We start from the raw sequence: 72,089 nt of genomic DNA on the forward strand, positions 1-72,089 counted from the left end.
AGTTCTGTTTGCTGTGGGAATAAAATATAGGTAAAAGTGTCATAGAAATGGACTCTAATGGTAAAAGGAAAAACCATCACTGAAAAGAGTTACCTGTAGATGTCTGCTAGCCGGACACGGTGTCCACCGTTTGTCAGGAGGTATGGTGGAGGGCTAAAGACCTACTACCTCTTAAATATGCAGTGGAGGGGGTTAAAGGTCGCTCATCAACTTAATCATTGGTGCAAGTGGGGTTTTAGCGCGCATATAGAATGTGGAACAGGACCTAGAAAGAGGAAGTAGCGTCATATGACGCTCTGAAGGTCCTGAAAGGAGAAAACCCGGTCACGTGACCGGAAGTGACGTATGAGTGCGTTCCACAATGTATTGTATGCGTTCCACTGCGTGTGGGGAGCGCTGGAGCCAGAATGACAGGGTGGAGGAAAGTTAGGGAAGCAGGATAGGAGTCCAGGAGGGTAAGAGATCAGGAGGGAGGAACATCACTTAGGATTGGATCTAGAAGAAATCAAAAATACATTTTAGAAACAAATAGGTGTAATCAGCAAGGTATCACATATCTTAGAACATCAGAGGGTTCAAATATATTTAAAAGAGTATCACATATAGACAATTATGGTCATGTTATCCAGATTGATAGTCCCAATAATAAAGGATAATGGTCCCTACAAAATACCATGATGGGATATCCGTGCAAGTTAACATAAATTCATATGTGTCAATGAACAAGAATGTCACAATTAGGGATACATTAAGTGAAAGAGCTGATGTCATATTCCTTATTGAGTCCTTTGGGGGATAATGATTGTAGCTCGTGGATCCAAAATGACTCCCTGTGTTTTAATAAACGAATGCGGTCCCCTCCGCGTCTGGGAGGGGGGACATGTTCAATCACCTGAAATTTTAGTTGTGACACTAAATGACCGGATGCCACAAAATGTGAGGGAACCGGTAAGAGTAGGTTTTTGCAACGTATTGTGGATTTGTGCTTCGAAATTCTATCCTTGATGCACTGAGTTGTCTCGCCGACATAAATTAGGCCGCATGGGCATTTTAAGATGTAGACCACGTAGGAGGAATTACATGTGAAGTACTCCTTAATCTTATATTGTTTGCCTGATTGTGGGTGATAGAAAGAGTCTCCCCGAATGATGTTATTGCACTGGTGACATTGTAAACATGGAAACGTCCCATGTTTAGGGGTGGATAGAAATCTCTGTCTAGATTGAGTGTTGGCGGTTCCAATGTCGGAATGGACGAGGCGGTCACGGATATTGGTAGATCTTTTGTAACATGGTAGAAACGGGACTTTGAATTCTGGGACTTTGAGGTCCTTTCAGGACCTTCAGAGCGTCATATGACGCTACTTCCTCTTTCTAGGTCCTGTTCCACATTCTATATGCGCGCTAAAACCCCACTGGCACCAATGATTAAGTTGATGAGCGACTTTTAACCCCCTCCACTGCATATTTAAGAGGTAGTAGGTCTTTAGCCCTCCACCATACCTCCTGACAAACGGTGGACACCGTGTCCGGCTAGCAGACATCTACAGGTAACTCTTTTCAGTGATGGTTTTTCCTTTTACCATTAGAGTCCATTTCTATGACACTTTTACCTATATTTTATTCCCACAGCAAACAGAACTCTATAGGCCACTGCTTAAATACACCCACTTCCACATATTGGTAGGTTCATTTAAAATATTCTAAGATTCACCATTGTCCCCTACTCAATCCTGATCCTCTTCCCTTCCCCCTTTTTTCCCCCTGTTGTACTCCATAGATGCATTCCCCATGACATATTGAACCCATGTCTGGGTTCAAAAGGAAAATATGCGGTGTATTGGACATGTACTCAATGACTGGTAAACAGAGAGCCGCTGTTGTGTTGGGACAATTGGCTGGTGCTGCAGAGCGGGAAGTTGAAACCTGACCAGCCGCAGACCAGGAATCAGTATCTATTATATTTAAGAGACTTCAAACTGTCTTTGAAAACCGCACTGAGACAGATCTTCGGATGAGGTACTACTACTGAACCCAGAAACCTGAGGACAGTATCCGGGACTATGCCTGGCGTTTACAAGAGGCCCTGCGGGCCCTGAAACAGGTTAGTCCAGCCAGCATACATGGTGAGGACAAAATGTTGATAGAACAATTCATACGGAGGTTAAGGTCCCAGGAGGAGAGCAGAACTGTACGGTGGTGGGCCTTAGATCATCAAAATGCCACCTTTGACGCCCTGAAGGACATGGCTATTAAGGGCCTTCTGCCCCTGGAAACATCAGATACTGCTATCCAGCGTTACCAGGGTGGGGCCACCCCAATGCCCACAGCACTCACAGCCCCTTTATTAACGGCTGAGGCAAAAGTGCAAGCAGCGTCCCCTAGCGAGCTGGACAGCCTGCGCTCTGAAGTGCGTCAGCTAAGTAGAACCCTGGCCACTGTCCTGAGCGCCCTGCAGCTACAGACGGAGCCCGAGCCGGAAGGGAGGATCCTACTCGCCGACAGCCCTGAGGATGTCCCCTGGATGAGGAGAAGAGGGAGGACAACGCGACCCCGTGGGAGGACCAACGACCGACCTCGCCCTCCAGGTGAACTCATTTGCTACCATTGCCACAAGGTATGCCACACCACATGGATCTGTCCTTTAAACAGGCAAACCCTGGGGCCAAGGGCTGACACCCAGGAGTAGATCAACCAGGCCCATCAAGCTGGTATGTCCTTTGTGCTGGATGGCATAGCAACACCTGCATTACTGGACACCGGGTCACAGGCAACCATCATACCTGATGTCCTTTACAAAAGGTACTGGTCCATAGATGAACTCCACCCGCCAGCCCCAAACCTCTCTGTGTATGCCTCCAATGGCATTTCTCTTAACCTAGTTGGGGTTAAGGACGTGACAGTGAAGGTGGGAAGAGTGGAACTAAAGGACCAAGGACTGATTGTAATAGAGTCTAACCCTGGTGATATAAACCCATATATGATACTTGGCACAAATGTTGTTGGTAACTGTTTGGGAGAAGTGTTGTTTTTACTCCGACAGATTGCTGACACTGCCAAACCAGGCAGAGGAAGGTGCTTCAGAGAGAGATTCGAGCCCTCCTGTACCAGCAACAGGTAAAACTAACAGGTGGCGAGATTGGTAATGTACGGGTGACAGACCCGATACCCATTGTGATTCCCCCAATGAGTGAAATGCTGATTTGGTGTAGGGCAGCAATAGGTCTCAAGGGACAGAACTACCAGGCGGTAGTAGAGCCCGTTAACTCAGAGCACAGACCTACACTCCTAACTGCTAGAGGGGTAGTTGATGTGCACAATGGAAGGGTACCCGTACGCCTCCTAAATTGTGAGGAAGAGGAAGTCAAATTGCCAAGATACTCCACTGTTGCCAGACTGTATACTGTGAACAATAATGTCATACACACCGTGGAATCCTTGACCCCACCAGATACAGTGGAGGACAATGACTCCAAAACCAAGCGGGAGGAATGGTGTCAACAGCTCCATATTGGAACTGACGCCACTCCTGTCCATCAAAAACACGGTGTCTACAGAGTGGTTCAGGAATATGAACAGGTGTTTAGTAAATACCCACTTGTTTTTGGAAGGGTTAAAGGGGTACAACACCACATACCCACCGGTAACCATTCACCCATTAAGGAGTGTTACAGACCCATGCCTCCAGCACATTACCAAAACGTAAAAGAAATGTTGCATGACATGAAAAAGGCAGGGGTAGTAAGGGATAGCTGTAGCCCCTGGGCAGCTCCCCTGGTCCTGGTCAGAAAGAAGGACGGTAGCATGAGGATGTGTGTAGATTATAGACAAATTAATCAAATAACACATAAAGATGCATACCCTTTGCCCCGTATAGAGGAATCCCTGGCTGCACTAAAATCTGCAAATTATTTCTCTACATTGGGTGTCACTAGCTGGTACTGGCAAGTCGCTGTTGCTGTGGAAGACCAGGAGAAGACAGCCTTCACCACCCCGATGGGATTATGCGAACTCAACAGCATGCCGTTTGGACTCTGCAACGCACATGGAACGTTCCAGAGGTTGATGGAGTGTTGCTTGGGACACCAGAACTTTGAGACAGTGCTGCTATAACTGGATGACGTTATCGTGTACTCGAAGACCATCTAAAGCACCTGGCGGAGGTATTTGAGGCATTGTCCCGGTATGGGATGAAACTAAAACCTTCCAAGTGCCACCTGCTCAAACGGAAGGTTCAGTACCTGGGACACGTAGTCAGCTCAGAGGGGGTAGCACCAGACCCGGAGAAGGTCACTGCTATCCAGAAGTGGCCTGAACCAAGGAACATCAAAGAAGTACGTCAATTTCTGGGACTGGTCGGGTACTACAGGAGGTTCATTAAGGACTACACCAAAAAGGCAGCACCTTTACAAGATCTCCTAGTAGGACAGTCCAAAAGAGGTAAAAGTCCCCCATTCCAGTGGGGCAAAGAACAGACTGAGTCCTTTGCATTGATGAAGGAAGCCCTAACCGGTGAGGAAATCCTGGCTTACCCCGACTACAGCCAACCTTTCCTGTTATACACAGATGCCAGCAATGAGGGACTGGGAGCTGTGTTGTCCCAGAAGCAAAATGGCAGAGAAAAGGTAATTGCCTATTCCAGTAGGAAGCTTCGCCCCACTGAGAGGAACCCAGAGAATTACAGTTACTTCAAGCTGGAGTTCCTGGCCTTGGTCTGGGCTATCACCGAAAGATTCAAACATTACCTAGCCTCAACTAAATTTACAGCCTTTACCGACAATAACCCCTTGACACACCTGGAGACAGCCAGGTTGGGAGCCATGGAACAGCGTTGGGTGGCCAGATTGTCGAATTATGAGTTCACAATCAAGTACCGGGCAGGTCACAAGAACACCAATGCTGATGCCCTGTCAAGAATGCCCCACAAGTCGGACACTGAGGATGAAGTGGATGACCTAGAAGAAATTGAATTACCTGCTTTCCACAGAAATGGAATGGTCCACGAGCAACACGCCTCCAGAAGACGTCATGCTAAGACGATAAACCCTTTACCTCATCACAGCTGGAAGGAGACCCAGGACAGTGACCCGGTTGTCAGCCTCATCAAAGGACTGATAACCCAAGAAGGTTCCCACCTGGAGAAGGATGCTCCTCCACAAGCCAAACACCTGTGGAATGAGAGAAGCCGGCTGTTCATCTACAGAGAAAAGCTGTGCAGGAGGTATGTCAATCCTAGAACCCATGAAATGGTGTGGCAGATTGTTGTACCCAGGACGGATATCCAGATGGTGCTAGAGGCCTACCATGACCAAGCAGGTCATTTTGGCTGGAAGAAGCTGGAAACCCTGCTGAAGGACCGGTTCTATTGGGTTGGAATGCGGAGTTCCATAGAAAGGTGGTGCCGGAATTGTGGGCCCTGTAGCCTCAGAAGGAAAGACTACGGAAGTCAGAAAGCGCCCTTGCAGTCCATCAAAACAACCCAACCCCTGGAGATTGTCGCTCTGGATCACGTCAAACTGTCGCCCAGCAGATCAGGCTATTCCTATGCCCTGACCATGGTGGATCACTATTCCCGGTTTCTGGTGGTAGCCCCTGTCAAGGATCTGACAGTTGAAACTGCAGCAAGAACATTCCAAACCTACTTCTGCAGGCCCCATGGATATCCGGACAAGGAGCTACTGTGGCGCCCCTGAGGGTTCGGTCGCCACAGAGGTGTTGCATCTCAGCCAGAGATGTGGCATCTCACTCTCAGGTAAGGAAGGAGTATAGCTCAGGACCCTAACACCTGCATCCAACACATCCACTTCAGCAGGGCAGGGTGAGATTGCTCCTAAGGGAGAGCACAGTCCCTGGTCCCTGGCAGGAGTGGAGGGGAACCTAGAGAGGGGGAACCATGTAGTGGGTGTGGGTGGAGGAAGTAGCTCAGGGGAGCACAGGAGAGGAAGGTATAAAGAGGGGAGCCATCTTAGAAAGACAAGCAAGTCAGAGGAGGAAAGTAAGGGGAGCAGAGGCTCTGCAGGAGCTCTGCTCCAGAGACGGGCCTAGTCAGTGAGGCCCAAGTCTGAAGAGAAGGAGAGAAGAGAGGAGAGGGAGCAGGAGAAAGGCTCCAGGACCGGAAAGGACCCCAGGGGTACGGGCCGTGCAGAAGGCCACCCGTACGCCCGCATCTGCCAGGCGGTGGAGGGGTCAGGCCACACAAAGGGAACCGGTCCCTCAACTAGCAGAAGACTGTACGTCTCAACTAGAAACCGGAGGCTGCAGCTAAGTCCTGTAGCCACAAGTCCACGCCAGTATCACCGAGAAGGTAGCCATATAGGACCCAGGGGACGGAACAGACGTCGCCCGCCAAGGCCCGCGGGTACCGGATTGGAGATACTAGGTGTGAGGTGCAGGAAGAAGGCCAGAGAGCGAGGACACACAGAAGGGGGTCCTGCTAAGTACTCCAGATTTACCTGTGGGTAGACTGAACGCCTCCCTGAGTAAACACAGGACGACGAGGGCAGTTACATGGATCCCTGTAATCTGGACTGCAACAACTGTGAGTAAAGACCCTGGGACTGCACTATCTTGTCTCTGTGTTTCTTGCTGCGCCATCAACCCCTGCACTACAACGCCCAGCACAACCTGCAACATCATCTACATTGCCCTGGAGCTAGCTCTTCCTGTGGAGAGCCACACCATCCCTGCTGCAGTAACATCAGCTTCAGAGTACTGCTCCGCAGCGGCGGCTCCCTTTAGCCGCATTCCACAGGTGGCGTCACGAACTCTATAAATCCCCTATACATAACCCCTTTTATTGACCGCCCTGGGTCACGGACCGGGTCACCGCCACTGTGACATTCCCCCAGCATCTACCGGCCCGGCACCAGGTACCCCACGGCCCAGGGGGCGCGTCATACTTGGCGTCACGAACAGGATATGTAACCCACCCGTTATCACCGGGTATTGTGCGCCTAGAGACTGTGTTTAAATATTGAATGTGGCGCCCGCCCCACAAGAACGGGCGCCATTATGTGCGAGCCAAACAACAACAAGAGATCACCTCCCATCGTGGGCCGGGTCCCAGAATGGCGCCAAAAGCGCGGCCCACCCACTGCAACTGTGGCCATAACCCTGGACCTGTCCATCGGTCTGGAGGAGACGCCCCCAGGTTTGACCGACAGCAAGCAGACATGGGACCGCCCCAAAAAGGGGAGAGGGAAGAATAAAACTGGGAGATGGGGTGTGGTCTGGACCAATCCAGACAGACCATACCCGGCAGGGAAGATGGAGGGAAGAGAGACCGGAATCCCTGCCAGCGGCCTGCTACAACCGGAGGCGCCCCTCACCCTGGAGGGGTTAGTTGCCAGGCTGTCCCGGGAGGATTCAGAGTTCCTCTACGCCGGGATGGAGGACCTGAACCAGAGGATGGAGAGGGCACAGCAAGATGCTATTACAAGCTGGAAGAAGGAAATGGTGGAAAGGTTGGAGAGCCGGCAGCAAACACCGCTACCAAGTACAGGCAGCGCCCCAGCCTTGGTGGATCCGGACCAGCGCCAGGAGGCAGAGTGCAGCGCAAGAGCGGCCGCGGGAGCAGGTAAGAGGAGTCTCCCTGTCCCGGGCGCTAGAGCCGCTGACCTGCTCCTGGGCCCCCTGGTGGAACCGCCGACCCCGGGCGCTACTGACACCGGCCCGCTCCTAACACCCCAGCAAAGCCCTCTGCCCCTGGGCGCGGAAGACGCCATCAAACCCTGCACTACAACGCCCAGCACAACCTGCAACATCATCTACACTGCCTTGGAGCTAGCTCTTCCTGTGGAGAGCCACACCATCCCTGCTGTAGTAACATCAGCTTCAGAGGACTGCTCCGCAGCGGCGGCTCCCTTTAGCCGTACTCCATAGGTGGCGTCACGAATTCTATAAATCCCCTATACATAACCCCTTTTATTGACCGCCCTGGGTCACAGACCGGGTCACCGCCACTGTGACATTCCCCCAGCATCTACCGGCCCGGCACCAGGTACCCCACGGCCCAGGGGGCGCATCACTAACAGATCAAAGCCTTGCCTTTGAAGCTGAGCTGTTTAAAGAATTCTGTCACCTGTATGGATGCAAGATGATCCGGACTACACCATATCATCCTCAGACCAACGGCATGTGCGAGAAAATGAATAACATCGTCATTGACTTGTTAAAAACCCTACCTTTGGAAGAGAGGAACCAGTGGCCAGACAAACTACCTAACCTGGTGGACCTGTATAACCACATACCTGTGAGTTCTACTGATTGTACCCCAGCGTACCTCATGAGAGCAAGACCTGGAAAATTGCCCATGGACCTGGAGCTCGGAGTGGTAGAACCTGCTGCAGATATGTCCACTGAAGACTGGGACTCAAATCGGCAAGAGCAGTACAGGAAAGTACAGGCCTGTGTTGAAGACAGTCTAAACAAAGTCAGGGAAAGACAAGAAGGCCAGTAAAACAAGCATGCACCAGCAGAACCATTGGCACCCGGAGAGATAGTGCTAAAGCGGAAAAGAAGAGGTCACAAGCTCGATGATCAGTGAGAAAGAGAGCCCTACACAGTGTTAAATTCCAGATTTGACAACAACAAAACTTGCCTGATCAGCAAGGATGGAGGTAGGACCACCACAACAGTCTCAAGAGACCACTTGAAATTGTGCCCAGGTCTACTGAAGACACAGGAGGAAGAAGTACCGCTTATAATACCGGGAAAACCCAAAGAAGATGTTGTTCAAACCGTTCTAGGAGACTTCCCCGCGGACTGGCCTCAACTCGATGGAGCAGTTATCATACCAGTGATACACTTCTGTCAGCCACCAGAAGAACCTCCACCACAAGAAGAACCTGTGAGCACCCTGGAAGAACCTGCTCAGGAACAGGAAGAGTCCCCAGTAAGAGGAGGATCACCAGTTGAAGCAGAACCTGAGGGTCCAGTAAACAGTGCACTTGCCAGTCCTATAGAGATGTTGAGGCAGTTCTATAAATTACCCGCATGTACACCTGATAGGTTAGCGGATAGTGCATGCACAGACACCAGTATCACCCCAGTGCTACGTAGATCCACACGCAGCACACAAGGCCAAATCCCTACCAGGTATAAGGAATAAGATACAAAATGCCTACAGTGTAAAATAGTTACCCGTGAGGGTACAGAAGGAAAATTTAAAATTTGTTTTTGTGTGAACTGAAAATAATGTGTGCATTTAGTTACCCGTGAGGGTATAAAGACTTGTAGGCTGTGGACTGTGAGCAGCCAAAAACTGTCCATTGTAAATAGTTGCACTTATAAAAGTGCCCCCTATTGGTTTTATATTAAAAGACCACTGAACAAAAACCGTTTGGCGTGGCCGAAGACGTGGTCCAACACCTGGATCACTTATGCCCTGTAGCAACGCCCAGGGCCTACGTTGAGGGTTTTCAGACGGGTCCCTCATGCTACTCATTTTGCACCTTCACCAGTGAGATGGACACCTAGTTATGGGACTCACTGTAACTTTTCTATGTGTTATTATTGTTATAATTGTAATTGTTGTTGTTACTTGTTTTACAAAAATGCTTCAGTCCAGGAGTACTGAGTTGTACTAGGGGGAATATGGCACCCTGCTACACACAGAACTAGGAACCACGAAGGCCCCAGCATCCAGGGATAGTGGTAGCCGGAGAAAAGTTCTATTACCAAGCAGACAGGTGAGAGAGTGAAACAGCATAGAAGCTAGGCCTAGTTCCAGGCTGGCCAGAAGCTTTAGAGAAAGGAAGAAACGGACCAGGAGGCCTACTACCCGCTCACTGGGGAGAGTCCAGAAGTGCACCCTTCCTACTAGGTACCCTGGACCATACCTGCCATTACACCAGTAAAGGTACTGAAGCGAATCCCCTGTGTGCGTGTCCGTCATTCCCCCTGACCCGACAGGGCCATCTCTCACCTGCATCCCTTCCATCAACTCTGCCCCAGGGGCCCGCTCCGCCTGTGGGGAGCAGAAACATCCCAGCTGCCATCCCATCACCCCCCGGGGGTCTGCAGCAGCACCGGTACTCATTACCGGGAACCACAGGTGGCGTCACGAGACAAAACTGTTAACAATCCCCCTTTTAAAGAGTGACCCCAGGGTTCGGGCCCGGGAGCCGACTGCTGTGACATCCCACAGAAGGTCAAGGCCCGGGTACCGAGTTTCCCCCATATCCCCCTGGGTGAGCCACCACTGTGGCAACCGGACCCCTGGGGTGCCACACCTGCACCTCACAATCAGTGTCCCAAGCCGGTAGCCTCGGGTCTTGTCAGGCGACTTGCATTGCTTTTGGCGATGTAATTGTGGTGGTTGGCTGCTGCACCTTGCAAATACAGCAGCCTCCGGTTATCTAGCTGAGCCTGGTTGTTCTCCACTAGTTTAGGGGCCGATCCCCTCTGCGGCCTGATCCCTCCACATCCGTGTTGATTCAGGTGCACGGGTGGCTTCCTGCACTCACCGTGCTCCTGGGATCCCCTATGTCTCTGGAGCCTTTTCTCTGCTCCCGTCCTCTCTCACTCTCTCCTGGGCCATTCAGGCTAGGCCCAACTCCTCTCTCTCTCCACTCAACTCCTGCTCCAAGCACTGGAGCCAGGAGCCTGGACCCTCCTACACTGCTCTCCTGAGCAGGACTGGACCCTTCTAGATGGTTCCCCTTCTTCTTATACTCTTTCTGACGGTGCTCCCTTGATATGCTTCCTCCAACCACACCCACTACATGGTTTCACCCTCCAGCTAGGGACCAGGGACTGTGCTCTCCCTTAGGAGCAATCTCGCCCTTCCCTACTGAAGTGGAGTGTGTTGGATGCGGGTGTGTGGGTCCCGGGTAGTACTCCCTCCTTACCTGAGAGTGGGATACCACACCTCTGGGTGAGATGCAGTACCTCTGTGACGACTGAACCCGCAGGGGCACCACACATGCATAAAAGAGACAAAAGGACAGTGAAAAAAACACTGAAAAAATGCACAAAAAATGCAGCAAAACCTGTGTTTTTGACGCAGCTGATTTCCTGCCAGAGTTGGGTTTTGCTGCAGATTTGTGACGCTGAAAAAAACCAATGTGTGAACATAGCCCTTTTGCCGTTTTTGGCGGCAGATTTTTATGCAAATTTTCAGCTGCCTTTTGCAGTACCAGCAAAGTCTATGAAAAAACAGAATTTTCTGTTCACACATCATGGTTTTTTGTTGTTGCGTATTTTGTGCCTTGCATCCATTTTTGGAAAATAGAGCATGTCACTTCTTTCAGCATTTTTTCAGCGTTTTTTCAGCATTTTTTCACTCTTATTCGCTAGTGAAAAACGCTGAAAATACCATGATGTGTGAACATAACATCAGGTTTTACTGCATTTTTTGTGAAAATAAGCAAGTACAACACTATGTGAAATACATTTATTTTTGTGATTTTACCATCTTGTCTTAGTCACTGAGATGGTAGTTTGTATAAGGAGTGTTTAATTAAATTATTAATGGTACATTGTAAACATTGGTTGAGCTCTGTGTGAGATTGAACAATACCTGTGGCCCAGGGAGGTACGAAATTGAACAATGCCTGTGCAACTGAATGGCAAACCCCATAGTGTGAAAGTAAATAGTGTCATACAAACTGGCAGTGCATTGAGTTTGCTAGTTAAACTATTCCTGGACAATTTACCTCCCCCACTGTTATGCCAAAACTGGAATGCGATTTTTTTTTTCCACTGAACATGCATAAAAGAGATAAAGCATGAACAAGATACACAATTCTGCAAAAAAACACACACAAAAAGCACCAAAAACTGCATCTAAAAAACGCAGCAAAACCTGCATTTTGGACGCAGCTTCTTTCCTGCCAGAAATCAGGTTTTGCTGAACATTTGTGAAGCAAAAAAAAAACATGATGTGTAAACATAGCCTTAGTTTTCCACCACACAGAGTTTTGCATTTTGCCCAAGCAATTCTTCTTTGGTCTAATCTAACCAGAACACCTTCTTCCACATGTTAGCTGTGTCCCCTACATAGCTTTTTGCAAACTGAAAACATGACTTCTTATGGCTTGCTTTCAAAAATGGTTGTCTTCTTGCCACTCTTCCATAAAGGCCAGATTTGTTGAGTGTACGACTAATAGTTGTCCTGTAGACAGATTCTCCTGCTTGTACTTTGGATCTTTGCAGCTCCTCCAGAGCGACCGTGGGCCTCTTGGCTGCTTCCCTAATTAGTGCTCATCTTGTTTGAGATGTCAGTTTAGGTGGACTGCTATGTTTAGGTAAGTTTGCAGCTGTGCCATACTTCTTCCAATCTTAGATGATGGATTGAACAGTGCTCCGTTAGATGATCAGAGCTTGGGCTATTTTTTAATAACTTAACCCTGCTTTACTCATCTGCACAACTGTATCCCTGACCTGTCTGGTGTGTTCCTTGGTTTTCATGATGCTGTTTGATCCCTATTGTTCTTAAACAAACCTCACAGAATAGCTGTAGGTATACTGAGAATAAATTACACACAGGTGGACCCAATGTACTAATTATGTGACTTCTGGAGGCAATTGGTCACTCAGGATTTTATTTAGGGGTATCAGACTACAGGGGAATGAATACAAATGTACATCACAATTTTCAGATTTATATTTTTGAAATATTTAGAAAACTATCTATCGTTTTCTTTATACTTCAGAAATATTTGCTACTTTGTGTTGGTATGTCAAATAAGATAGCAATAAAATACATTTTAAGTTGGTGGGTGTAATGTAAAAAAATGTGGAAAAGTTCACAAGGTATGAATACTTTTTCAAGGTTCGTGAACCTTTCCTTTCAGTATCTGGCGTGAACCCCTTGTGCAGCAATAACAGCAACTAAGCGTTTCCGGTAATTGTTGGTTAGTCCTGCACATCGGCTAAGAGGAATTTTAGCTCATTACTCCCACAAAACTTCTTCAACTCTGTTATGTTGGTGAGTTTTCTCCCATGTTCTGCTCATTTCAGGTCCTTCCACAAAATTTTTATAGGATCAATGTCAGGACTTAGACTTGGCCATTACAAAACTTTAACTTCTTTAACCATTCATTTGTAGAACGACTTACGTATAGGCTCTGTGGATTCTTGGAGCTCAAACTCTATGGAGATGGTTTCATAACTTTATTCAGCGTGATGAGCATCAATAACTCTTCTTCTGAGGTCATCAGATATCTCCTTTGTTCATGTCATGTGTTGTGAAGATCAGACTTTGATAGCTCCCTGTTTTTTAAATAAGACAGGTCGCATACTTAATCCTGATTGTCGTCTCACTGATTCAATATATCAGATTCTCATTTCACTTTCAAATTATCTGCTAATCCTAAAGGTCTACATACTTTTGCCACTCAGACATGTGATAATGGATCATTTTCCTCAATAAAAAATGACAAAGTGTAATATTTGTGACTCAGTTGTCCTGACCTATAGTCTCATTCCCGAATACCAAGTAGATTGTAAGCATGTGAGGGTTACTTTTAAAATATATGTATGCATGTTTCTCTTTTTCAACTTTTAGGACTTGGGAGAAAGTCTGATGTAGTTTTATAACAAATTTATGCAGAACTATGGACAATTCTAAAGGGATCACATTCTTTCAAGCATTACTGTAGGCCTGTCTAAGGTTGAAATTTACTCTGACAATTGTGATGCCAAATATCTTCCCATTAATTTTATCATACATTTATAAAGGAATAGAGTATATTGATATTTGCCACTAGGGGACGCTGCATACCAGTTGTGACACCACTGAAGCAGAAGTCATCATATTGCAACATAGAATAACCCTGACTGTTACAACTTACAGTTAATATTATGAATGTGACTCTTGCTAGCTCTCTTGACTACGTGCCAGTATATTTGGCAATACTAACCATCCGGAATCAAGGAAGGAAAAAGAAGGTGGATAGTCTTGACAAGCTGTGTACAAAAGCTACTTATATTTACAAGTACAGCATGCAGCTAAAAATTATTCTAACTGGGAGGACTGGGCAAGTGCAACATTATGTGCAACTATCCCATTGCTATAATAATGTTTTCAAATGAAAGCAGACGTTTGCTTCTAGAAGTTATATCTCATTAGCTTGCTTTCTCCACTTTCAGGATACCTACTCTACTTGTAAATATTCAGCAGATTCAATATTTGTGTAAGAATATATGCACAAAAAAGACATAAAGTGAAAGATGGTGTGTATAAATAGCAGCAAGGAATGGCAGCAAATTATTCTAAGTATCAGGCACTGTGTAGCAAGTGTTTTGCCAGCTAGAATAGGACTATACTGTAAGCGGGGGCGTACATAGGAATCATGGGGCCCCATAGCAGAAGCTCTAATTGGGCCCCCCCCCCCGAAAAAAAAAAATTAAATAATTGTCAGGGTCACCAAAGATCAGATCTCACAACTTTCCATCCTTTACATAGTAATTTTCCTCCTGCTGACGTCCTAGATCTCTCTTTCATTGCCCCATAAAGTGTGATGCCAATAAAAGGGCCCCCCAAACACAGTATGAAACCCCCATGGTGAATTCCTCCACATGCACAGTATAATGACCCTACTGTACCCCACCTCAACTCCCAGGGTAAAGTATGCTGACCCCAATACAGTATGATCCCCCAACTGTGAGCCGCTAGAGAGGATGGTACATAATAAGAGAGGGTGTTATTGTGACGCTCTCTAGTCCACCCTGAGCTGCGGGGTTACTCGGAGCCGGGTCAGTGTAGGTGTTACGGGGGATGCAGTTGTGGTCTGGACCTGTTCCGTGCCCAGGGCCGTCACATTAAAAATAATGGGCTTTCAAGTAAGAGTGGCATTTCGACTATGCCACCTGCGGTTTCCGGTGATGGACACCAGCGCTGCTTCAGTCCACTGAGGCTGGTGTTACGGCAGCTAAGATGGGACGGCTCCCCGCAGGCGGAGCAGGCCTCAGGGCAGTGTGAGAAGGAATGGTGGGTGCAGTGCCGCGCAGGAAATAACAGGCTGAGGCGGTGTGTGAAGTCATCCGGGGCTTTACTCACTTTCAGATGAACTTTCAGCCGCAAAGCTTCTCTCTGCTACACACGGCGTACTGCGGCCACCGGGAAGGGGGTTCAGCACTTTCCAGGTAGATCAGGAGCACCTGTCGAGACCCCACTGGTGTATGTTCCTCTCCTTGGTAGGTTCTCCCACTAAGTCTTCTCCTGACTGTGTGTGGTTAGAACGTGTTGTAAGGTCGGGTCCCACTGGATAAACGCAGTGTGAGAGATACAGGTGGCGTAGGCCGCTCCGTCCGTATTCCCCTGGGATCCACTAAGCCTCCGGGCCTTTCTGACTGAGACGTGAAGTAACAAAGTCAGATATTGGGGGCCGGTCACCCCTTTTGCAGCAGGAGTCCCTCTGACTAGGCCAGAGTAAAGAATACAGGTGGCATAGGCCGCTCCGTCCGTATCCCCCTGGGATCCTTTTGCCTGTGGAGCCTATCTCCTCCGCTCCCCTCCAAGGCCTTCTTAGGTCAGGACTAGTGTTGAGCCACCCCCGTAGTGTTCGGGTTCGGTTCGGTTCGTCGAACACCGGGATGTTCGAGGAACTGTTCGTCGAACTGTTCGTCGAACACCTTAGAACACCGTCGAACACCGTTAAAACCAATGGCAGGCAAACAAAAACACATAGGAACACATAGAAAACACCTTCAAAGGTGTCCAAAAGCTGACAAACTGCTCAGAAGACACTCTCTTTAAAAAAGCCGGCCGGCAATTCAGCAGCGGCATACACCAGTACCCGACAATTTAGACATGAAGGAATAGAGCATCACACATAGATTAGATAGATAGAAACATGTCAGTCACATATATATGAAGTACAGTGACAGTGTTGCTTACTGTACTTGTCATTTAGTGTAAAGGATTTATTAAAAAATATAATAGTGTTTTCGTGCACCGTCTCTTTAAAAAAGCCGTCCGGCAATTCAGCAGCGGTACCCGACAATTTATAACAGACAGAATAGAGCTTCACACATAGATTAGATAGATAGAAACATGTCAGTCACATATATATGAAGTACTGTGACAGTGTTGCTTACTGTACTTGTCATTTACTGCAAAGGATTTATTAAAAAAAATAATAGTGTTTTCATGCACCGTCTCTTTAAAAAAGCCGGCTGGCAATTCAGCATCTGTACCCGACAATTTAGAATAGAAGGAATAGAGAATCACACATAGATTAGATAGATAGAAACATGTCAGCCACATATATACGAAGTACAGTGACAGTGTTGCTTACTGTACTTGTCATTTAGTGTAAAGGATTTATTAAAAAATATAATAGTGTTTTCGTGCACCGTCTCTTTAAAAAAGCCGGCCGGCAATTCAGCAGCGGTACCCGACAATTTATAACAGACAGAATAGAGCTTCACACATGGATTAGATAGATAGAAACATGTCAGTCACATATATATGAAGTACTGTGACAGTGTTGCTTACTGTACTTGTCATTTACTGCAAAGGATTTATTAAAAAAAATAATAGTGTTTTCATGCACCGTCTCTTTAAAAAAGCCGGCCGGCAATTCAGCATCTGTACCCGACAATTTATAACAGACAGAATAGAGCTTCACACATAGATTAGATAGATAGAAACATGTCAGTCACATATATAATAAGTACAGTGACAGTGTTGGTTACTGTACTTGTCATTTAGTATTAAAATAAAGGATTTATTATTAAAAAAAATTGGCGTGGGGTTCCCCGTAATTTTAGTCTCTAGCGGAGGTTAAGCAGACAGGTGGGGCAGATGTTTGAAGCCTGGGAAGGGGGTAATACCCACGGAGCTTCCCAGGCTACTAATATCAGCCCCCAGCTGAATACCTAGCCTTTACTAGCTATTAAAATGGAGGACCCCCCCAAAAAAATGACGTGGGGTCCCCCCTAATTTAATAGCTAGCAAAGGCTAGGCAGACAGCTGGGGGCTGATATTAATAGCCCAGGAAGGGAGCCATGAATATTGGCCCCCTCCCAGGCTAGAAACACCAGCCGTCAGCCGCCCCAGAAATGGCGCATCCATAGGATGCGCCAATTCTGGCACTTAGCCTCGCTCTTCCACGCTGCCCTGGTGCGGTGGCAGGGGGTAATAGGGTTGGGGTTGATGTCAGCTTATAATGCCAGCTGACATCAAGCCCAGGTTAGTAATGGAGAGGCGTCTATAAGACACCCCCATTACTAACCCCATAGTCAAAGTTAAAAAAAAAACACAAACACCCAGAATAAAGTCCTTTAATTGACATAAAGACACAATTCTTTATTGTTCTAAATTAAACCATACTTACCATCACGCCCATTCCAGCTGAAGCCAATGATCTCCTGCAATAAAAGTAAAATAATAAAGCAACCTCATCCTTACCTTTCCATGGTTCCCAGGACAGCTTCAGCTCTGCTACATGGAGATGACAGGCTGGACCGCAGCAGAACGCTGCCATCCAGCCTGTCATCCCGCAGACACTGAGAAGCGCAGGCATGCTTGTGCTCCTCAGTGTCTCTCTGTGACGGCATCCAGATGAGCCGACAATGAACTCAGCTCACCTCATGTACGTCACTGACAGCGTGGGAAAATTCTCCTGCACTCAGCGCTTCAGCGTGAGAATTTTCCCACGCTGTCAGTGACGTGCATGAGGTGAGCCGAGTTCATTGGACATGACCTCGGCTCATCTGGATGCCGTCACAGCCAGACACTGAGTAGCGCAAGCAAGCCTGCGCTTCTCAGTGTCTGCGGGATGACAGGCTGGATGGCAGCGTTCTGCTGCGGTCCAGCCTGTCATCTCGATGTAGCAGAGCTGAAGCTGTCGTGGGAGCCATGGAAAGGTAAGGATGATGTTGCTTTATTATTTTACTTTTATTGCAGGAGATCATTGGCTTCAGCTGGAATGGGCGTGGCGGTAAGTATGGTTTAATTTAGAACAATAAAGAATTGTGTGTTTATTTCAATTAAAGGACTTTTTTCTGGGTGTTTGTGTTTTTTTTAAATACTTTACTAGAAATTCATGGTGGTCATGTCTAATATTGGCGTGACCCCATGAATTTCGGGCTTAGGGCCAGCTGATAATGCCAAGCTGGCCTTAACCCCTTTATTACCCAGTGAGCCACCGCACCAGGGCCCTGGATGAGTTGGGTACAGCGCCAGAAGATGGCGCTTCTATGAACGCGCCATTTTCCAGGGCGGCTGCGGACTGCAATTTGCAGCGGGTGGGGCCCAGAAAGCTTGGGCCTCCCTGCGCTGCAGATTCCAGCCCCCAGCTGCCTAGTTGTACCTGGCTGGACACAAAAATAGGGCGAAGCCCCACGTATTTTTTTTTTAAATTCATGAAATTCATGGAATAATTAAGAAAAAAAGGGCTTCCCTATATTGTTGTGTCCGGCTAGGTACAAATAGGCAGCTGGTGGTTGGGAGCAGCCCGTTCCTGCCTGCTGTACCTGACTGGACACAAATATAGGGCGAAGCCCCACATCAATTTTTTTTTCATTATTTCATGAATTTCCTGAAATAATTTTAAAAAAATTGACGTGGGGCTTCGCCCTATATTTGTGTCCAGTCAGGTACAGCAGGCAGGAACGGGCTGCCCCCAACCACCAGCTGCCTATTTGTACCTGGTTGGACACAACAATATAGGGAAGCCCTTTTTTTCTTAATTATTCCATGAATTTCATGAAATAATTTAAAAAAAAAATGCGTGGGGCTTCGCCCTATTTTTGTGCCCAGCCAGGTACAACTAGGCAGCTGGGAGCTGGAATCCGCAGCGCAGGGAGGCCCAAGCTTTCTGGGCCCCACCCGCTGCAAATTGCAGTCCGCAGCCGCCCCAGAAAATGGCGCGTTCATAGAAGCGCCATCTTCTGGCGCTGTACCCAACTCATCCAGGGCCCTGGTGCGGTGGCTCACTGGGTAATAAAGGGGTTAAGGCCAGCTTGGCATTATCAGCTGGCCCTAAGCCCGAAATTCATGGGGTCACGCCAATATTAGACATGACCACCATGAATTTCTAGTAAAGTATTTAAAAAAACACAACACCCAGAATAAAGTCCTTTAATTGAAATAAACACACAATTCTTTATTGTTCTAAATTAAACCATACTTACCGTCACGCCCATTCCAGCTGAAGCCAATGTCTTCTGCAATAAAAGTAAAATAATTAAGCAACCTCATCCTTACCTTTCCATGGTTCCCACGACAGCTTCAGCTCTGCTACATCGAGATGACAGGCTGGACCGCAGCAGAACGCTGCCATCCAGCCTGTCATCCCGCGGACACTCAGAAGCGCAGGCATGCTTGCGCTCCTCAGTGTCTCGCTGTGACGGCATAAAGATGAGACAAGCTCATGTCCAATGAACTCGGGGCACCTCATGCACGTCACTGACAGCGTGGGAGATTTCTCCTGCACTCAGCACTTCAGCGTGAAAATTCTCCCACGCTGTCAGTGACGTACATGAGGTCAGCTGAGTTCATTGGACATGAATGAGCTCACCTCATGCACGTCACTGACAGCGTGGGAAAATTCTCACGCTGAAGCGCTGAGTGCAGGAGAATTTTCCCACGCTGTCAGTGACGTGCATGAGGTGAGCTCATTCATGTCCAATGATCTCAGCTCACCTCATGCACGTCACTGACAGCGTGGGAAAATTCTCCTGCACTCAGCGCTACAGCGTGAGAATTCTCCCACGCTGTCAGTGACGTGCATGAGGTGAGCTCATTCATGTCCAATGAACTCAGCTGACCTCATGCACGTCACTGACAGCATGGGAGAATTCTCACGCTGAAGTGCTGAGTGCAGGAGAATTCTCCCACGCTGTCAGTGACGTGCATGAGGTGCGCCGAGTTCATTGGACATGAACTCGTCTCATCTTTATGCCGTCACAGCCAGACACTGCAGAGCGCAAGCATGCCTGCGCTTCTCAGTGTCTGCGGGATGACAGGCTGGATGGCAGCGTTCTGCTGCGGTCCAGCCTGTTATCTCGATGTAGCAGAGCTGAAGCTGTCGTGGGAACCATGGAAAGGTAAGGATGAGGTTGCTTTATTATTTTTCTTTTATTGCAGGAGATCGTTGGCTTCAGCTGGAATGGGCGTGATGGTAAGTATGGTTTAATTTAGAACAATAAAGAATTGTGTCTTTATTTCAATTAAAGGACTTTATTCTGGGTGTTTGTGTTTTCTTTTAACTTTGACTATGGGGTTAGTAATGGGGGTGTCTTATAGACGCCTCTCCATTACTAACCTGGGCTTGATGTCAGCTGGCATTATAAGCTGACATCAACCCCAACCCTATTACCCCCTGCCACCGCACCAGGGCAGCGTGGAAGAGCGAGGCTAAGTGCCAGAATTGGCGCATCCTATGGATGCGCCATTTCTGGGGCGGCTGACGGCTGGTGTTTCTAGCCTGGGAGGGGGCCAATATTCATGGCTCCCTTCCTGGGCTATTAATATCAGCCCCCAGCTGTCTGCCTAGCCTTTGCTAGCTATTAAATTAGGGGGTACCCCACGTCATTTTTTTGGGGGGGGTCCTCCATTTTAATAGCTAGTAAAGGCTAGGTATTCAGCTGGGGGCTGATATTAGTAGCCTGGGAAGCTCCGTGGGTATTACCCCCTTCCCAGGCTTCAAACATCTGCCCCAGCTGTCTGCTTAACCTCCGCTAGAGACTAAAATTACGGGGAACCCCACGCCAATTTTTTTTAATAATAAATCCTTTATTTTAATACTAAATGACAAGTACAGTAACCAACACTGTCACTGTACTTATTATATATGTGACTGACATGTTTCTATCTATCTAATCTATGTGTGATTCTCTATTCTTTCTGTTATAAATTGTCGGGTACAGATGCTGAATTGCCGGCCGGCTTTTTTAAAGAGACGGTGCATGAAAACACTATTATTTTTTTTGATAAATCCTTTACACTAAATGACAAGTACAGTAACCAACACTGTCACTGTGCTTCTTATATGTGTGACTGACATGTTTCTATCTATCTAATCTATGTGTGAAGCTCTATTCTTTCGGTTCTAAATTGTCGGGTACCGGTGTATGCCGCTGCTGAATTGCCGGCTTTTCATGTTTCACTGTGAGCACTGTTCCCATCGATTTGGGCAATCACTGTAATGCCACAACCACCATGGCTGTGGCATTACAGTGAGTGGCAGACAATCCCTGCATGATTGGTGCTCTAAATAGCGCCAGACATGCAGGACACGCTTTTGGTGCATGAACAGTTATCGAACATAACCTCGAACAGCCAAATTTTTTGCAAATCGTTCGGGTTCGTCGAACAACTCGAACACCACCCAAAACAGCTCGAATTTGAGATTGGCGAACAGTTCTAGTCGAACACCGCTCATCTCTAGTCAGGACCTTGACCGGGTAGAGACAGTGGTTAACTCTAACCCGCTCCTCGTCTCAAGGCCAGAGTACGAGGACCGTGTATCTTCAGTCAGCTGCAGACTTTTGCTGGACCCTGGCAGAAGACCACAATCAAAGACCTTGAACTTAAGATGGCCGTAGATTAAATATGAATGAATCAGTGTTTCCTAAAAGTGTGTCCTCCACCCTCACCCACTACATGGTTCCCCCTATCTTTGGTTCCCCCCATCTCCTCTATCCCGGGCCGGGGAATCACCCTGGTGCATTTAGGCCCCCTTCAGGACAGGAGTGGTGTAGTGTTGAGTGGTGAAGTGGGGTCCTGAGAGATGCTCCATCCTTACCTGGAAGAGGAGATACCACACCTCGAACTGAGGTGCAGTACCCATGTGGCGACTGAACCCTCAGGGGCGCCACATTATACATAATAAAAGAGGAAACTATAAAACTAAGGATGGCGCTATTCATAATAAGTGAGCACACTATATACTAAGGGACTGTGCTATACATAATAAGGCTACATTCCTGTATCCGTGTGCAGTGTCGGTGTGCTGCCCTGTTTTACTGATGCATTAAGCATGTCCTATTCTAATCCTCAAAATCGGATCAGAACAGGACATTCTCTGACCCTCTTAGATCTCATTCTCAGATCCATGATTTTCATGGATGTGTGAATGGATCTATAAAACTGTACGAGTCCGTGGACCATCCGATAAAAAGATCTGGCAGCACACGGACATTTCACACAAATGTGAGAATGTGGCCTAAGGGATTTTACAGATAACATTATCACTCCAAGTCACACGCGCAGATATAGAATAATATTTACATCCAGGCACTTACCGCTGACGTCTCATATGATCAGAGTCGGTTTCTGCTGCTTCTTCTCCATCTGGTCAGACCTTCATGTCGACATCTCCCAGCCACGACTCGTCTTGTCACGATGATCTCCAGCCTAGAAAATAACAAGGTCACATATTGTATGCATACATGTGTCTCCCCCGCTCTGCGTCCTCGAATACAGATATGTAACCCCCCCCCCCCCCCCCCATTAATATACTATTAGCCACTTAGTAATCAAAATATAAAGCGATAAGCAGCACTGTGCCCCCCATTAACTATAATCTGCACCGGCCAATAATATAAATTATTCAGTCTCTGTGACTCTCCCCAATTAACTGTAAGGCTATGTGCACACGGAAAACATACAAGGCTTCACAGTACAAGCAAAGTGAAACCCCCATAATTGCTCTCTCCCAGCACCCCCATCATTGCTCTCTCTCAGCACCCTCGTCATTGCTCTCTCCCAGGACCCCCGTCATTGCTCTCTCCCACCACCTCCATCATTGCTCTCTCTCAGCACCCCCATCATTACTCTCTCCCAGCACCCCCGTCATTGCTCTGTCCCACCACCCCCGTCATTGCTCCGTCCCAGCACCCTCATCATTGCTCTCTCCCAGCACCCCCATCATTGCTCTCTCCCAGCACCCCCATCATTGCGCTCTCCCAGCACCCCCATCATTTCCTCTCAGCACCCCCATCATTACTCTGTCCCAGCACCTCCATCATTGCTCTCTCCCAGCCCCACATCATTGCTCTCTCCCAGCCCCCCACCATTGCTCTGTCCCAGCACTCCCATCATTGCTCTCTCCCAGCACCCCCATCATTGCGCTCTCCCAGCACCCCCATCATTTCCTCTCAGCACCCCCATCATTACTCTGTCCCAGCACCTCCATCATTGCTCTCTCCCAGCCCCACATCATTGCTCTCTCCCAGCCCCCCACCATTGCTCTGTCCCAGCACCCCCATCATTGCTCTCTCCCAGCCCCCCCATCATTGCTCTCTCCCAGCAACACGTCATTGCTCTCCCCTTCCCCACCATCCCCATCATTGCTCTCCCCAGCCCTATCAGCCCCATTATTTCTCTTCCCAGCCCCATTATTGCTCTTCCCAGCCCCATCAGCCCCATTATTGCTCTTCCCAGCCCCATCATTCCTCTCCCCAGCCCCATCAGCCCCATTATTGCTCTCCCCAGCCCCTTTATCCCATCATTCCTCTCCCCAGCCTCATCAACTCCATTATTCCTCTCCCCAGCCACATCAGCCCCATTATTGCTCACCCCTGCCCCACCATCCCATCATTGCTCTCCCCAGCCCCACCATCCCCATTATTGCTCTCCCCAGCCCCATCATTCCTCTCCCCAGCCCCATCATTGCTCTCCCTAGTACCACCATCCCATTATTCCTCTCCCCAGCCCCATCAACCCCATTATTCCTCTCCCCAGTCCCATCATTCCTCTCCCCAGCCCCATTATTGCTCTTCCCAGCCCCATTAGTTCCATTATTCCTATCCCAAGCCCCATCATTCCTCTCCCCAGCCCCATCAGCCCCATTACTGCTCTCCCCAGCCCCATCAACCCCATTATTCCTCTCCCCAGCCCCATCAACCCCATTATTGCTCTCCCCAGCCCAATCAACCTCATTATTCCTCTCCTCAGCCCCATCAGCCCTCTCCCCAGCCCCAATATTTCTCTCCCCAGCCCCATCATAGCTCTCACCAGTCCCATCAGCCCCATTATTGCTCTTCCCAGCCTCATCATTCCTCTCCCCAGCCCCACCATCCCACCATTGCTCTCTCCCCACCTCCCCTCCCCAGCATTTCAGTAAAAAAAAACAAAAAAAAAACAACAACTTACCTCAGCTCGCTCCCCTGCAGCAGCATCCTCCTGGTTGCTGGCAGCTTTCTTCCTGACCCAGGCGCGCGCTGCATGATGACGTCATCAAGCTGCGCGCCTGGGTCAGGGAGGAAGCAGAGGACGAACCCTCCAGCTCCGCTGCTATTCTCCTCCTGACAGCAGCGGAGCTGCAGGGATTGCTCCCTGACCGCCGCGTGCAGGGGGCAGCTGCACCTTGCGGGCCCCTTGGTGCAGCTGCATAGTGGGTACCCGGCGGTATGTCCACCCCTGGACTGCTATGGGGCCCTCCCGGCTCATGGGCCCCATAGCAGTCACGTGGTCTGCTGCCATTAGCGGTACGCCACTGACTGTAAGCAACAGATAATTTATAGTTTAGAAATTACATGTCATGGAAAACTGCATACAAGGAAATTCCATCATCTGGTATTATCCTGACTCCATAACAAGGCTACAAGTGTAGGGCACTTGAGACACCGTTTCTAGGCTGCCTCAGTATGAACCAATACTCAAACGTAGATATATGATCAGAGAGCTTGCACTTGACTGCAGCAGGCACGTATGAAGATTTCATAAGAATTTATTTTCCAGCTGAATTCTTACAGTTCTGCACAAATATAGTAGGTAAAAAAGACTTTTCTGAATCAGAGATCAGGGCCTGTTTTTGGCAAAGGGGGGCCCTAGGCAAAAGTTTAATGTGGGGCCCTAAATACTGACATTCTGCACCATCACACAGAAATACTTTGGTTGCATTTACATGCGCTGAGTTCAGGCCATTAAACGACCGTGATCGACAATATTGAAGTCGTTTGATGCTTGTTTCCCGGCCTCTTCACACTGGTTGAGGAAGAATGATGGGTACACTGCCGGGATTTATAAATGTGGATCACACACACACGCACACTGTGTGTCTGCACCCAACCATCTACATATACTATTAACATATATACAAGTTAGAATAATGCAATAAAATCTATAATCATTCACACATATATACACACATGTACACGGCACAGACATCACACACTTTTATACGGCCCACACATGCTGCACAACAAATGCTCAGCAGTTACATTACACACAGCACATGTATGCAGGACAACAAACATTCATATAAACACATAAAAATCTCTCACAGACAGCACACACTGCACATACACACACTGCACATGCTGCACATACACACACTGCACACACCTCACATGCACACACTGCTTTATGCTGGAGGGAATGAAGATGTTCCACAATATGAGCTGCAGCTTCTGCTGCTCACAGCAGCCCTTACCCAGCAGACATCTCCCTGCCCTCTCCTCTGCTGGGAGCTGGCAGGAGCAGGAGGAGGCTGACAGAAGCAGGCGGAGGAGGCTGGCAGGAACAAGTGGAGGCTGGCAGGAGCAGGTGGGGGCTAGCAGGAGGAGGCTGGCAGGAGCAGGAGGAGGTTGACAGAAGCAGGCGGAGGAGGCTGGCAGGAGCAAGGGGAGGCTGGCAGGAGCAGGAAGAGGCTGGCAGGAGCAGTAGGAGACTGGCAGGAGCAACGGGAGGCTGACAGGAGCAGGAGGAGGCTGACAGGAGGAGGCTAACAGGAGGAGGCTTATATAGCAATGAAACTGTACAATATAACGACAATACAATACTGTATGATTCCCAAGTCATGGGACATGACAGGCATTAACAGAATATCTCACTATAAGGGGCAGCAGTACGTCACACACACACATACACACACTGTACGTAACACATATACACACTTTGCCCCTTCACACACATTGTAAACATTACACACACACAATCTGCATGTTACAAACACACATCTGGATGCCACACACATACACATTGTGAAAGGGTGTGTTGGTGCCTACGCATGCTATTATCCCTTCCTGCTAAAGAACTAGATGTGTGTGAGAGTAATAAACAGACTTTAATAATGGCATTATGTATAGTAATGTTGAATAATAAAAATGTGCTTTGTGATGTAATAATAGAGAAAGGATGGGATTTAAGTGTAGGAATAAGATAAGCTTAATTAGGAACAGGGAGTGCAGTAGGGGGCACTGTAGTGTAAGTAATAGGTACAGTTATAGTTATTGGTACACGGAAGTTCCCAATTGGGAGGGGGGGTGAAGTGATAAATAGGAGGAGTATTTCCTGGTTCTAGTCAGATAATGTTGAGTTGTGATTGTTGCAACGTGTAAGAGAGTGCTGGAGAGGAAAGATCTGAGGAGAAGCAGATTAGGCCAGGGGGCCTGGAGAAGTACAAGAAGCACAGGTTTAGAAAGGAGAGACAGCATGCGGACGGCCGCAACTTTGTTAAGTGGTAACTCCCAGGGGATCCGGAGTCTATGGCCCGAATCTGGCATGGAAGCGGATGCCTTTTTCACTTCCTGAAGGGAGCCGGATGCGATGCTGAACCAGCAGAAGAGTGGGTCAGGAAGCATGAGAGCTGTGATGACAGGAAGAGTAATTCAGGGGCCTAGTGCGCCAGAAGACGAAGAGAGAGCTCAGGATGAGCAATTGAATTTGTGCTGTACTGAACCTGCTATGGAAACTGTGAAGTTGTTGAGTAAAGTTGGACTGTTACAAAATAAAACAGAGTCTGTCATTGACTGTGTGGTGACGCCCGGATCCGGGACTGTGGAGCCAGCAGAAGCTACAAAAGTGAGTGTGATGCACTACACCCAGACCACATGCCAGACGGGACACTATCTTTTATTTGTGGGAAGCCAGGGTGTGGGAACACAACAGCCCCTCGCCACAACTACCACCCTATGACGCTCAGAATTGCATTATACACACACTGCAAATAACACACACACTGTATGCTACACACAGACTCAAATACTGCATGTTCAAACACACAGGGACGCTGAGTCACTTCTCACGGAGAAGCCGTGAGTCTGGGAAGTCAAGGAGTCCGAGGTCAAGAGCCAGGACGGTATGTCATAAACAGAGGGAAAAGACGTAGTCAGGTCAGAGTCTGGAGTCAGAATTCCAAGATCAGTGTGTGTCAAGGCAAAATAAGTGCTACAAAGGGGTAGTCAAAAGGCAAACCTGGCAACAAAGATCAGAATATGAGAGTTCAGAGCACAGAGCAAATACCACTGAGCTGAAAGCTGTGACTGATAATAGTCCCAGTATAGCCAGCCAGCTAAATGGCCAAGCAATCACCCTGAAATTATGACACCTGGAGGATTTCCAGTAGGCCCAGCCTAATTGGGCTGCAAGGAAATCCCATACACAAAACTGACAGCCCAGCACTGCATACTGTAGGATGGCCGAGCTGTCACTCACAATGCTGACAGCCCGGCACGCCTCTGCAATCCATAGGTCAGCTGAGTTGTCACTCACTGAATCCCTGGAACACACTCTAGGGGGGCCACCAGACCCCCAAGTTACCCAGGAAATTTCAAATGGAAGACCTTGACTAACCGATCGGTCTTCATCTCGAACTGGGAGCCAGGATCTCTTCTTGGGTCCATATGCCCTTCAGTGGATGAGGTATTGAAAGGAATTTTGGATTCTTCGAGAATCCACAATCCTCTGAAACTCCTACTCCAAGCCATCATCGACTGAAACTGGAGGAGGCAGGGATGAGGAAGAAGGGACAAACTCCATTAATAGGGCTCTATCAAAAACGTTAAGAATCCGAAGAGATGGGAGAAGCTTCAATTTAAAAGCCACCAGATTCACCAGAATCTCTTACAGACTAATAAACTTTGGACCCAACTTCACTGATGGCACTTTAAGTTTAATATTTTTAGATGACCTTTTCACCTACTTTCTATCGGCCTTCCATTTTTGACGAAACTGAGCAGCCCCAATATTCTTTTGAACCTCCCTCCAGACATGTTTCAGTATGGACACCTTCACAGTAGGAGATTCAGAACTAATCCTAGAAAATTCTCCAACATGGGGATGAAAACCATAATTACAGAAACGCGAGGATATAGTAGACTGATGGACCCAACGGTCACCAACTACCAAATTGCAACCTGGGGCTTATGTAACACGGTGCCAAATTCACAAGATCCCTGCAACATGTTGAATCGTGGAGCATAAACCAGTAACTGCTTTTGCTTTGTATGATAAATTAATGCTGAATAAATGTGAATAAATTGTCTGCTTCACTGGCCATATACATACTTCAGTAACTGGATAGCATTAGGGCATTAGGTACATGATATACTTTATGGATAAAGCATTGTCTTCTATTACACGGATGGAGCACTGCAGTTAGGATGTCCTATGTTATTTGTGCACCTGTACGTATTATACTTCTTACTATTCTTCCTTAATAATGGCTTTAAATAATTAACATGTAGTTACTGGGATTTGATGCCAGCACACATTGTATTGTATCAAGTTACAGTCACATCCTTCATTCACACAGCTTACATTACAGGAGCGATAGAACCGTCTTAAACCCAGGTTTTTGCAAGGCATCTAACCCAAGCAGCTAACAACTAAGCCAGTCTGCTTCCATAGTTCCCTTCTCATTAATATTCCCAATTCAGGTAATGTGCAAGGTACGCAGGGGGCCCCAGTGCAGGTAAACTTGGGCCCCACCTCTCCCCCAATCCAAAGTGCTAACCTCCTTTAGAATAGACCTCATTTCAATGTTTTTTCATCAGCGCTTTGGATCCGATTTTCATCAGCGTTTTTTTGTCAGTGTTTCATCAGTGATTTTCTTGCATACAAAATAAATGTAAAGCGCCTGAGTTCTCTATAAGAGAGACGCTGCCAGACTCCTCTGTCAGAGGCTTTTCTCCCAACTGAAAAAAAGGATCGACCATTGAAATTCCAACATCTGGATCCTTCTGATCCTCAACATCATCAGAAAGGAGAAATTCAGGAGGCCCCTGTAGACATTAGATGGTGGGCCGAATCTGCCAAAATTAGTGAGTTTGACCAACCCATCAAGTCTAACTTATTCCATAAACAGTTTGGCACATAAGGCCATGTACAAGGCTTCTTGTCATTGGCACGTGTAGAACAATGCTTTTCACTCGTAAGTCAATGTGCTTTTAGAATGCAAGCAAGGGATTAAAAGGACCAAATATTGAAACTTTTTAAGAACACCTGGAGATGTAGGGGTTTATGACTACTTATGCTGGACCTTGGTGGATAGTATCCTGTGTTTGAAATAGAAGATAAAACATTGACTAGTCCAAAAAAAAATCACCATGCCATTGCATTTTATTAACATTTTATGAAATCTGATCCTGCATTGGTAGGTTTTAGAGTTACACCGCCTTTGCAATAATTAAAATGCTCATGAAGAAGACCATAATAAAAAAGACCCACATGAAGAATCGATCCATCACCTTGGCCACTTTCTTCCACTCTATCCCCTTGGCACTAATGGATTTCTGTTCTCGGTACCAGTTAGTTATATATTCAATGTTGCTTGCCAGTGATCTGTAATGTGCACAGTGGTTACAAAACGGATGATCATTGAGCTTAGCTTGGATGTCAATGTCACAAACAAAGTCTGTTCTTATGGAAAGTGGGCGCTTCAATGTGTCATAGACCTCCTGTTCCTTCTCATAATCATTGTAGGAATGAACACTGTCCTGAGAAACGGTGTCACAATCGTCCTGTGGTGTGGTGCAGTTCTCACCAACGTCATACACAAAAAATATCTTCGACATATAGTCAAGTATGATGACCCTGGCCCAGTTAGGGATGGGCTTTGCTTCTGCTCCACATAGATGTATATTCATGATGATGATTGTCAGAGCTGTAGATGCCGTGATCATGGTCATGGTAGCTATATAATATTTACCTAAAACAGATGAAGAAAGACCTTATTCCACATTTATATGAACATTATTTAGAATACAATTATCCAAATTCAAAACATAAACTAAAAAAATCTAACTAAAAGATTGTTCAATGTGACACCAAAACCTGCCATCAAGTACACAGGTCCTATCGTAAAATAGAGTAACCCTTGGCCGATGTGGCACAGTGAAGGTAGGTCAAGATGAAGAGTCCTCCAGCCGTGTTCCAGATAAAATGGTAAGCTTTATTCAACAAGTTTAAATGGCAGACTTACTAAAGTATATGCAAAATTTTATATTCTTTTTATACGCATTTCAGACTGCAGCTCTGTCCTTATCCATGGATAATGAATAAGGACTGAGCTGCAGTCTGAAATGCGTAGAAAAAGAATATAAAATTTTGCATATTCTTGAGGAAGTCTACCATTTAAACTTGTTGAATAAAGCTTACCATTTTATCTGGAACACGGCTGGAGGACTCTTCATCCTGCACAGGTTCTATCATATGGTAATAATGGCAATTTAGCAGTAGTGGTTCTGATTCAGCAAACTTTTCTTTATTCTCAAGTATGATAGTTCTGATAAAAGATGAGCAAGTGACAGCAGCAATGAGACAGGTGAACCCTGTTTCCAAAATTAGCAGAATGCTCAGAGTTGGGATCCATGACATTTATTGCATATTCCGTGGATTCAGTTGAGAATTTCCCTTTTAGTTCTGAAGATTGTATTATACTAATGGCTATATTTATATCCAGTTGATTGCAACAAGTTCTTGGGTAAAACTCCAATAAAAACAGTGATGATTTTAATGATACCTAGAACTTACCTATCAACGGCACACTTTCAGAAGGAGGCATGCTTTCTGCTACCATTAATTGAAAGACAGTGAGAGCCAATAAAACGGTCACTCCCAAAGAAACTTTTTCCCCTGAATCTGCAGGAAGATAGAAACCTAGCGGAGCCAAGAAAGATATCATGACACAGGGTATTAACAAGTTGAAAATGTAAAAGGAAGATCTTCTTTTAAGGATCAAAGTGAAGGTGACATCAGGGTAAGGCTCTGAGCAGCACCCATAAGTGATGACGTTCCTCACTGCTGGCATACCCTGCATTTCCCATTCCACATTTTCTACAAAGTCCGAGAGATCCCCAGTGTCCATAGCATTTATAAGGTCCACCTGATTTCCATTGTAGGTCCACGAACCGAAGGTAAGGTTACATTGCTGGTCGTCAAAGGGGAAATATGAGACGTCCACAACACAGGAGCTTTTGGTTATGGCAGGAGAATCCCATGTGATTTTTCCATCATACCGGAGGACGACATTTGTATTTACTGGTTCAGCAAACTCATCATCTGCCCTGTTTTTAAGAAAGCAATAAAAGACAAGTCCGTAATTCTATGGTCTTGGATCTCCCAGTGTACATTAGTTTCAAGACTGAATTTGGAAACCTGTATATCAAGGATGATTTCTACTGGATTTGGAGCATAGGTGGCAACTATTGGCAATGTACTGTACCATCATATGTGTGTTTGGAGATAGACAAGTGAGAAGATGCACACAGTTATTGCCTAACAGAGTGTCTGCAAGCGAACATCGCCATCTGCTGGTTAAAGATGATAGAGAAAAGAAAAGCAGAAATAATTAAATTGGCAGGAACTCAAGAGTAAGGTGCATGTTCCTTTGGGGAAGAGATTGGAGGAGATGCTGGGTCAGGTGACAGCTGTAACGCAATTAATAATTATGAAAGGCCTGGGAGGCCCAAGAAGGGTAGGAGTCGGCATCTGGACCTGTAGCAGGAGGGTCATGTGAGCAGCGGAGTTGGCCTATAGCCTCCATTGCGAGAGACCAGACCCAAGTAAAGGAATCAAGAGGTCAGACCCAAGTGAAGATCCGAGAGAGACCAGACCTGAGTGAAGACTCAAGAGAGAGACCAGACCAGAGTGAAGACCTAAGAGAAAGACCAGACCAGAGCAAAGACCCGAGAGAGATCAGACCCGAGCGAAGACCTGAGAGAGACCAGACCCGAGTGAAGACTCAAGATAAACCAGAGCCAATAGGGCTGTGCCGAGTGAGCAAAGTGAGGGCCAAGGGAATAGGCCACAGCAGAGGGATGTTCGCTTCCAGTGTAGACGTACAGTACAAAGTGGGGACTGGGGCCATGCTTCAGGGAACGAAGGCTGCCCGCATGCAGAGTAACCCACCAATCCAATCTGGGACTTGCAGCTTAGCAGGTAGTTTTATCGATGTTAGTGCCTGTGTGACGTTCCTAAAGAGTGACGACGGTGAAAGTGAAAGTGACTCCCTTTTAACAAGGGTATTAAGACTAAAACCTCACTGACAATAACAGTTGTTTAATAATAATAGAATGATAGTGTGTCTACAGCATTGTGTCAATATCCGATTCATCTGAATTTACTGTATTCTTCTTGTAACATAACTTGTTTCATTTTTCACAATTTGCGCTATCCTCTGATATTGGGTCAAATGCACCCCTTTAATTGTATTAATCGAATAAAGGGCTGTTGGTTTAAGTACCACTGTCTCCTCATTGTCTGCGCTGTTGCATCCATGTACCTGTTATCATGTGAACACAGCTATGGATTTAATTATGACCATGGAAGTATCTGAATGTAATTTATATTCAGCTTATGATTTCATAATAGAATACTTTAAAATAATTTTGTTTCCCAGGTATGATAGAACACTATCTGAGAGGCTCTATCTACTCCCTTATATGTCCGATTTAGTATATAACTGTATTCTTCATAAATGGCAAAGCATCCTTTCTTATAACTCCGCATTGTACCATTCTTCTGGAAATGTAGGAATAAATTGAAAACTGGATGCTACCATTCTTCTTGGCGAAAATCCATATATCTACACACCTTGCTACTGTACAATGAATGATGACAGTGTCACACTGTAAGACAAGAAGAATGATTATGACTAGGTGTCAATTTAGTGATACATTTCCAGGTGGAATAACAGAGGAAAGACACAATGTAAATTTCTCCCATTTACAAAACAGATATGTGACAATTGCTGACTAGATTATTACTATAGAGCACTTTATAAGACCACAAAAGGAAGCTGCATTCATCTAGATCAGAAATAAAAAAAAGACTCATCTTGGTTGTCCACTTACTTATTGTACAAGACTATGTCTGGTCTCCATACCATGTTGCTCGGAATACGAATTGAATCCAGACCATCATATTCATCTTTGTCCCATGTCAGGTAGGCGTCATACCAGCTCTGCCTAATCCATATGTACGCTGTTAATATCTGGTTCCTTTCATCCTAGAAGGTCAATAAAAAAGAAATATTTAAAAGACTTAAAGCATATGTATCACCAGATTTGAGAGTACAAATTGCATAAATTAATAAATATCTCTTAGGGCACACGATCAGCAATTGCTGCGGATTGGACGCAGCGCACTTGTGCTGCATGCAATCCACAGCAGCCAGATGTTACAGCATAGTGGATGGGATTTCAAGAAATCCCATGCCCACAATGCGTCTCTGTGCACCTGCGGATCACCCGCGGACACGGACATGCGATGCGTCTTTCCAGACCGCAGCATGTCAATTTCTATCGTCTCCGCAAGAGAAATATCAGTGCAATGTATAGGATGTGGTGAATCCGCATGGTTCAATGAACACATGCGGATTCACCTGCGTGCAGAGCTTTGGACGCAGCATACATTTTTTTCCTTGGACAGACTCTGTCCGAGGAAATAATCGGACTTGTGCACAGGCCCATAAAATAACATTGAAATCCTATTAACCGGCCATAAAATATATGGTCCGTAACCCCTATAAGACTAACAACACCAACAAAAGTTCACTTTGGGAATAAGAGGTGAAACATGAAGGGAGAAAGGACCCCCTTATTATAAATAATTGCCTCTATTATCCTGTAGATAATCCCAAACTGACACAAAAGGGGTTTGAATCAAAAATATATAAATTTTATTACGCAATATAAATTTTATTACACAATAGCGACAAAAAAAGTGTAAAAACGGATAGGGAGGGGAGAGGACAGCTAGAGAAGGCAGGGTAAGAAGAAGACACCCTGCTCAGAGACTAACATCCCTTAAGGCAGCTTACAATATATAACAGATGTAAATATAGGCTGTCGGCTAGATAATACGATGATAGAAAATCCTGGCAAAAAAAAGATCCGGCATACCTATATTTGCTTCCTATCACCCCACACACCCTTATACTATTCTTTTCTTGTGCTGGCGTGTCTCCGCTCCGGCGGCGTCGTGGGCTGGACGCGTTGCCGCGGCAACGGAGGGGATACTCCGTCCCCTTCCTTGTCGCGTATGGCGTGTCATGCCCGCGTCATCGCCGGGGGCGGGGCCTCGCCACGCGAATGTTTCTGATTGGCACAATCACATATATAAGGTGTCTCTCCCTTCTGCATGATAGCCACGCCTCCTGATGAAGCCATTTCCGGGTGAAACGCGCGTCGAGGCTGCCAGGCATCCCTAGCATCTTACCCCACGCTGCCCTAGACTCTACCAATAATGACTCAAGGTAATGGAAACCATATAATTCTACTGACTGACTTGATGATATGGACATTTTCAAAGTGTTATCTCTGAACCTATAATCTACTATTGCCGGTCATATATGCTACATGTTGCATTTCCATATTATCATTGTTAGATTTGACATTACCTGGCATGTTTTTTGCCAGGATTTTCTATCACCATAAAATAACATTGGTCTGGGTGCGATCTGATGTTTTGTTGGATTGCACTTGGACCGATAATTCGGTCGTCGGCACCTGACCTAACCCACATCTGTTATCAGGTCTAGTTCAGGATCATGTTATGGGGGCTTCCCCACATGGGAAGCATTTTTTGGAGTCTTAAGGCCCCGTCACACTTAGCGACGCTGCAACGATCCCGACAACGATACGACCTGTCAGGGATCGTTGCTGCGTCGCTATGTGGTCGCTGGTGAGCTGTCAATCAGGCAGGCTCACCAACAATCAGGGGAGCAGCGACATCGTGGAAAGAATCTTTCCACGATGTCCTGCTCCTGGTTACGAGCCTGCTGAAGCAGCAGCAGGCTGGTAACTATGGTAAACATCGGGTTACTAGGGGCACACGCGCTCCTAGTAACCCGTTGTTTATCATGATTACCACTCTGCTACAGTGAGCGGGAGGTTACCGCTCACTTTAGCAGCTCGTAACCATGATAAACAATGGGTTACTAGGTGCGCGTGTCTCACTTACGCTCGTCTGTGGCTGAAAAAACGCATGTACAATCCGCATGCGTTTTTCTCTGCCAGGGGAGATGCAGAAACGTTCAGGAAAAATCCGGAGCATTTCTGCATCGTGGGCACTTAGCCTTAGACTTTATTCACCCAACAGTCTTTTTAAACAATATTTCATCAGTCTTTGTATGTCAAAAGCAGGAGTGTCTAAAAACACAAAACAGGTGTCAATCTTTCAGTTATAGTTGTTCCCTGTAAGGGCACCACGTCTGTGGATTTCAGTCTGATCTGGAACCGCAATGCATTTGATGCACCCCCTGGGCCTGTGTTGTGCAGGGGACACCCGGAGCCGGATCGCTGGGGGTTGTAGTCTCCGTGGCGCTGACCCGGTCCGTGCCCAGGGCGGTCAATTCAGTGGCAGTCTGAGTGTGATAACAAATGTCCGACTACGCCACCCGTGGATTGCGATCAGTGGGGACCGCCGCTGCGCTGCAGACCGCTGAGGCTGATGTTGTATGCGCAGCCAAGTATGGGATAACTCCCCACGGGAGAAGTATTGCCTCAGGGCAGCTTAGTGTAGATGATGGGAGTGATGGTGTGAGCGTCCCAGTACTGATGGTGCTGGTGCGGCGATGAAACACAGAGACGTGTGGTTGCAGTTTCCAATGCTTTACTCACAGTTGTTATTCGTGTCAATCCTGCAGGCGATGACTGCCCAAGCCGTGCTGCGTCCACCAGGCAAGGGGCTCGACCAACTCCCAGGCAATTCCAGAGCGTGGCACAGGGCTCCCTTCTCTTCCCTTCTCTGGCCGTCCTCACCAGTGACCCACCTTTGTCCAGCTCCCTCGGGCCTTCTCTTGGCGAAACCTATCTCCGGTTTCCCTGACCCTATGTGGTATGCTTTCCTGGTGGATGTAGTGAGGGGTCGCACCAAGATGTGGTCACAACCTCCGGTCTTTGGCTGAGGAATCTGTTGCCTCCACCAATTTGGGTTCCGGTACCCTGCTCTGCCAACCCTTCACCCGCAATCTCCTGGGCCTATGGGGTTCCTTCTTCTCTCGTGTCTCTGGGCCTTTCTTAATGTTCTGTTCCTTGTTTCCTTTCTCTTCTGTTCCTGTTCTCTCTGCTGTTTCTTGCCTCTACTCCAGGCCCGCCTCATGGAGCTGGGCCCAGACTGAGCCACAGCTCCCTGTCAGCCCTCTCTGGCTGAACTCCTCTCTGAACTGAACCGAACTCACTACTCTAAGATGGTGCCCACCTTTTATACCTCCCTCTAACACCCGAGCCCAGGTGACTAGCAACCAATGGGCTCCTACCTATGCCAAGAGACCCACCCCTATCTGCTCCTACACCACTGGGTTTTCCTCCCCCTCCCCACTCCAGCCAGGGACAGATACTGTCGTGCCTGCACTTCTGTCTAGTGGGAGCACCGTTGAGCTGTCCCTCAGAAATGGGGTGAGTGTGCTGCATGCAGCAAACGAGTCCTGGTCCACACTCCATCCTTACCCGGGAGTGGAATATCACACCTCTGGTTTGAGGTGCAATACCCCTGTAGCAGCCGAGCCCTCGGGGTGCTACACATTGACTGGCCGCTGGTCTCTCGACTCGAGCGAGACCGCTTCATATATTTCTAAAAGGCTGTCACATTCGGGTCAGAAGAGGCGCGTCCATGCATTAGCGGTCCACGCTCAGACCAAGTTGCATTGACATCTGCTTAGGCCCCAAATTCCACTCCTGGTTCTGGCATATAAACACTGATACAAAATACTGACCAAATACTGACATGTAAATAAGCCCTTATGTTGGGGAGCAGCACAGGGAGCATTGATTATAGAACCTCTGTAATGCTATAATTATGTGATCTTCAGTATACATCAATCTCGATAAACAAACTACACATGTAGAGCAACCTATAGCATTTGGGGGATCTTTCAGTAGATTGATGGACCCCATATTGGAAGTGGAATCACACATGAGCTTTTGCTGAAACACACAACCGACAACATGGACCATAAATTGACAATTGTTAGTAAGATACATACCACATCTTTGATCTGAGACAGTGTAATCTGAAGTGTAACATTTAACGCTCTGTCCGTATCTTCCACTGGTCTCAGTGCATTAGAATACTCTACAAATAAGTCTCGAAACAACATCTGAGCGTATTTTCCTTTTGCTGTTTCTACCCCTTAAAAATACAAGAATAGGACAAAATATGTTATTTAATTCTTTTTTTCTACATTTTTCTTTTTTTCCCAATCTCCACCTGTTCTGGGCTTATATCTGTGTTTTTGGAGTGATTTCTGTTGGTGGTGTATGTTTTTTAAAGGACATCGTCTCTCTTGTCAATGGACTATGTCTGTTATTGAAGCACTCAGGTGGCTAAACTGAAGTACTGAGCACAACTGTAGATAAGAGTGGCGCTATTTCAAGAAAGAAAAAATAGACCTTTCATTATTAATCTCATAAACCCCTTTAACAATAATGGATCCTTCTGTGCTTGCTGCCCATGTTGTAAAAGTGATATAGAGATGTACGCTGCTTTCACATGTTGCAGCCGAGGTGCATTTCATTGCCACAATCGCAGCATGTTTTGTTGAGGTTTTAAAAAAATCCTAAAAACTGTGCTGCACGTGAAGGCAACCTTAAAGCCCATTCAGATGCGCTAATAATTGGGTATAGTAACTTTTTTTCTGATCATCAGTTTGTCTAATCACGCCCACAATCAGTATGAATAAATGAGAAAAATGACTGATGATGTGAATGGATCTTTCATGTTGGTATTAACCCCTTCACCCCCAAGCCTGTTTTCACCTTCATGATCAGGCCAATTGTTTCAATTTTGACCAGTGTCACTTTATGCAGTATTAACTCTGGAACGCTTCAATGTATCCCAGTTATTCTGAGAATGTTTTTTCATGGCATATTGTCCTTCATGATAGTGGTAAAATTTGTTCGATATAACTTGCATTTATTTGTGAAAATATCGGAAATTTGGCAAAAAATTTCATATTTTCGCAATTTTCAAACTTTTAATTTTTATGCCCTTAAATCAGAGAGATATGTCACGCAAAATAGTTAATAAACAACATTTTTCACATGTCTACTTTACATCAACATAATTTTTGAAACATAATTGTTTTTTTTGTTAGGAAGTTAGAAGCGTTAAAAGTTGATCAGCACCATTTTTTAGGGACCACATCACGTTTGAGGTAACTTTTAGGGGCCTATATAACAGAAAATACCCAAACGTGACACCATTCTAAAGACTGAACCCAACAAACTGCTCAAAACCACATTCAAGAAGTTTATTAACCCTTTAACCCCTTTACCCCCGAAGGCTGTTTGCACGTTAATGACCAGGCCAATTTTTACAATTCTGACCACTGTCACTTTATGAAGTAATTACTCTGGAACGCTTCAAGGGATCCCACTGATTCTGAGATCGTTTTTTCGTGACATATTTTACTTCATGATTGTGGTAAAATTTATTTGACATGACTTGCGTTTATTTATGGAAAAATCGGAAATTTCGTGAAAATTTTTAAAAATTTTGCAATTTTAAAAATTTTCATTTTCATGACCTTAAATCAGAGAGCTATGTCACACAAAATAGTTAATAAATAACATTTCCCACATGTCTACTTTACATCAGCACAATTTTGGAACCAAAATAATTTTTTGTTAGGAAGTTATAAGGGTTAAAAGTTGACCAGTGATTTCTCATTTTTCCAACAAAATTTCCAAAACCATTTTTTTAGGGACCACATCACATTTGAAGTGGCTTTGAGGGGCCTTTATGACAGAAAATACCCAAAAGTGACACCATTCTAAAAACTGCACCCCTCAAGGTGCTCAAAACCACATTCAAGAAGGTCATTAACCCTTCAGGTGCTTCACAGGAATTTTTAGAATGTGGAAGAAAACAATGAACATTTAAGTTTTTTTCACAAAAACGTTAATTTAGACCCAATTTTTTTTTATTTTCGAAGGGATAACAGGAAAAAATGGACCCCAGAATTTGTTGTGCAATTTCTCCTGAGCACGCCGATACCCCATATGTGGGAGAAAATCACTGTTTGGGTGCACGGCAGGGCTCTACAATCTGCATTAACCATAGAGGTTTTGTCACCTCCCTATAAAAGCAATAGAAAATGATCAAAATGTTATATGCACTGTATTCGAGAGGGGTATTATCAAAAACATATGCTCACCACAAGAAAAAGCCCTCACAAAGCTCCATCGACAGAAACATAAAAATGTTACGGGTCTCAGGTGTCTGAAAGGGGGCCATGAACAACTACATAACGAGTAAAGTAGTTAATAGAGATTTCCAGTGAAGATCAGTTGATGACTTAGAGATCGGTGAGGGTACGGCAACACTGGTTGGCAAAACAGGGCACTTGTTAGAATGGAGCAGAAGTGCGCATGCTCAGCTGACACTCCATTTATCCTCTCTGGTACTGTCGTGGACTGTGCTTGGTTTTTTCCAGCAGCCGAATAGAGAGAAAACATACAGCCAAGGATACCCCAAATTGGTTTCAGAGAAAGAAACTAAAGCTGCCAGAATGGCCCAGCCAATCACCCGACCTGAATCCAATAGAAAATTTATGGAAGAACGAAAGCTCAGAGTTCATAGAAGGAGCCCACGGGACCTTCAGGATTTAAGAGTGTTTGTGTGGAAGAATGAGCCAAAATCACACCTGAGCAATGTATGCGACTAGTTTCTCCATACAGTAGGTGTCTTGAAGCTGTCATCACAAACAAAGGCTTTTGTACGAAGTATTAAATAAATTTCAATAAGCGTGTTCAATACTTTTTTTCCCTGTGTCATTTCTCATTATTACATATAACTTAATTTATGGACATCTATAGTTTGATTTCTTTGCCTGTGTGGATTGGATGGGTTTTTACCGACATCTGGTGAGAATTTCATGTCAATAGCACCTTTAGAAATATACACTGCTCAAAAAAATAAAGGGAACATTCAAATAACACATCCTAGATCTGAATGAATGAAATATTCTCATTGAATACTTTGTTCTGTACAAAGTTGAATGTGCTGACAACAAAATCACACAAAAATCATCAATGGAAATCAAATTTATTAACCAATGGAGGCCTGGATTTGGAGTCACCCCCAAAATTAAAGTGGAAAAACACACTACAGGCTGATCCAACTTTGATGTAATGTCCTTAAAACAAGTCAAAATGAGGCTCAGTATTGTGTGTGACCTCCACGTGCCTGTATGACCTCCCTACAATGCCTGGACATGCTCCTGATGAGGTTGCGGATGGTCTCCTGTGGGATCTCCTCCCAGACCTGGACTAAAGCATCCGCCAACTCCTGGACAGTCTGTGGTCCAACGTGACGTTGGTGGATGGAGCGAGACATGATGTCCCAGATGTGCTCAATCGGATTCAGGTCTCGGGAATGGGCGGGCCAGTCCATAGCTTCAATGCCTTCATCTTGCAGGAACTGCTGACACACTCCAGCCACATGAGGTCTGGTCTGGCATTGTCCTGCATTAGGAGGAACCCAGGGCCAACCGCACCAGCATATGGTCTCACAAGGGGTCTGAGGATCTCATCGCGGTACCTAATGGCAGTTAGGCTACCTCTGGAGAGCACATGGAGGGCTGTGCGGCCCTCCAAAGAAATGCCACCCCACACCATTACTGACCCACTGCCAAATCGGTCATGCTGAAGGATGTTGCAGGCAGCAGATCGCTCTCCACGGCGTCTCCAGACTCTGTCAATTCTGTCACATGTGCTCAGTGTGAACCTGCTTTCATCTGTGTAGAGCACAGGGTGCCAGTGGCGACTTTGCCAATCCTGGTGTTCTGTGGCAAATTCCAAGCGTCCTGCATGGTGTTGGGCTGTGAGCACAAGCCCCTATCTGTGGACGTCGGGCCCTCATACCACCCTCATGGAGTCGGTTTCTAACCGTTTGTGCAGACACATGCACATTTGTGGCCTGCTAGAGGTCATTTTGCAGGGCTCTGGCAGTGCTCCTCCTGTTCCTCCTTGCACAAAGGCGGAGGTACGGCCCCCTCCACGTCTCCTGGTGTACTGCCCTGTCTCCTGGTAGTGCCTCCAGCCTCTGGACACTACGCTGACAGACACAGCAAACCTTCTTGCCACAGCTTGCATTGATGTGCCATCCTGGATGAGCTGCACTACCTGAGCAACTTCTGTGGGTTGTAGAGTCCGTCTCATGCTACCACGAGTGTGAAAGCACAACCAACATTCAAAAGTGACCAAAACATCAGCCAGAAAGCATTGGTACTGAGATGTGGTCTGTGGTCCCCACCTGCAGAACCACTCCTTTATTGAGGGTGTCTTGATAATTGCCAATAATTTCCATCTATTGTTTATTCCATTTGCACAACAGCATGTGAAATTGATTGTCAATCAGTGTTGCTTCCTAAGTAGACAGTTTGATTTCACAGAAGTTTGATGTACTTGGAGTTATATTCTGTTGTTTAAGTGTTCCCTTTATTTTTTTGAGCAGTGTGTATATATATATATATATATATATATATATATATATATATATATATATATATATATATATATATATATATATATATACTGTATGTTCATAGCAAATAGCTTCTAAGCGATTAGAATTTGCAAATGGACATCACCGAATCTGTCAAGATGCAATTTTACAAAATAGTGCAGATTTTACAGTGTAATTCAAATCGCTTAGAAGCTATTTGCTGTGAATTGACCCCAGGGCATAATAGACATAAATTATGGTAACCTCACTGCTTACTTGTTGCGTTGTTCCCACAGCCTGCAGTCCGGTCCTTCACGCCTCTTTGTTTCCCCTTCCCTGACCGCATGCATTTTTGTGGCGCCCTGCTGCGCATTGGTTCCACATATCCTAGAGGGGAGCATGGATGGATTCCTCCACAAGAGGCCCTCATAGCATTCACACACCTCCACCTTCCACCTCAGACCACCAGAGGGAGCCCGTTAGGGATATAAAAAGGGAAGGTGGATCTAGGCAGCTCAGTCTGAAGTCTGGGATCTACAGTCTGGAGTCTACAGTCAGTCTGTCTAAGTCTGTGAGAAAGTCCAGTTTAGCCCAGACTCAGGGAGCTCAGGTTAGTGAGCCCAAGGCGTGCCGACGCCATAAGAGCGGTGAAGAGTAGCAAGGCCTACTGCCAGTGTGAAGCCTAGTGAGAGCCCCGAGCGTGGCCGAAGGCGAGTGGAGTAAGCGAGCTACATACGGGGCAGAGGAGCTTAGCCAGCTCACCCCAAGACCATATACCAGACACCGGGTCCGTGTCTGCAAGGATCTCTAGGACCAGCAGAAACAACCAGAACCCCTGGCGAACTACATGTCCCAGGAACACCAGAAGCTGACCGTTATCCCAGGGTCAGGAATCACAGAGGCCCAAGAGACCAGGGAGTGTGATCTCCAACCAAAGGCCCTACCACCAGGTCAGCAGGTGCCAGACAGAGACCAAGTTAGGCCTAGCTCCAGGCAGGTCATAAACTTACCAGGAAAAGGCAAGAAACAGGAGGCCCCACACCCGCTCACTGGGGAGAGTCCTGAAATGCACCCTTCACCCTACAGTGCCCTGGATCGTGCCTGAAAACACCACCAGTAAAGGTACTGAAGTGAACTCCGGTGTGCATGCCTATTCTTCTACCCTTCCTCTGACCCAGCTGGGTCCTCTCTGTCCTGCATCTCTCCTGCTTACGCAGCCCTGAGGCCCCGCTCCACCTGTGGGGAGCCGCACTAACTAAGCTGCCTGACCACCGGCCTCAGAGGACTGTCGCAGCGCTGGTGATCCTCACCAGACACCACGGGTGGCGTCACGAACAATTCCCCTTTCCCATACACCTTCCCCCCTTTCCTTGCTTTTAAGAGTGACCCCAGGGTACGGGCCCGGGAGCCGACCACCGCGACATCCCCCAAGGTCAGGCAACAACAAGGCCCGGGCGCCGAGTCGTCCCCATCCCCTGGGCGCGTCATCTCTTCCTGGCGTCACAAACAGGATTCCGTGCCCGCTGTAACGACGGAGTGTTGTGCCCGTTGCCACCGGGTACTGTGCACCTTTAATCATAAACTGTGTATTTTAACTGTGGCGAAGATTGCCACCATTTTTGTGTCGCTGAGCGGGAAAAAGGGCGTAACCGCGGGAAAACTATGAGGCGTACCTGCTGAAGCGTGCGAAGCCCCGGACACGCCCCACGCCTCGACGTCAAACCAGGAAGCCCCAGGTACTGGAAGGAGCCCCGTTGAATGCTCTGACGTAGGACGCAAGCGACACAAGGTCCTGAAGGAAGACCGTCACCTGCGGAGCTGCTGCCTACCGGAAGAAAAGAAAAGAAGGTAGGCCACGGTTCGCTAGGGGGGCGCCAGAATGTCCAAAGAACAGCACAACGCCGAAGTACCGGTTAACCACCCTGATGTTCAACCCGCGCTCGGCGCCGAGCAGGCCGAAGCAGCCGCTCCACCAGCAGGGCTTGTAACCCCTGTCATACCCATGGCCCTACCGTACATCCCTGGAGCGAAGTGGCTCCCCCAGTGCAGCGGCAAACCAGATACCCTGTCTGGATTTAAAAGGAAAATATGTGGTATACTGGACATGTACTCTATGACAGGCAAGCAAAGAGCCACTGTTGTATTGGGACAATTGACTGGTGCTGCGGAGCGAGAAGTAGAAACCTGGTCGGCCGCAGACCAGGAGTCAGTGTCCGCAATCTTTAAAAAGTTACAGACTGTCTTTGAGAATCGTACTGAGACAGACCTCCGGATGAGGTTCTACAACTGCTCTCAGCAACCGGAGGACAGTGTTCGGGACTATGCCTGGCGTTTACAAGGGGCCCTGCGAGCTCTGAAACAGGTTAGTCCAACCAGCATCAATGATGAAAATAGAATGCTGAAGGAACAGTTTATCCGGGGACTGAGGTCTCAAGAGGAGAGCAGGACTGTGCGTTGGTGGTCCCTGGATCATCCAGATGCCACCTTTGACACCCTTAAGGACATGGCTATAAAAGGACTGCAGCCCCTGGAAACAACTGCTATCCAATGTTACCAGGGTGGGGCCACCCCAGTGCCTGCAGTATCCACCTTTTCCCCGGTGGCTGCTGAAGCCAAGGTTCCAGCAACGTCCCCTAGTGAGCTGGACAGCCTGCGCTCTGAAGTGCGTCAGTTGAGCAAAACCCTGACCACTGTACTGAATGCCCTGCGGCTGCGGACGGAGCCCGAGGCAGAAGGAAGGGTCCTGCTAGCCGACAGCCCTGAGGATGTCCCCTGGATGAGAAGGAGGAGGAGGACAACGCCACCCCCTGGGAGGACCAGCGACCAACGCCCCCCGCCGAGGGCCCTGTCTGCCACCGCTGCCACAAGACAGGTCACGCCGTCCAGAGCTGTCCTTTAAACGAGCGAACCCTGGGGCCGAGGGCCGACACCCTGGAGTAGACCCCTCAGGCCCATCAAACTGGTACAGCAGGTTCGTGGGAGGAAGACCTTTCCTGTCCATCATGCTGGACGGCATCGCGACACCTGCTCTGCTGGACACAGGATCTCAGGTAACCATCATGCCTGATGTGCTCTACAAAAGGTTCTGGTCCATAGACGAACTTCAACCACCAGATCCAAATCTTTCCGTGTATGCCTCAAACGGCCTCCCCCTTAACCTAGTCATGGTTAAGGATGTGGCAGTAAAGGTAGGAAGAGTGGAACTGAAGGACCAGGGACTAATTGTAGTAGAGACTAATCCTGATGATACAGACTTGTATATGGTACTTGGCACAAATATTGTTAGTAACTGTTTGGGAGAAGTGTTGTTCTTGCTCCAAGAGATAGCTGACACTGCCAGACCAGGGCAGAGAAGGGCGCTCCAGAAAGAGATCCGAGCCCTTATGTACCAGCAACAGATAAAGCTAACAGGCGGTGAAATTGGTAATGTACGGGTGACAGACCCGGTACCCATCATGATTCCCCCGATGAGTGAAATGCTGATTTGGTGTAGAGCATCAATAGCTCTCAAAGGACGGAGCTACCAGGCGGTAGTAGAGCCCCTTAGCTCAGAACATAGACCTACACTCTTAACTGCCAGAGGGGTGGTGGATGTACGCAATGGGAGGGTGCCCGTACGCCTCCTAAACTATGGGGAGGACGAGATTAGATTACCACGCTATGCCACTGTTGCCAAATTGTACACAGTAGATAACTACTCCATACACACGGCGGAGTCCTTAACCTCACCAGACGAAGTTGAGGATAATGACTCGGGAACCCAGGTGGAGGATTGGTGTCAACAGCTCCATGTTGGGACAGACACCACTCCTGTCCATCAGAAACAGGGGGTACACCAGGTGGTTCAGGAATACGCGCTGGTATTCAGTAAGCACCCACTTGACTTTGGGAGGATTAAAGGGGTACAACACCATATCCCCACAGGTGACCATCCACCCATCAAAGAACGTTACAGGCCTATACCACCAACACATTACCAGAAGGCGAAGGAGATGTTGCACGACATGAAGAAGGCAGGGGTAGTAAGGGATAGTTGTAGTCCCTGGGCAGCTCCTCTAGTCAGGAAAAAGGACGGAAGCATGAGAATGTGTGTAGATTACAGACAAGTAAATCGCATTACACATAAAGATGCATACCCTTTACCACGTATAGAGGAATCCCTGGCTGCCTTAAAGTCTGCAAATTACTTCTCCACCCTTGACCTCACTAGTGGGTACTGGCAAGTAGCTGTTGCTGAGGAGGATCGGGAGAAGACGGCCTTCACTACCCCGATGGGACTCTGCGAGTTCAACAGTATGCCGTTTGGACTCTGCAACGCCCCCGGAACGTTCCAGAGATTGATGGAGTGCTGCCTGGGACACCGCAACTTCGAGACTGTACTGCTATACCTGGACGATGTGATAGTGTACTCCAAAACGTATGAGGACCACTTGAAGCACCTGGCGGAGGTATTTGGGTCGCTGTCCCAGTATGGGATGAAGCTGAAGCCCTCAAAGTGCCACCTGCTCAAGCGAAAGGTACAGTACCTGGGGCATATCGTTAGTCCAGAGGGAGTAGCAGCAGACCCGGAGAAGGTCACTGCCATCCAGAAATGTCCGGAGCCGAAGAGCCTCAAGGAGGTACGTCAGTTCCTGGGACTAGTCGGGTATTACCGAAGGTTTGTGAAGGACTATACCAAGAAAGCGGCGCCTCTGCAAGACCTTCTGGTAGGACAGTCCCCCAGAGGCAGAAATCCCCCGTTCCAGTGGGGTAAGGAGCAAGCTGAATCCTTTAAGGTGATGAAGGAGATCCTGACTGGCGAAGAGATCCTAGCCTACCCTGACTACAGCCAACCGTTCCTGCTGTACACTGATGCCAGCAATGAAGGATTAGGAGCTGTACTGAGTCAGAAGCAGGATGGCCGAGAGAAGGTGATCGCCTATGCAAGCAGGAAGCTCCGCCCGACCGAGAGGAACCCAGAGAACTATAGCAGCTTTAAGTTGGAGTTCCTGGCCCTGGTCTGGGCCATCACTGAACGGTTCAAGCACTACCTGGCCTCCAGTAAGCTCACTGCCTTCACTGATAATAACCCCTTGACTCATCTAGAAACAGCCAAGTTAGGAGCCATGGAGCAACGATGGATGGCTCGGCTGTCAAATTACCAATTAACTATTAAGTACCGGGCGGGCCGCAAGAACGCCAACGCCGATGCCCTGTCCAGGATGCCTCACCAGTCGGACACTGAAGAAGAAGTGGATGACCTGGAGGAGATTGAACTACCTGCCTTTCATCGGAATGGAATGGTCCACGAGCAACGAGCCGCCAGGAGGTATCGCGGTAAGACGTTAAACCCCCTACCTCACCACAGCTGGAAGGAGACCCAGGACAGCGACCCAGTTGTCAGCCGTATCGAAGAGCTGATAACCCAAGAAGGTTCCTCCCTGGAGAACGACGCGTCTCTACAAGCTAAGCAGCTGTGGAATGAGAAGAGCCGGCTGTTCATCTATAGAGAGAAGCTGTGCCGGAGGTACGTCAACCCAAAAACCCATGAGATGGTATGGCAGATAGTGGTGCCCAAGACGGACATCCAGATGGTGTTGGAGGCCTACTACGATCAAGCAGGGCACTTTCGCTGGAAGAAGCTAGAAACCCCGCTGAAGTGTCGGTTTTATTGGGTAGGAATGCGCAGTTCCATTGAGAGGTGGTGCCAGAATTGTGGACCCTGTAGCCTCAGAAGAAAAGACTACAGCAGCCAGAAGGCACCCCTGCAACCCATCAAGACAACTCGTCCCTTGGAGATCGTGGCCCTGGATCATGTCAAGCTGTCACCCAGCAGGTCAGGATATTCCTATGCCCTGACCATGGTGGATCACTACTCCCGGTTCCTTGTGGTCGCCCCCGTCAAGGATCTGACGACAGAGACAGCAGTGAGGGCGTTTCAGGCGTACTTCGGCAGGCCCCATGGATACCCGGAGCAGGTGCTGACGGCTCAAAGCCCAGCATTTGAAGCCGAACTGTTCAAGGAGTTCTGCCATCTGTACGGGTGTAAAAAGATCCGGACTACACCGTACCACCCCCAAACCAACGGTCTCTGTGAAAAGATGAATAACATTGTCATCGAATTGAACAGGTAGGAGTCGCTATTAGGCTGGTCACTTAGCAGCAGCGAATTAAGGAACACAAACCACTATGTGTCAGTGGGTAAGGGTAGCAATACAGACAGTTATAATTTGCGCTTGTGTAGTGAAACTGACTCAAGGTTTGAGTTATAAAATTAGTCTTTATTAAGGTATTTGTAAAAAGGTTAAAATATAGTATATAAAAAAGGGTATATAAAATTTATGTATGAAATTTTTCTTAGGAGTAGGGATTCAGTACACCCTAGGGTGTATGACGGAAGGGTATTCCTTGGGATATAGTGTTATTTGGTCTGGTTAGAAGAGGATCTTTGGTTTGACTCAGAAGTTGAGGACCTGTAAAGACAGGAGAAGTAGGTAGTTTTGATTTGAGTAGAGGAGGTCCTTATGAAATCAGAGTTTGATATGGGTTAAAAATTCACCTGGTTTGTCGAGATTATTTGGTATGGGAAGGCTGTGTCGTCTTTGGAAATCCTGGAGCCGGTCCCTGTGGTCCAGTATAGGGTTAGTATCTCGTATGGTTTAGGATCACTAGTGTATAGTGAAAAACTTTAGTACCTGTATAGGGTGGTGGTAGTCCTAGTTGGGACTGTTGGGTCGGTGGTAGGGATTTAACCCGCTCAGTAACCTTGCTTCGTTGGTAGTTGTGCCTGTGGAGGATAGCAAGGTGGGTGAGGAGGCAGGTTATGCAATAGCTGGGTGTGCAGGTAGGGAAATTGGAGGGTATGTTGCAAGTTACCTTATTTTCGGCGTATCAGGGTAGGTAGTGCCTTGATCGGTTTCTGGCATAAAGGGGTCAGGTGTCTTTTTAACCGCAGTGTCCCCACAGTCCTTGGGTGCTGCTTCAAATCTACCTATGGTTAGAGGTAAAGAGTATGATTTAGGTAGAGTTGTGGGCCCAGGAGGGGCTAGTGGTATCTAATTTTGGTTAGTGGTATTACCTGGAGTAATTTGGTGGAGTCCTGGTGGTGCACTGATTGTTCTTTATGGTCCGGTATGTGCCTGGTAGGGCACAGTGATAGGTAGCGGAGCTTGGGTATTGTGGTAGTCGCCCCTACCTTGATACAGTGCGTTGTTCTGAGGGGAAACAGATTGGTGGTCAGTGGGTAGTCTGACTGTAGTGCCCCGGGGAGGCAGCAAAGCGCGCGGTTTACTTACAGTTGTTGATGGTCTTACGTGGGTGCAGAAAGGAGCGGTCGTCCCAGGGTGTGTTGGATGTCCAGTGAGGCGGGCGGGTGGTTCCTGTGTCCGGAGCGAGAGCGGAGTCCCGGCCGGTGACTGCCGCTGTCTTGCGTAGTTCCGGATGTGGAGAGTACGTGCTTCCTGCAGAAAGCGCGCGAGGACCTGTGTGACGTGGCAGCGCGTGACACACGAGGTACGGAGGCCTGTTAGCGCTTTCAGGGCTGGGATAGGACGCTTCCAACGCGTTTCGAAAGTCTCGGCTTTCTTCCTCAGGGATAGTCCCCCCCAGCGATGTGGTGCCCTTATATACCCTGATGGGGTATAGTCCTATTGGGTGCCTGTCAGTCATATGTATATTTGTCAATCAGTGAATGCAAACAGCTCAATTTCACTGTTGAGCCCTCTAGGTTTGAGAGTGTTTAGTTGAAAAATCCATTTGCTCTCTATTCTGGACATTGTTTTAATAAAGTCACCCGATCTCCAATGCATTGGTACGGTTTGGATACCTGTGACTTGGGTCCCGTTAATGCGTCCATTGTGCGTCCCTGGAGAAGGACGCGTCTCTACAAGCCAAGCAGCTGTGGAATGAGAAGAGCCGGCTGTTCATCTATAGAGAGAAGCTGTGCCGGAGGTACGTCAACCCCAAAACCCATGAGATGGTATGGCAGATAGTGGCGCCCAAGACGGACATCCAGATGGTGTTGGAGGCCTACCACGATCAAGCAGGGCACTTTGGCTGGAAGAAGCTAGAAACCCTGCTGAAGTGTTTGTTTTATTGGGTTGGAATGCGCAGTTCCATTGAGAGGTGGTGCCGGAATTGTGGACCCTGTAGCCTCAGAAGAAAAGACTACAGCAGCCAGAAGGCACCCCTGCAACCCATCAAGACAACTCGTCCCTTGGAGATCGAGGCCCTGGATCATGTCAAGCTGTCACCCAGCAGGTCAGGATATTCCTATGCCCTGACCATGATGGATCACTACTCCAGGTTCCTGGTGGTCGCCCCCGTCAAGGATCTGACGGCAGAGACAGCAGCGAGGACATTTCAGGCATACTTCTGCAGGCCCCATGGATACCCGGAGCAGGTGCTGATGGATCAAGGCCCAGCATTTGAAGCCGAACTGTTCAAGGAGTTCTGCCATCTGTACGGATGTAAAAAGATCTGGACTACACCGTACCACCCCCAAACCAAAGGTCTCTGTGAAAAGATGAATAACATCGTCATCGACCTGCTGAAGACCTTACCACTAGAGGAGAGAAATCAGTGGCCAGACCTACTACCTGACCTGGTAGATCTGTACAACCACATACCTGTGAGTTCCACCAATTGTACTCTGGCATATCTCATGCGAGCAAGACCCGGGAAGTTGCCCATGGACCTGGAGCTTGGTGTAGTAGAACCAGAAGCAGATATGTCCACTGAGGACTGGGACACGACCAGACAGGAGCGGTACAGAAGAGTACAGGCCTGTGTCGAAGACAGTCTCACTTGGGTAAGGGACAAGCAGGAAGCCCACTACAATAAAAGTGCGCCCGCAGAACCCTTCACACCAGGAGAAGTGGTGTTAAAGAGGAAAAGGAGAAACCACAAACTTGATGACCAGTGGGAGAGAGAACCCTACACTGTGTTAAATTCAAGATTTGATAACAAGAAGACCTGTTTGATTAGCAAAGACGGAGGAATAACGACTGCAACGGTATCTAGAGACCATCTGAAGTTGTGTCCAGACCTGCTAAAACCTCAAGAAGAAGTGCCTCTCACCATACCGGAGGAGCCTATAGAAGCAGTACTCCATACTGACTTAGGAGATTTCCCGGCAGATTGGCCTCAACTAGGAGGAGCAGTAATAATACCTGTGATCCACTTCTTTCAACAGCCAGAAGACCCTCCACAGCAAGTAGAATCTGTAAGTGCTTCAGAAGAGCCTGCTCAAGAAGAATCCCCGGAAGAAGGATCCCCGGTTGGAGCAGAGCAAAAAGGCCCAGCCAATGGTATACTTGCCAGTCCCGTAGGGAGGTTAAGGCAACCCTGCAGTTCCCCAACACTTAGAACAGACAGAATGGGAGGTAGTGCAAATACTAGTGCCTCACGCATCCCAGTACCACGTAGGTCGACATGTAGCACACGAGGTCAGACCCCTGTCAGATACAGAGAGTAAAGAAAGAAACTCTGACAGTGTAGATAGTTGCCCCTGGGGTATTATATTGGGTATTTTTATGTATGTATTTATTAACTTGTGTTTTGCCTTATAATGGACAATTTAAGTGATATGGACACTTCACTTTTTGCCTCTAGTTACCCGTCCGGGTACATAAAGAACTTTGTGGCTGAGGACTATGTGCAGCCCAAAAACTGCTTCTTGTAAATAATTTCACTCCCTGGAGTGCCCCTTTAGGTGACCTCAGAAGCAAAACCTGTCTGGGTAGCACTAATGGAGGTCCAACTCAGGATCGCCATGCCCTGCGGCCACCCCAGGGCCTACGTGGAGGGTTTGCTTTGGACAGGTCCCTCAAGCTACCAAGTACTCTACCCTGTGAGATGGACATCCTGTCGGGGAACCTCACCGGAAGAGACTTGAATTCTGGGGTTGCTTATTGAATTGTATGTATCTATTTATTATTTATAATGTTTTATATGTAACGTTTAAGCCAAGTGCCTCCCATGAAGGGAAGAGTTATTGTTGTTATAAAAAGTACTTCAGTCCGGGAGTACTGAGCTTTGCTAGGGGAGAATGTGGCGCCCTGCAGCGCATTGGTGCCACAGATCCTAGAGGGGTGCATGGACGGATTCCTCCACAAGAGGCCCTCATAGCATTCACACACCTCCACTTTCCACCTCAGACCACGAGATGGAGCCCGTTAGGGATATAAAAAGGGAAGGTGGAGCTAGGCAGCTCAGTCTGAAGTCTGGGATCTACAGTCTGGAGTCTACAGTCAGTCTGTCTAAGTCTGTGAGAAAGTCCAGTTCAGCCCAGACTCAGGGAGCTCAGGTTAGTGAGCCCAAGGCGTGCCGACGCCATAAGAGCGGTGAAGAGTAGCAAGGCCTACTGCCAGTGTGAAGCCTAGTGAGAGCCCCGAGCGTGGCCGAAGGCGAGTGGAGTAAGCGAGCTACATATGGGGCAGAGGAGCTTAGCCAGCTCACCCCAAGACCATATACCGGACACCGGGTCCGTGTCTGCAAGGATCTCTAGGACCAGCAGAAACAACCGGAACCCCTGGTGAACTACATGTCCCAGGAACACCAGAAGCTGACCATTATCCCAGGGTCAGGAATCACAGAGGCCCAAGAGACCAGGGAGTGTGATCTCCAACCAAAGGCCCTACCACCAGGTCAGCAGGTGCCAGACAGAGACCAAGTTAGGCCTAGCTCCAGGCAGGTCATAAACTTACCAGGAAAAGGCAAGAAACAGGAGGCCCCAAACCCGCTAACTGGGGAGAGTCCTGAAATGCACCGTTCACCCTACAATGCCCTGGATCGTGCCTGAAAACACCCCAGTAAAGGTACTGAAGTGAACTCCGGTGTGCGTGCCTATTCTTCTACCCTTCCTCTGACCCAGCTGGGTCCTCTCTGTCCTGCATCTCTCCTCCTTACGCTGCCCTGAGGCCCCGCTCCATCTGTGGGGAGCCGCACCAACTAAGCTGCCTGACCACCGGCCCCCCCCCCCGCCTGCTCAGGGTCCCTGCTCACCCATGTGCGCTGGGTGCTGACGCTGAACCTGGTTATGAGGCGTAGTCAGTTGCTATAGGAATGTATATTAGTCACAAAAAGTGCACGTCAGACACCTGGTCAAGCTAGAAGTCCAGGCCTAGAATGCAGAAGGTTGAAGCTGATGTGAAATGCAAAAAGAAGAGGTGCAGCTGACCAGGTTGTGGGGGCGGTGGGACAAGTAAGTGGTGAGGTGAGTATTATAATTTTTTTTTTTATCTTCATACCTTCATACCAGACTTTTATGATTGGTCAAAATGCCAGCTGCAGTTTATCGTCATATTGCTGAATTTGTGCCGAAGAAATTAAAAAAAATCCATATTCTGGAAAAAAATAATTTTAAAATTTTTATAAAAATGTAAAATTTTTTTACATTTTTATAAAATTTGAGGAGAATTCATTCCCATAAATTTGCTCATCTCTAGTGGCAAGGATTTTTCTGGACGTCCTCTAATAACTGTTTGAAAAATATTACATGCTAAATATTCTATCACACCATGTAACAAATCCAACTCGCGTGGCCCCCATGATTGCTAGAACAAGGGGTCCCTGTGATCCCCTTCTCCTCACTACACAACTATGGTAAATGGGAGCAATGTTTGAGCAGTGCAGTTGGACCACATCAACTCAAAGGGGTAAGCCAACATCTAAAATAAAACTGTAAAAAAAGTAAAAGTGAGTTAAAAAAAAAGAGAGACAATACTCTCCACTGGCAATGTAGCATTGATACTCTCCAACTTTTATTACAAACAGTCCGTGCATGACAATCAGTAGCTGCAGCAGTCACGTGCCCCATTTAGCACTGCGCCATGATGCTAGTAGTATGGCACAACGTGTTGACCGCTTGTAAACAAAACTGGTAGAAACATTAGAGTTGAATCGGCAGAAGTAAGAAGAGGTAAGTAGAGTTCTTTTTCTACGTTATCAAATTTACAGCTTTTGATTTTTTAGAAGTTGGATTACTCCTTTACGACATCCAATGGATAGGTGCTAAATATTTTATGGCTGTATGGTAAGTTTGCTGCGTAGAAGAGTTCTAGATAATTGATCTTACCTTTCAGATCCAGGACTGCGGAGATGAGCCATGTTAACTTGCAAAGGATAGCTGAAGCAGTCTTCATATTGAATATTCAGGTTTCTGCAATGCCGGTATTTCCTAGTGTGTTCATTGACTTCTTCGCGCAATGTTATTCCAAGTAATAAACATCTTCATATAGAGATCCATTCCTCTTATTGCAGTAGTGATACAGCCTAGTACATAAATGTGGTGAACCAGGAAGACATCCAGCGTCTTGTGACTGAGAGTAACTGATACTGGAAAAGATCAACCAGCTTACAAATGTGATCTGAGAGTCACGGCTCAGTGACCCACCGTCTTCTCCCATTTCACCCGGTTCAGTGAGACGGTGTACCATTGCGAAGGCAACATGTTTTTTTTTAATTGCTAATAAAGAATGCATTAAGCTCAGCAGCAAAAATGGAGGTTTTCATGCAACTTTCTGGTTGTTCCTCTAGTTCTACATCTGATGCTATCACATTCACAGGTGATGCAAAGTGAGAAAGCATGAGAATATAAAAAGGAAGATTGAGTTTATATAGGGCCCCAATGTAGTCTTCTCATATGGAACAAAGTTACCTTTAGGGTTCTACTAGGCTCCAGGGCCTAGGTGCAACAGGAACCTCTGCATGCATTATAGTTATGCCTCTGATCCTGGTAATTTCAGGACTGTATGTAAGTATTTCAAAGGGTTGTCCAGGCATTTAGTATAATCTGTGTGTGTACCTACAGTCATGGCCAAAAGTATTGAGAATGAGACAAATAGTAATTTTTCCAAAGTTTACTGCTTCATTTTTTGTAATGGCAATTTGCATATACTCCTGAATGTCAAAGAGTGATCAGCTTAACAGCAATTACTGTACTTGCAAAGTCAATATTTGCCCAGAAAATGAACTTTAACCTCCAAAACACATTTCAACATCATTGCAGTCCTGCCTTAAAAGGAGCAGCTAACATCGTTTTAGTGATTGATCCATTAACACAGGTGTGGGTGTTGATGAGGACAGGGCTGGCGATCAATCAGTCATGATTAAGTAAGAATGACATCACTGGACACTTTAAAAGGAGGCTGGTTCTTGGTATCATTGTTTCTCTTCAGTTAACCATGGTTATCTCTAAAGAAACACGTGCAGCCGTCATTGCACTGCACAAAAATGGCCTAACAGGGAAGAGCATCGCAGCTACAAAGATTGCACCTCAGTCAACAATCTATCGCATCATCAAGAACTTCAAGGAGAGAGCTTCCATTGTTGTCAAAAAGGCTCCAGGGCGCCCAAGAAAGACCAGCAAGCGCCAGGACCGTATCTTAAAACTGTTTCAGCTACGGGATCGGACTACCAGCAGTGCCGAGCTTGCTCAGGAATGGCAGCAGGCTGGTGTGAGTGCTTCTGCACTCACTGTGAGGCGGAGACTCTTTGAGCAAGGGCTGGTTTCCAGGAGGGCAGCAAAGAAGCCACTTCTCTCCAGAAAAAACATCAGGGACCGACTGATATTCTGCAAAAGGTACAGGGAGTGGACTGCTGAGGACTGGGGCAAAGTCATTTTCTCTGATGAATCCCCTTTTCGATTGTTTGGGACATCTGGAAAACAGCTTATTCGGAGAAGAAGAGGTGAGCGCTACCACCAGTCTTGTCTCATGCCAACAGGAAAGCATCCTGAAACCATTCATGTGTGGGGTTGCTTCTCAGCCAAGGGAATCGGCTCACTCACAGTCTTGCCTAAAAACACAGCCATGAATAAAGAATGGTACCAGAATGTCCTCCAAGAGCAACTTCTCCCAACCGTCCAAGAGCAGTTTGGCGCCCAACAATGCCTTTTCCAGCATGATGGAGCACCTTGCCATAAAGCAAAGGTGATAACTAAATGGCTCATGGAACAAAACATAGAGATTTTGGGTCCATGGCCTGGAAACTCCCCAGATCTTAATCCCATTGAGAACTTGTGGTCAATCATCAAGAGACGGGTGGACAAACAAAAACCAACAAATTCTGGCAAAATGCAAGCATTGATTATGCAAGAATGGACTGCTATCAGTCAGGATTTGGTCCAAAAGTTGATTGAGAGCATGCCAGGGAGAATTACAGAGGTCTTGAAGAAGAAGGGGCAACACTGCAAATATTGACTTGCTGCATTAACTCATTCTAACTGTCAATATAACCTATTGGTACTCATAATATGATTGCAATTATATTTCTGTATGTGATATAAACATCAGACAAACACTAATAAAAACCAGAGGCCAGCAGATCATGTGAAAATATAATTTTGGGTGTCATTCTCAATACTTTTGGCCATGACTGTAGGCTGAAGAATGTTCACAGTTTGTAATTTACTCCCTGTCAGCATTCTGCTCCATTGTCTCGATACAGACATGCCATGTGGCCAGCCTCACTCCTGATCTTGGAGAAGCTGGTGAAAACCCGACTAGAGTTTTCCTGTCTGGCAGAGTCTAGTCGGGATGTCACAACAGACACTGCCCCCAGTCTTTGCCAGACCCTCCCCCTCCTCCTGCTCCACCCACATGCTTCTCCCCCAGTCTCTGCCAGACCCTCCCCTCCTCCTGCTCCAGCCACAGACATTGCCCCCAGTCTCTGCCAGACCCTACCCCTCCTCCGGCTTCAACCTCCTGTGCACTGTGTAGTCCTCAGTACACAGTGTGTGTGATAGCAGGGGAATGACTCATCTGATTGGAGAATCAGTCCAATCAGCTGTTACCACTGACAGACTGCTGAATTGAATGGTGGAGAATAATGCTGAAACCTTTCTCCACTTTTCAATCTCAGGAAAGTCTGAAGTTCCTGCCAGGACCTTTGGGTCACATGACAGCCTCGTGCGACTAGGTGCCAAACATCCAGTGCTCTCCTGAAACCCCAGGAAAGAAAAGGCTTTTTCATAGGTGAGTATAATGTGCTGTGTGAGTGTCTGTGTATCCAGCTATCTATCAATCTGTTATCTATTCATCCATATATTATCTATCTATTATATATCTATCTATTATCTATTCACCCATCCATTTATCTATCCATCTATTTATCTATTCATCCATCCATTATCTATCTATTTATCTATTCGTCTATCAATTATCTATCTATCCATTATCTATCTATTTATCCATCTAAAATCCATCCATTATCTATTCATCCATCCATCTATTTATCTATGCGTCCATCTATCTATCAATTTATCTATCGTATCTTGATGGTATGGTGTGGTATATGGGGTACAAAGATAGTGGGGCCATTCTTCATCAATGGAATCCTCAATGCCACTGGAGATCTGAAATTGCTACATGATGATGTGTTGCCATCTTTATGCACTGAAGATGGCACGTTACCTGAGTTTTTCCAACAAGATGGTGCACCACCACATTATGGGTGTCAGGTCCGAGCATTCCTACATGAACAGTTTCCTGGAAAGTGGATTGGTCGTCGTGGGCCAGTTGAATGGCCACCAAGGTCTCCCGATCTGACCCCCTTAGACTTTTATCTTTGGGGTCATCTGAAGGCAATTGTCTATGCTGTGAAGATACGAGATGTGCAGCATCTGAAACAACGGATACTGGAAGCCTGTGCTAGCATTTCTTCTGCGGTGTTGCTATCAGTGTATCAAGAGAGAAGAGGGTTGCATTGACAATCCAACACAATGGGCAGCACTTTGAACACATTTTATAAGTGGTCATAAACTTGTAAAATACTCATGAAAGGATAAAGTTACTTTAACCCCTTACTTACCGGGGACGTATTAGTACGCATATCTGCGTACCGCCGGTTCAGTGAGGGCTCCGGCGCTGAGCCCTCACTGAACCGAGCACATGTCAGCTGATTCTTACAGCTGACATGTGCCCGCAACAGCCGCGGGTGGAATCGCGATCCACCCGCGGCTGTTAACCAGTTAAATGCTGCTGTCAATCTCCGACAGCAGCATTTAACGCGCGCTTCCGGGTAGCGCGTCATAAGCCCCGCCCACCGGCGACCCCGTCACGTGATCGCGGGTCGCCGATGGGCGTGCATGACAACCCAGGGTCTGCAGCAGACGCCTGTGGTTGTCATGATCTTGTCGCTATGAGCGCCACCTAGTGGTCGGCGCTCATAGCACAGGACCATTTCTGCTGCATGCAGGGGATCTGCTGGTCCCCTGTATGTAGCAGAGGCGATCGGACAGTTGCTGCTTCTAGTCTCCTATGGAGACTATAGAAGCATGCAAAAAGTAAAAAAAAAAAGTTTTTAAAAATATAAAAAAAAATAAAAAAATATAAAAGTTTAAATCACCCCCCTTTCGCCCCATTCAAAATAAAATATATAAAAAAAAAACCCACATACACATATTTGGTATCGCCGCGTTCAGAATCGCCCGATCTATAAAAATAAAAAAAGAATTATTCCGATCGGTAAACGGCGTAGCGAGAAAAAAATTCTAAACGCCAGAATTACGTTTTTTGGTCGCCGCAAAATTGCAATAAAATGCAATAACGGGCGATCAAAACATCGGATCTACCCCAAATGTTATCAATAAAAACGTCAGCCTGGCACGCAAAAAATAAGCCATCAGCCAGCCCCATATCACGAAAAATGGAGACGCTACGGGTCTTAGAAAATGGCGCTATTTTTTTTTTTTTTTTTTTACCAAATTTTGGAATTTTTTTTCACCACTTAAATATAAAAGAACCTATACATGTTTGGTGTCTATGAACTCGTAATGACCTGTAGAATAAGAAGGGCAGGTCAGTTTTAGCATTCAGTGAACATGGTAAAAAAAATAAATAAAAAACAACTGGGGTATTGCACTTTTTTTGCAATTTTACCGCACTTGGAATTTTTTTCCTGTTTTCCCGTACAGGATATGATAAAACTAGTAATGGCGTTGAAAAGTACAACTCGTCCCGCAAAAAATAAGCCCTCACATGGCCATATTGACCAAAAAATAAAAACGCTATGGCTCTGGGAACAAGGGGAGCAAAAACGAAAATGCAAAAACGAAAAATGCTCCGGGGCTTAAGGGGTTAAAACCAAGCACACCATTGTTTTTCTTATGAAATTCTCAATAAGTTTGATGTGTCACATGACCCTCTTCCATTTGAAAAAAATAAAGTTGGATCCAAAATGGCCGACTTCAAAATGGCCACCATGGTCACCACCCATCTGGAAAAGTTTTCCCCCTCCCATATACTAATGTGCCACAAACAGGAAGTTGATATCACCAACCATTCCCATTTAATTTAGGTGTATCCATATAAATGGCCCACCCTGTATTTATCTATTCATCCATTTATTTATTTATCCATCTGTCTATCTAGTGTAGAGTTGCCTAGTCACGTGCAGTGCAATGTGACCCTGAAGTGGCTGTTGGCAAAGTCTGTGGAGTGTCAGAACGAGGCTCCATAGACTTTTTGGCGGATTTGCTGGACTACGTCAGATTAGGTGGACTACGTCTGACCTGCGAGGGATTTTTTATTTTTTTTAAATAAAGTAGTGTACTAGGAAAAGTGTGGGGAAGTGTTTATTTCAATAAAGTATTTTTGTGTGTGTTTTTCCTTTTTATTACTAGGCTAGTAATGGGGGTGTCTGATAGACGCCTCTCCATTACCAACCCCACGGCTTGATGCCAGCTGACATTACACAGCTGACATCAACCCCAAAAAATATTTCCCCGATTGCCAAAGCACCAGGGCAATCGAGAAGAGCCATGTAAAGCGGCAGAGTTGGCGCATCTCATGTGATGTGCCAATTCTGAGGAGGCGGCGTGCTGGTATTTTTAGGCTGGGAAGGGTTCAACAACTAGGGACTTTCCCTGCCAGATATTATCAGCTCACAGCTGTCTGCTTTACCATGGCTGGTTATCAGAAATATGGGGAACCCCACGCCATTTTTTTCTACTTATTTATTTATTTAGTTAATACAAAGCTGGACAATAAGCTCCACATGCGAGGCACTAAATGGTGAAATTGTGTAATATCTTGTGTGGTTGTGAAGTTATATATCTGCCGGATATCTATTATCTATTTATCTATCTATGTATTATTATCCTTGCACATCATTTAAAAGGAACTTATCGCCAGAAATAACGTTATTAACCTGCAGACATGCCGTTAATCTGCAGGTTAACAGCATTATTATGCTGCCTGGAGCCTATTACGATACACGGAGAAATTTAACTTTATCCTTCCCCCCGGCAGCGTTCCAGTTTCAGTCAAGGGGCAGCGCCAATTCGGTCACCGCTCTGAGCGGGGGCTGTAACCGCACCTCCGACACTGACTTGGCGCATCCGCTGCTCTGTATCCTCAGAGCCGTGACTGTAACTGGGACTTTGCGGGGAAAATAAAGTTCATTTTCTTCTCGCAGCGTTTGGATAAGTGCGGGCACCGGGCAGGTTAATAACGCTAATAAACTGCAGGTTAACCCCGTATCTGCAGGTTAATAGCATTTTTTCTGGTGACAGGTTCCCTTTAACACATAAAAATCTGTAATTTCTTGAATGCATTTCATTCCGGTATGTGTCACACAGCTGGTACACATGTACACACAGATGGTAAAAATGGCCGGGCCACACTGTCACGCGTACATGTGAAGGGGGCCTAAAATGTATTGTGAGGTTCTGCAGCAGCTGAGGTGTATTATGAGATTAATATGAGGTATACATGTAGATATACACACACACATATACTTGCACTCATGCACACACACATCACTATAGACTGAGGTACTGCAGAAGCCGAGAAGTATTATGAGTTTCTGCAGCAACTGAGGTGTATTATGAGGTTCTGCAGCAGCTGAGGTGTATTATGAGTAGTGTTGAGCCACCCCCGTAGTGTTCGAGTTCGGTTCGGTTCGTCGAACACCCGTGTGTTCGCCGAACTGTTCGTCGAACTGTTCGTCGAACACCTTCGAACACCGTTAAAACCAATGGCAGGCAAACAAAAACACAGAAACACATAGAAAACACCTTCAAAGGTGTCCAAAAGCTGACAAACTGCTCAGAAGACACAACTAACACATGGAAAAGTGACAAGTACATATAGTCATGCGAAAAGAAAAGAGGTGGAGGAGTAAAAGGAGGGGGAGACACAGATATAGGCATGTCATGCCCTTCTAAAATCCAAAAAGTGAGAAGCCGAGACGGCCAGTCCGCTCCTGCCCGTGCCACCTCCGTGTCGCCGGGTTTGTGCCAGAGCCGCGGTGAACCCTGACGGCCAGCCCCCCTCTCCCAATACTGGTGCCTGTCCGCTGGTGGGTCGAGAGAGCCCCCCTGTGGTGGAGGCAGCTCTAAGCTTTTTAATTTAAATTGTCCCTCTAATTTGAATGAATACACTTTAAATCCATTTACAAGGATCTATTGGAGGGCAAGTCTCATGCCAGCAGCCGCGTAATTCCAGCTCCAGTAGCGTCCACTAAAGCTGCTGCAGTTAAAAAGCTTTTATAAGGATCGAGCTCGGCTGTCCACCGCAAGGCATCCTACTGCCAGTCCCAGCCCCTATGCCTTGGGGTGCCTCCTGATGCTCTTCACTAAGTATCCCGTGGTCCCGAAGCATTTCCTTTGAAAAAATTAAGTGTCCAAACTACAGGTGGTGTAGCTTGCTTAACAGCCGGGATAATCCGCTGACTAGCAGACACTGCTACTAGGCACAAAGTATTTCCTGGGCTAGATGCAGTTAAAAATTTGTAAGTAGATACTCTCGTTGGATGCTGAGAAAGCATTCCATAGAGTCTCCTGGCACGCCATATATGATTCTCTTAAAAAGCTTGGGGTAGGGGTCTAGGGGACCCTTTTATAGCCAAAATCACGGCCCTGTATCACAATACGTCACCTAGGCTGAAGATAAATGGAACTGTAGCACCGAGGGCTCGGTTGCTACAGACGTATTGCACCTCATCCAGAGGTGTGATATCTCACTCTCAGATAAGGATGGAGTGTGGATCAGGACCCGACACCTGCATGCATTACACCACATTGCCGTGGGGCAGGGCGACCAATATGCCCCTGAGATGGGCACGACAGTCCCTGTCCCTGGCTGGAGTGGGGGGAGGGAACACTGAGGAAGGGGAACCCTGCAGTGCAGGAGCAGGGAGGAAGCAGTTCCTGGGTGCATTGAGAAGGGAGTATAAAAGGTGGGCACCATCTTAGTTCAGTGCAGAGAAGTCTGAGCAGAAGTGGCAGGGAGCAGGGGCTCTGCATGAGCTCTGCTCCGGAGGCGGGCCTAGTAACAGAGGCCCAGGCCTGCAAGAGGGAGAAGGAAGGAAGAGGAGCGGAGAAGGCTCCAGGAACGAGGAATGAAGGGATCCCAGGGGTGCGGACGGGCGAGTCGCCACCGCACGCCCGAATCCACCTGCGTGGAGGGGTCAGGCCAAAGGGGGAGACCGGTCCCCGAACTAGTGGAGGCAGGAAACGACCCTCAGCTAGAAACCGGAGGCTCTGACATTTTATGTGGCGCAGCCCCTTGCTCCACCCGCTAGGAAGGCACCACATTGGGTCAGGGAAACTGGCGCCAAGTTTACCAAGAGGAGGCCCGAGGCAGCCGGACAGAAGTGTTGGTAAGAAAGGCCAGACAAAGGACACACAAAGGGGGTCCTGTGAAGCGCTCCAAAGTTATCTGGGAGTTGTCTGAGCCCCTCACCTGGTGAGCACAGTACGACGTGGGCAGCCGTTACCTGCAGACGTGGTATGGATAATAAGAACTGTGAGTAAAGGCCCTGAACTGCATCACTGACTCCGTGTCGTTACTGCTGCTGCCCTGCACCATCAAACCCATCCTCCGCATACACTGCCCTGAGGCTATACTCCTCCCGTGGGGAGTTATGCTACGCTCTGCTGCACCCACAACACCAGCCTTAGCGGTCTGCCCTGTAGCGGCGGTTCACTCTGACCGCAATCCACGGGTGGCGTAGTCGGACATTTAAACATCAAAACCACATAAATAGTTCCGCCACTGGTTTGACCGCCCTGAGCCACGGAACCGGATCGCCGCCACGAAGACTACAACCACCAGCATCCACCAAAAAGGGTCCGGCTCCGGGTGTCCCAAGGCCCAGGGGGTGCGTCAGAACATTTTCATCACCTTTCACAATCACCAATGGGACAAGGCAGGGATGTCCTCTGTCCCCTCTCTTATACATCCTAGTGACGGAGCACCTGCTCTCATCAATTCGCCATAACCCCAATATTAGGTGGATTGAGGTGGGAGGCACCGAGTACAAGTGCTCTCTATTTGCTGATGATGTCCTAGTATATATCACTCAATCACATATATCCATCCCTGCTGTTATGGCTGAAATAGATCACTTTGTTACATGGTAAAATTTTAAAATCAATGCAGCGAAGTCTGAGGCCCTCGATGTCTCCCTCCCTAAATCCATATAGGATTCCATCCAGTCCAACTTTCCCTTTGCCTGGCCCTCACAGGGTATCAAATACTTAGGAATTCCTATTCATAGAGACCTCTCCCATCTATGTTATCTTAATTTTGGGCCCTTTATTGAACAATTACATACAGACCACGGTTGGCAAGTTGGAACTGTGAGATTCACTACGTGCACCACTGGTATTTTGTGGAAAAGCACATGTAAGATTCTGCAACAGTCTCTGCTGATACTCCTGCATGCGTGCATCCCTTTCTATGGCAGGAATAATTTCTGCAAATTTACTTTTGTACCGGGGATCTAACAGTGTGGCAACCCAGTAGTCAGGATTATTTCTAATTCTCACAATTCGAGGGTCATGTTGCAGGTAGTGCAGCAAGAAGGCACTCATGTGTGTTGCGCATCCAGGAGCACCAAGTCCCTGTTGTGTTGGTGGCGAGGTAACAATCATGCTTCCTTCCTCTGTCCTCTCCCCCCAACCTCGCACAACAGAAATGTGATCAAGGTCTCCCTCATCTGATGAGTCTTCCATCAGTTCGTCCTCCACTTCTTCCTGGGCTCCTGCACCTTCCTCACTAGTTTGGCTGCTACCATGCGCCCTGGTAAAATCATCTCCCCCACCCTCACATGCCTGCCGCCCTGGTGCTGCCGACCGTCTGGACCTTGCAGATGTTAGCCCTTCCGCATACAACTCCTCCTCCTCTACTTCCTCCACCTCCTCTTGTGCCACCACCTGACTCCGAATTCTGTTTAACATGTGCTCCAGCATGTAAATCACCGGAATAGTCATGCTGATAATGGCATCGTCAGCACTAAACATCTTCGTCGCCATTTCAAAACTGTGCAGAAGGGTGCATAGGTCCCTGATCTGAGACCACTCCTCCAGCGTGATTTGCCCCACCTCTGATCTCGTTGGCCCAGGCTATACGTCAGAACGTATTGCACCAGGGCTTGTCGGTGCTGCCACAGTCGCTGCAACATGTGCAGAGTTGAATTCCACCGGGTAGGCACATCGCATTTTAGCCGGTGAAGTGGCAGGCCCAACGACTTCTGTAGAGATGTAAGTCGCTGAGCTGCGGGATGCGAACGGCGGAAGTGAGCACACAGCGACCGTGCCCTCTGCAGAAGGCCATCTAGTCTGGGATAGTGGGCTAAAAATTGCTGGACAACCAGGTTCAACACGTGAGCCATACAAGGCACGTGTGTGACATTGCCCCGGCGAAGGGCCGCACCCAGGTTTGCAGCATTGTCGCACACGGCCTTCCCTGGTTTCAGGTCCAGTGGAGACAACCATTCATGAAATTGGTTCTCCAGAGCTGACCACAACTCCTCAGCTGTGTGACTCACATTTCCCAGACATTTCAATGTAAAAACCGCCTGATGACGTTGAGCCCTACTGCCAGCATAGTAAGGAGGTGTGCAGGATCCCTTCTGCGCAGTTAGAAAGCTTGTGGCATGACCAGACAGGCTTTGGGTGCAGGTGGAAGACCGAGAGGAGGTTGAGGAGGCAGAAGCAGTGGAGGAAAAATGACATAAAGAGGATTGACGCACAACTCGTGGGGACGGCAAGACTTGGACAGCAGCCCCTTGTCCTGCTGTCACCATAGTTACCCAGTGCCCAGTCAGCGACATGTAACGCCCCTGTCCATGCCTACTCGTCCAAGTGTCTGTGGTGAAATGCACCCTGTCACACACAGAGTTTCTCAAAGAAGCGGTGATGTTGTGTGCGACATGCTGGTGGAGCGCAGGCACACCTTTCTTTGAGAAGTAGTGCCGACTGGGCATCTGGTACTGGGGCACTGCGACGGACATAAGGTCTCGAAAATCCTCTGTGTCCACCAGGCGGAAAGGCAGCATTTCTGTAGCCAAGAGCTTGCAGATGGTGAAATTCAACCTCTTAGCTTTCTCATGGCTAGGAGGAAATGGTCTTTTACTTGTCCACATCTGAGGGACCGAGGGCTGGCTATTGTGCTTAGACGGGGTTGATAAGGGTGTCCCCGGCAAACTGCCGGTCTGTGAGGAAGATGCAGGCGGACATGTTAGGTTGCCTTGATCCAAAGGTGGTGCTATCGATGTCGGACAGCGCTCAACACCAGCTGGTGTTACCACCTCCAAAGAAAATGATGACCTGCCAATCACGCTGGCTGTTGCGGGTAAAGAGGTGGCAGGTCTGCGCCCCAAAACAGGTGTGACTGCTGTCCCCCCAGTCACAGAGGATGAAGAGGCCGCGGATGCACAAGATATGGCAGACGGTGGTTGGCCCGGCCGGCTAGACCGCATTGTAGCACACTGAGCTTCCCACTGCAACTTATGCTTCATGTCCATGTGCCGGTTCATGCATGAAGTACTCAAACTATGTATTTTTTGGCCTCTACTTAGCTTTTGCTGACAAATGTTACAGATAACACAAGTTGGGTCATCTTTATCGATCTGAAAAAATGCCCAGGCTATGCAAGGCTTAGCACCCATGCGACCTGAAGAGCCACCACGACTTGTGGTGAGAGGCAGAGTTGTGTTTGAGGATGCAGTTGTTGACGTGCTTCCAGTACTACGTCTCTGTCCAGGAAGGCGCAACCTGACCTCGTCGTCACTAGCATCTTCCTCCACCTCCTCTGCTGACCTCATCTCTTGGCTGACTGTGGGTTGACAGTAAGTGGGATCTCCGACCTCATCATCATCACCCTGTGCGTTATCACACCCGTCGTCCTCAGAGCCAACCTGTTCCTGCCCTGACAAAAAACTAAAGTTGTCGCTCCAATCAGGTATTTGAGTCTTATCATCGTCTTCCTCATTGTCTCCACCAACAGGAGTTACAGTTTGGGAATGAGGGTCTACATTATGGTCAGAACCTTCTGCGTCTGGTCCTGGATCCGACTCATAAAGATTCTGGGCATCAGTGCAGATCATTTCCTCGTCTGGATTCACAGAAGCGCTGGAGTCGACCTCTGATTCCCAGGCTATAGTATGAGTAAACAGCTCTGCAGACTCAACCATCTGTTCTACCTCATACTCAGACGGGCAGCTGGAGATTTGGGAGCTGTGAGGAAGCAAGTGCGATTTGGGTGACACCTTTGAGGACTGGAGTATTTGTGATGTTGAAGTTGATGTGGAGGAGAGCCCACTTAAAGGAGCACTTGATATCCGTTGAAGCACCTGCTGTTTTTGTGCCTCATCTGGAATTTGTAGCGATTGGCGTGGCCGTAAGAAAGGGATCTTATCACATTGTCCGCTAAAAGAAGTAGACATTTTAGTTTGGCTGGAAGATGGTCTTTCTTCTGCACCTACCCCACGGACACAACCTTTTTTCCCCTTCCCAACACGCCTATTCCCCTTTCCACTAGCAGCAGGCCTTTTTCCACTCATTTTGGTGGTTAACTAATTCACAACTCTGGAGTTGTTTGCACAAAAAAACAATGGATGGTAACCGAGCAGAGCTGAGTGGCCAAACTGTGGTATTAGGCCAAAACTATTGGCTGGGTTAGATGCAGAAAAAAATTATTTTTAATTTGCAACCTGATGGAGGTCAGTATAGATGGACTAATAGACCAAGTCCCACACACCGCTAGAAGCCCAAATATTTTTTCAGAGCTAGATGCAGAAAATTTTTTTATTCAATTTGCAACCTGATGGAGGTCAGTATAGATGGACTAATAGACCAAGTCCCACACACTGCTAGAAGCCCAAATATTTTTTCAGAGCTAGATGCAGAAAAAAATTATTTTTAATTTGCAACCTGATGGAGGTCAGTATAGATGGACTAATAGACCAAGTCCCACACACCGCTAGAAGCCCAAATATTTTTTCAGAGCTAGATGCAGAAAAAAATTATTTTTAATTTGCAACCTGATGGAGGTCAGTATAGATGGACTAATAGACCAAGTCCCACACACCGCTAGAAGCCCAAATATTTTTTCAGAGCTAGATGCAGAAAAAAATTATATTCAATTTGCAACCTGCTGGAGGTCAGTATAGAAGGACTAATAGAACAAGTCCCACACACTGCTAGAAGCCCAAATATTTTTTCAGAGCTAAATGAAGAAAAAAATTATTTTTAATTTGCAACCTGATGGAGGTCAGTATAGATGGACTAATAGACCAAGTCCCACACACTGCTAGAAGCCCAAATATTTTTTCAGAGCTAGATGCAGAAAAAAATTATTTTTAATTTGCAACCTGATGGAGGTCAGTATAGATGGACTAATAGACCAAGTCCCACACACCACTAGAAGCCCAAATATTTTTTCAGAGCTAGATGCAGAAAATTTTTTTATTCAATTTGCAACCTGATGGAGGTCAGTATAGATGGACTAATAGACCAAGTCCCACACACTGCTAGAAGCCCAAATATTTTTTCAGAGCTAGATGCAGAAAAAAATTATTTTTAATTTGCAACCTGATGGAGGTCAGTATAGATGGACTAATAGACCAAGTCCCACACACTGCTAGAAGCCCAAATATTTTTTCAGAGCTAGATGCAGAAAAAAATTATTTTTAATTTGCAACCTGATGGAGGTCAGTATAGATGGACTAATAGAACAAGTCCCACACGCTGCTAGAAGCCCAAATATTTTTTCAGAGATAAATGAAGATGTAGGGATGTATTAACAGAAGCATACAGTCTAGATCACGTGAAGTCATTATCGGTCTTTACTCCTCTTTGGTCAGACCTCATCTGGAATACTGTGTACAGTTTTGGGCACCACATTTTAAAAAAGACATAGACAAACTGGAGCAAGTTCAGAGAAGAGCGACCAGAATGGTGACTGGTCTGCAAACCATGTCCTATGAGGAACGGTTGCAGGATTTGGGAATGTTTAGCTTGCAAAAAAGAAGACTGAGAGGAGACTTAATAGCTGTCTACAAATATGTCAAGGGCTGTCACATTGTAGAAGGATCATCTTTATTCTCATTTGCACAAGGAAAGACTAGAAGCAATGGGATGAAACTAAATGGGAGGAGACACAGATTAGATATTAGAAAAAACTTTTTGACAGTTAGGGTGATTAATGAGTGGAACAGGCTGCCACGAGAGGTGGTGAGTTCCCCTTCAATGGACGTCTTCAAACAGAGGCTGGACAGACATCTGTCTGAGATGATCTAGTGAATCCTGCTTTGAGCAGGGGGTTGGACCAGATGACCCAGGAGGTCCCTTCCAACTCTACCATTCTATGATTCTATGAAGAAAAAAATTATTTTTAATTTGCAACCTGATGGAGGTCAGTATAGATGGACTAATAGACCAAGTCCCACACACTGCTAGAAGCCCAAATATTTTTTCAGAGCTAGATGCAGAAAAAAATTATTTTTAATTTGCAACCTGATGGAGGTCAGTATAGATGGACTAATAGACCAAGTCCCACACACCGCTAGAAGCCCAAATATTTTTTCAGAGCTAGATGCAGAAAAAAATTATATTCAATTTGCAACCTGCTGGAGGTCAGTATAGAAGGACTAATAGAACAAGTCCCACACACTGCTAGAAGCCCAAATATTTTTTCAGAGCTAAATGAAGAAAAAAATTATTTTTAATTTGCAACCTGATGGAGGTCAGTATAGATGGACTAATAGACCAAGTCCCACACACTGCTAAGAAGCCCAAATATTTTTTCAGAGCTAGATGCAGAAAAAAATTATATTCAGTTTGCAACCTGATGGAGGTCAGTATAGATGGACTAATAGAATGATGCTATGCCCAAAAGATTTTACTTCACTAGGTGCAGTAAAAAAATTGGTATTCTATACACAGGTGGTATATCTTGCAACACAGATAGGCTACTCCACTGACTAACACACTCTGCAATAGGCCAAAAAGGATTAGCTTTGCTAGATTCAGCCAAATGCTGTGAAAAAAACTTGCACAGCACTGGCACAGACCTGCCTGGCAAAAACTGATAGGAACTGATGTAACCTAGTCCTGAAAAGGACTCCAATTACAATTAGTCTTTACTCCCACAATCTATCTATTTAAGAGCACAGACCTGCCTGATAAAAGTCGTAGGAAATGCTGTAACCTAGTCCTTAAAAGGACTGCAATCACAACTATTCCCTACTCCCAAGCTATCTGTATATTTGTGCGAAAATTGGCTTGAAATTAACAAGGTATAGCGCACACAGCAACAGCGGTGCCGTCTAACACGCAGCTGCAGCAGTGAGAAAATGGTGGCGACGGGGAAAATGGCTTGGTCTTATAGGGCAAGGACATGTGACATACACTGCCAATCACACATGCCCTTGCTTGTGTGAAAAAAAGCACTTCGCTCCGTGTGTGCGCTGCTGATAGGCTGACAGATTGCACCTCCCCACTGCAAATGCGGGAAAGAGAAAAAAAAATGGAGATCTTCATTGTTCCTGCAGAGATCCATCCCCTGCCCCTCCCCCCGCCCCGCTGTACACTCAAACTGCGTATTAACATTAATTTTCATCATTACTGAGAAAAAATCCAGTTATGATTTTGGTGCACGAACAGTTATCGAACATAACCTCGAACAGCCGAATTTTTCTCAAATTGTTCGTGTTCGCCGACCGGCTCGAACACCGCCCAAAACAGCTCGAATTTGAGATTGGCGAACAGTTCGAGTAGAACAACGCTCATCTCTAATTATGAGGCTCTGCAGCAGCTGTGGTGTAGTATGAGGTTCAGCAACAGCTGAGGAGTGTTATGAGGTTCTGCAGCAGAGGGGGTATATTATGAGGTGAAGGCCCCCTTCTGGTGAAGGTGACGCGCCCCCTGGGCCATATTCTTTAGTGGGAATATCCGGAGCCGGATCAGATGGGGGTTGTAGTCTTCCGAGTGGCTGTGACCCGGTCCGTGCCCAGGGTGTCAAACTCAGTGTATGTGGCAGTCCTACAGATGTTATAAAGTTCTTAATTGTCGACTACGCCACCCGTTGTATTGCGGTCACTATGGCCGCCGCTGCAGCAGGGTCCGCTGAGGCTGATGGTGTAGGTGCAGCTTTTGATGGTATAACCCCCAACGGGTGGGGTATAGCCTCAGGGGGTCAGGTGCAGAGGATGGGGGTTGTGGTGGTGCAGCGTAGATGTAAAATGAAGACAGAGTCGGGTTGTGCAGTTTAGGGTATTTACTCACTGCTGATGTTCCGGTCACTCCAGCTTCAAGTGACCTCCCGAGCCGTGCTGCGTCCACCAGGTCCTGGATCCAGCCAACCCCCAAGCGAGTCCGGAGCGTGACCCTGAGCTCTCCTTCTGTCCTTTCTCTGGCCGTCCCCACTATTGATCCACCCAGGTCCAGCTCCCTCGGGCCTTCTGTTGGGAGACCCTTGGCCTTGGGTTCCCTGACCCTCCACGTGGTATGCCTTCGTGGTGGATGTGGTGGGTGGCCGTGGCAGACGCTGCCCACGGCCTCCGGTCTCTGGCTGGGGTGTGTTTTTGCCCCCCACCAGCTTGGGTTCCGGTACCCTGATGCCGACTCTTCACCCGTTGATGGACTTTGGGTTCTTAGAGTCCTCTCTTTGTCCCCTCTCTGGGTCTTTCCTTCTTTCTCCTCTCTCTCTCTCTGGGACTGCTCTGCTCCTCTTCCTCCTCTGACTTCTCTCTGCAAAAAGGCTGACAGACTGACGTCTCTCTGGCTCCTCACAGACTGACTCCTCTGCAAAGACTGACTGACCCTGTTCTTTGATGGTGCCCACCTTATATACACCCTCTATGTGTGAGCTCAGGTGACCAGCACCCAATGAGCTCCTATCTTTACCCAGGCTGCTCCCCCTATCTGCCCCTACACTACTTGGGATGTACCACCCCCCTCCCACTCCAGCCAGGAACAGACTCGGTCGTACCTGCACATTTCTAAGTGGGAGTACCGTCGGCCTGTTCCTCGGAAATGGGATGTATGTAGTGCATGCAGCCTACCGAGCTCAGATCCACACTCCATCCTTACCCGGGAGTGGAATATCACACCTCTGGGTTGAGGTGCAATACCCCTGTAGCAGCCGAATCCTCAGGGTGCTACAAAGGCATTTTCCCATTCCTCACTCTGACCACCAGGAGCAGACCAGCATTGAAGGCAGAAAAGGAGGACACTTTTGCGTGATCCTCACAGTCTGAACTCAGCAGTGTATGAATGGCAGCAGGTGCAACAAGAGCCTCAGCTAGACTGCAGTTCACATGTTGAGGACTTCACTTCTGCTAAAGGTCCTCATAATTCCCAAAACTTAATGTTCAACCCTCTCCCATCTGTACACAACTTTCCAGGGTTCCTTTATTCCCTTAGTTATGCACCTGACCAGATGCCATGCTCAGACCCTTTATTCGTAACCACAGTACTCAGTATAATGCCCTCCCTTCACCTTAGAATAATTACAAATACCCATTTCAGTCATTATTCCCCAATTTTGTAGTATAATATTCTCCCCCAGTTCATTTGCATTTTATTTTAAAGATGCAGCATGGCTAAAGCACCAGATAGTCCCAAAAATCTGCTCCCTGGCACAGCCTGCCCCTACCATCTATTCAAAGGCTGCAAAACAGGAGCCTTGTGACTGGAATAGCTGTATTTGCAAAAACAGTACTCCTCCTAATACCCCACTTAGTAATAATGTCCACCATTGTGCCCATACATAGTAATAATCGCCCTTTTCTGAACTCTAAATGGTAAAATTGCCCGCTAAAATATTAATTCCCTTTGTGAGCACCCTAGAAAATATTCGTGCCCATTAGAAAATAAAAATGCCTCCATTATACTCCGGTGATCACTATAATTTCCTCAGTGTCCATATAATGCACTAATGCCTAATTAAAAATGTCCAAAGTGCCCATAAAGAGGAATAATGCCCTCACAGTGCCCCACAAAAAAATAAAAATGACTCCTGAATTCCCATTTAACAAAAATGCCTTGAGTGTCTCATCAGGTAAAATAGTACAAACAGTAAAAAATGTCCACCCACTTATAATATTACCCCCCGAGTTACACACTAATGGTAATAATGCCCCAGGAGTTCTCCTACAAAAAAAGTAAAATAAAATTTGAAAAATACATATACTATTCACCTAACCGGTGCCAGCATTGTCGGCATCCTGGCGCAGGTAGAGTGACCTAAAGCGGTAACGCCATCATGCTGGCTGAGCTAGGACACTGATATTCTAGGTGACCCTGC

At 47.1% G+C, this 72,089-nt stretch overlaps 1 protein-coding gene across 1 annotated transcript; it reads right to left on the reverse strand.

The window, feature by feature from the left end:
- Positions 1-29,288: 29,288 nt before the first annotated feature.
- On the reverse strand, positions 29,289-53,879 carry CHRNA9 (cholinergic receptor nicotinic alpha 9 subunit). Its single transcript, XM_073657021.1, has 5 exons — positions 53,627-53,879; positions 37,109-37,254; positions 32,976-33,130; positions 30,655-31,187; positions 29,289-29,830 (listed from the first exon to the last, which is right to left on the reverse strand). Exons 1-5 carry the CDS (start codon positions 53,691-53,693, stop codon positions 29,289-29,291), a joined length of 1,443 nt encoding a protein of 480 aa, XP_073513122.1. The 5' UTR covers positions 53,694-53,879.
- Positions 53,880-72,089: the final 18,210 nt, after the last annotated feature.

The sequence above is a fragment of the Phyllobates terribilis genome, unplaced genomic scaffold (genome assembly GCF_046119375.1).
Source record: "Phyllobates terribilis strain yellow unplaced genomic scaffold, ASM4611937v1 Scaffold_1__5_contigs__length_1240528914, whole genome shotgun sequence".
NCBI classification, from domain to species: domain Eukaryota; kingdom Metazoa; phylum Chordata; class Amphibia; order Anura; family Dendrobatidae; genus Phyllobates; species Phyllobates terribilis.

Bases quoted from the DNA above. Each gene is read 5' to 3' on its own strand.
- CHRNA9 (XM_073657021.1), bottom strand. From the start codon at position 53,693: ATGAAGACTGCTTCAGCTATCCTTTGCAAGTTAACATGGCTCATCTCC. The intron at 33,131-37,108 runs GTATGTATCTTA...TTGACCTTCTAG, and splicing joins TGTCTCAGATCAAAGATGTG to GATGAAAGGAACCAGATATT. The intron at 31,188-32,975 runs GTAAGTGGACAA...TCTTAAAAACAG, and splicing joins GACATAGTCTTGTACAATAA to GGCAGATGATGAGTTTGCTG.